Source organism: Malaclemys terrapin, chromosome 4, assembly GCF_027887155.1.
Source record: "Malaclemys terrapin pileata isolate rMalTer1 chromosome 4, rMalTer1.hap1, whole genome shotgun sequence".
NCBI classification, from domain to species: domain Eukaryota; kingdom Metazoa; phylum Chordata; order Testudines; family Emydidae; genus Malaclemys; species Malaclemys terrapin.
The window spans coordinates 925602-992810 of NC_071508.1; the positions used below are offsets into that span (position 1 = coordinate 925602).

Sequence of the window (67209 nt, forward strand, 5' to 3'; positions counted from 1 at the left end):
ACAGCCGTGTTAGTCTGTATCCGCAAAAAGAAGAACAGGAGTACTTGTGACTGACACAAATCTGACATCAGGAATCAAAATACTCAAAAACCAGTGGGAGAACACTTTAACCTGTCTGGTCATTCAGTGACAGACCTGCGGGTGGCTATATTACAACAGAAAAACTTCAAAAACAGACTCCAAAGAGAGACTGCAGAGCTAGAATTGATATGCAAACTAGACACAATCAACTCCGGTTTGAATAAGGACTGGGAATGGCTGAGCCATTACAAACGTTGACTATCTCCCCTTGTAAGTACTCTCACACTTCTTATCACACTGTCTGTACTCGGCTAGCTTGATTATCACTTCAAAAGTTTTTTTTTTTTTTTTTTTTTTCTCTTAATTAATTGGCCTCTCAGAGTTGGTAAGACAACTCCCACCTGTTTATGCTCTCTGTATGTGTGTATATATATCTCCTCATTATATGTTCCATTCTATATGCATCCGAAGAAGTGGGCTGTAGTCCACGAAAGCTTATGCTCTAATAAATTTGTTAGTCTCTAAGGTGCCACAAGTACTCCTGTTCTTCTTTTTGCGGATACAGACTAACACGGCTGTTACTCTGAAATTCAATTAAGGTGGACGTGGGCTATTCTCAACAGTTGACAAGAAGGGGTGGAAATCACTTGTGTAGTGCTAATGAGGTCAATGTAATCAAGGTGGCCCATTTCAAACAGTTAACAAGAAGGTGTGAGTAGCAGCAGTTTTTGGAGTGAGCCATCCACTCTTGAGGCTGTTTCATGCCACCAAATAAAAATAGCTTTCCCGCTCCCCGAGAATGCAGTGCGTCACCTTGACATGCTCAGACAGGACTTGGCCTGTGAGGCTGCAGGTCCCATCATGCAATGCTCCATCTTGATGGGAGTGGACAGGCCGTGGCTCCCAGCATGCAACACACCATCTTTAGCCAGGCAACCCAGACACTCCCTATCCACTCATGTCACGATAGAGCAGGGGTCGGCAACCTTTCAGAAGTGGTGCGCCGAGTCTTCATTTATTCACTCGAATTTAAGGTTTCGCGTGCCGGTAATACATTTTAACGTTTTTAGAAGATCACTTTCTATAAGTCTATAATATATAACTAAACTATTGATGTATTGTCACGGCATCCCCGAGCGATGCTCTGGAACTGCTCCCACAAAGCCAGTCAGGACTCTGGGGAGCCTCCTCTCCCTCGGAGCAGACCGTCTTCAGGGCAAGAAGCTCACACGGCTTCACCTCCTGGGTCTCTCCTGGGAGCATTCAGCATCTGCCCCTCCGTGCGCTTCCCACAGCGAGTCCGCCCAGGCAGGGTCCTGGGGAAGCCAAAGGGTTCTTCACCCTCCACTTCACACTCAGACGTGACTCTCAGCCAGCCAGTAAAACAGAGGTTTATTAGACGACAGGAACATGGTCTAAAACAGAGCTTGTAGGTCCAGCAAACGGGACCCCTCCGCCGGGTTCATTCTGGGGCCCAGCAAGGCAGACCCCCGTCTGCCCTCCCTTCCAGTCCCCAGCTAGCTTCAAACTCCCGTCCAGCCCCTCCTTCTCTGGGCTTTGTCTCTTTCCCAGGCCAGGAGGTCACCTGATCCCTTTGTCTCCAACACCTTCAGTTGGCACCTTTGCAGAGGAGGGGCCCAGGCCATCAGTTGCTAGGAGACAGAGTGTCGGGCATTTATGTACCCTGGCCCTTTGCTCTGCAGCAACCAGACACCCTTATCCCACCCCCTAGATACTTAAGAACTGCATAGAGGAAACTGAGGAAAACATTAAGAACAGTCCCACTTCGTCACATGTATGTAAAGTAAATACGATTTTTGAAATGTTTAAGAAGCTTCATTGAAAATTAAATTAAAATGGAGAGCCCCCTGGACCGGTGGCCAGGACCTGGGCAGTGTGAGTGCCACTGAAAATCAGCTCGTGTGCCGCCTTCGGCACGCGTGCCATAGGTTGCCTACCCCTGCGATAGAGCATTACATGCTACATTACATGAGTCTCATCGGAGCAGTGCATGACGGGGATGGTAACCTCATGCGCTACCTCCCACCCACTCACATCAGAATGGCTGCTGGGATCAAGATGGAGCAATGCATGCTGGGAGCTGCTGCACTGTCGGAACCCCAGCTTTGTGGGGAGGGGGTCTTACCAGAAGGAAGCAGAGAGCAGGGAGGACAGGGAGGAGAAGGAGGAACGCGGGCTGCGTGGTGAGCCCCCTACCCTGCTGGAAAGCGTCTGCGTGGCTCCCTGCTCCCCATGCTGAGTCAGCCCCACCATTCGGGCACGGCACTGCTGAATGAATGCCAGCACCTGGGGGGGGCGACAGGCAGACAATTCAGGCTAAGCTCCTTATCCCATACAGAGGCCCCCAGTGCTTAATTTGTGCCAGGGCTTGCCAGGGCTGAGCCTTGGCACCTCTTGGCCTGGCGGTTCAGAGCCCCGTCGCTTCCGGGCCGGGCGGGTCAGAGCCCAGAACCTCTGGGCTTGGCAATTCAGAGCCCCAGCGTCTCTGGGCTGGGCGGTTCAGAGCCCGGCACCTCTGGGCCTGGCGGTTCAGAGCCCCGTCGCCTCCAGGCCGGGTGGGTCAGAGCCCCAGCGTCTCTGGGCTGGGCGGTTCAGAGCCCGGCACCTCCGGGCCTGGCAGTTCAGAGCCTCAGCGTCTCTGGGCTGGGCAGTTCAGAGCCCGTCACCTCTGGGCCTGGCAATTCAGAGCCCCAGCGTCTCTGGGCTGGGCGGTTCAGAGCCCGGCACCTCCAGGCCGGGCGGTTCAGACCCCCGGCGCCTCTGGGCTGGGCGGTTCAGAGCCCGGCACCTCCGGGACTGGGAGTTCAGAGCCCCGGTGCCCCCGGGCCGGGCGGTTCAGAGCCCCGGTGTCTCTGGGCCTCCTGCATCAGTTGTGAATATTCAAAAATTGCTTGAGCCCAGGCACCTCTGTCATTACAAATTAAGCACTGGAGGCCGCCCACCTCGATTGCATAGGTACCTCGGCATTCTGGTCACTCCCAGCTTGTTCGGCCCAGTCCTGGGGGGTCCTGCCCTGCTGATCATGGAGTCTCAGGTCACCCCCCGCTTCCAGGACTTGGGCGACGAGGGGTCGCTGGCAGGAGAAGGCGGCGGCGTGAACAGGGGTGCTGCCATCGTAACACCGGCTGGGGAAGGACGTGAACAGGACAGGTGTTAGGAGGCACTCCGAGACCCCAGGGCAACAAGGGAAGATTTTCCCACAATGCACTGCTTCCAGTCTGGCTTGGGGGAATGGGATTCAGAGCCTTCCCAGGGCGCCAGCTCCGATCTGGCCCCAGGCAGGGGACTGGTTGGCTCCAGGGGAGGGGAATGGGATATGGGACCTTTCCTCTCTCAGGCCACTGACTCCACCCTGAGGGCCACTCACTGGTTGGGATCTGCTCTGAACCGGAGGAAGAGCCGGGCAACCGCGGTGTGTCCCAGCAGTGCGGCAATGAAGAGACCTGTCTGTCCAGCTGTGTTTTGGCCGTCCACATCCACCCCTAAGGAGGCAGGCACAAAGATTACCCACAGCTGACCAGGAATAGGGCCCATCACCCAAAAGGTGTGACCCACAGAGACCACATCTCCCAGCATGCAACGCTCCCATCTCCATCCGAGCTGCAGGAGTGTGGCTCATGGGGACCCCAGCTCCCAGCATGCAATGCTCCCATCTCGGCTTGGCCGCTCAGCTCACGGCAGAGCCTTGCATGCTGGATCCATGGTCTCTCTAGGCCAGGGTGGATTCACTGAGGGGCTTTACCTCTCTTCAGCAGCCTCTTGGCCTTCTTGAGCCTGCCCTCAGTCGCATGCTGGTGTAACTGCCCCGCCAGGGAGCACGGCTCGGCGACATAGCCCAGGCTGGCGGGGCAGCATGGCGGAAGCACTGGGGGCTTCGGCATTGCTCTAGAAAGAGGGAGAGGCAGAAGGGAGGTTACCCGAGCTGGCTGTACTAAAGGGTGGAGGGGCGTCACCCGACAGTGCCGTGTATTTCATACACCCCAGGGTTCCCCTTGGGGTATGCTGGGGATCGGTGCTCTCAATCGGTGGCTTTCTGCCTGTGCTCCTGCCCTTTCTCCCCATTTAAGGGTGGTCGGCCACGTCTGAACAAACTAACCTCTTGGCCACTCTTGGCATGACCCCACACACACACACACCATGCTCTCACCCCACCCCACCCCACCCCCCAGGAGGGTCCCAGTGCTCTCAACCCATTAATCCCTGCCCTGGGGGTCACTCTCCCCCCATGCCGGGGTGGGTGGCCATATTGGAGCAAACCAAACTCTCCTCCATCCTTGGCATGACCACAGTCCCCACAGCCTACGTGTGGGCTAAAGAGCCTCCCCACTGCAGGCGGGGACAGAGTTACCCAGCTAACTCCCTGGGGGTGGGCGTCACTGTTGCCCACTCGCCCCCTTTCAGGTTCGGCGGCCATATTGGTGTGACCCAAACACCCGCCCGCCCACCTGTGGCATGGCCACCGCCCACCCCCATGCCGGGGGAGCGTATCCGTTCACCTGCCCCATGCCCGCCCTAGTGAGGGGGGTGCTCTCGCCCCACCTTGGGCTGGGCGGCCATTTTGGAACGAATGCTGTGGGGTGGGCGGCCATACTGGGGCCAACCGAAGTCTGGCCCCCCTTGGCGGCACTGCGCCCCTCCCCCCTTTGCTACGGCCCAGTCCCTTCCCCCACAGGGTGTGGAAGGCCCCCCCACCCCAGGGGCCAGTCAGCACCTGGGGGGGGCTCTGAGGGAGCACCCCAAGAAATCAATAGGGCAGCAGTGAAATCTGTCACTGCGCATGCGCGCGGCGTAGGGGGGCCACGGGAGGGGGTGGTGCCTGTTGCCGGGGCAGTTCGCCGGCCCCCTGCGCTGTGATTGGCTGAGAGAGCCGCGGTGGGCGGGGCCGGAGTCCGGAGCCCAACGGCCGCCCCGGCGCGAGGAGCTGGAAAAAGGCGCCAAAAGGCGGCTGGGGTCGGGCTCGCGCTGCAGCCGTTGGCGCCTCAGCGCCCCGCCCCCATTGCAGAGGGAGGGGCCCACGGGCGCAACACAGGGGCCGCCCCGCCCCCCCCCCCCACCGCGTCACTGCGGCCCGGCCACGTGCCCCCCCCGTCCCCCCCCCCGCCTTGGGAGCGGCAGAGACTCAAGTCATGTCCGCGTGGGGGGGCTGCGGGGTGGGCTGGGGAGGAGGGGTTTGGGGGCTCAGGGCTGGGGCAGAGGGTTTGGGGTGGGGCGGTGAGGGCTGGGGGCGGGGCTGGGGAGGAGGGGTTTGGGGGCTCAGGGCTGGGGCAGAGGGTTGGGATGTGGGGGGTGAGGGCTGGGGGCAGGGCTGGGGAGGAGGGGTTAGGGGGCTCAGGGCTGGGGCAGAGGGTTGGGGTGGGGCGGTGAGGGCTGGGGGCGGGGCTGGGGAGGAGGGGTTTGGGGGCTCAGGGCTGGGGCAGAGGGTTGGGATGTGGGGGGTGAGGGCTGGGGGCAGGGCTGGGGAGGAGGGGTTTGGGGGCTCAGGGCTGGGGCAGAGGGTTGGGATGTGGGGGGTGAGGGCTGGGGGCAGGGCTGGGGAGGAGGGGTTTGGGGGCTCAGGGCTGGGGCAGAGGGTTGGGATGTGGGGGGTGAGGGCTGGGGGCGGGGCTGGGGAGGAGGGGTTTGGGGGCTCAGGGCTGAGGCAGAGGGTTGGGGTGTGGGGGGGGTGCAGGCTGTGGGGTGGGCTGGGGAGGAGGGGTTTGGGGGGCTCAGGGCTGGGGCAGAGGGTTGGGATGTGGGGGGTGAGGGCTGGGGGCAGGGCTGGGGAGGAGGGGTTTGGGGGGCTCAGGGCTGGGGCAGAGGGTTGGGATGTGGGGGGTGAGGGCTGGGGGCGGGGCTGGGGAGGAGGGGTTTGGGGGGCTCAGGGCTGGGGCAGAGGGTTGGGATGTGGGGGGGCGGGCTGTGGGGTGGGCTGGGGAGGAGGGGTTTGGGGGCTCAGGGCTGGGGCAGAGGGTTTGGGGTGGGGCGGTGAGGGCTGGGGAGGAGGGGTTTGGGGGGCTCAGGGCTGGGGCAGAGGGTTGGGGTGTGGGGGGGGTGCAGGCTGTGGGGTGGGCTGGGGAGGAGGGGTTAGGGGGCTCAGGGCTGGGGCAGAGGGTTGGGGTGGGGGGGTGAGGGCTGGGGAGGACGGGTTTGGGGGGCTCAGGGCTGGGGCAGAGGGTTTGGGGTGGGGCGGTGAGGGCTGGGGGCGGGGCTGGGGAGGAGGGGTTTGGGGGGCTCAGGGCTGGGGCAGAGGGTTGGGATGTGGGGGGTGAGGGCTGGGGGCAGGGCTGGGGAGGAGGGGTTTGGGGGGCTCAGGGCTGGGGCAGAGGGTTGGGATGTGGGGGGGCGGGCTGTGGGGCGGGGCTGGGGAGGAGGGGTTTGGGGGCTCAGGGCTGGGGCAGAGGGTTTGGGGTGGGGGTTGAGGGCTGTGGGGTGGGCTGGGGAGGAGGGGTTTGGGGGGCTCAGGGCTGGGGCAGAGGGTTGGGATGTGGGGGGTGAGGGCTGGGGGCAGGGCTGGGGAGGAGGGGTTTGGGGGGCTCAGGGCTGGGGCAGAGGGTTGGGATGTGGGGGGGCGGGCTGTGGGGTGGGCTGGGGAGGAGGGGTTTGGGGGCTCAGGGCTGGGGCAGAGGGTTTGGGGTGGGGCGGTGAGGGCTGGGGAGGAGGGGTTTGGGGGGCTCAGGGCTGGGGCAGAGGGTTGGGGTGTGGGGGGGGTGCAGGCTGTGGGGTGGGCTGGGGAGGAGGGGTTAGGGGGCTCAGGGCTGGGGCAGAGGGTTGGGGTGGGGGGGTGAGGGCTGGGGAGGACGGGTTTGGGGGGCTCAGGGCTGGGGCAGAGGGTTTGGGGTGGGGCGGTGAGGGCTGGGGGCGGGGCTGGGGAGGAGGGGTTTGGGGGGCTCAGGGCTGGGGCAGAGGGTTGGGATGTGGGGGGTGAGGGCTGGGGGCAGGGCTGGGGAGGAGGGGTTTGGGGGGCTCAGGGCTGGGGCAGAGGGTTGGGATGTGGGGGGGCGGGCTGTGGGGTGGGCTGGGGAGGAGGGGTTTGGGGGCTCAGGGCTGGGGCAGAGGGTTTGGGGTGGGGCGGTGAGGGCTGGGGGCGGGGCTGGGGAGGAGGGGTTTGGGGGGCTCAGGGCTGGGGCAGAGGGTTGGGATGTGGGGGGTGAGGGCTGGGGGCAGGGCTGGGGAGGAGGGGTGGGGGGGCTCAGGGCTGGGGCAGAGGGTTGGGGTGCGGGCTGGGGGCAGGGCTGCGGTGAGGGGTTCGAGGGGTGGGGGGTCCCACCGGAAAAGGCAGGGGTCTGAGGCGGGTAGGGCAGTGCCCTGGCACGAATGGGTGGGGGCACTAGGACCCTGCGGCGGCAGTGGACGCTGGGAGCTAGCAGAGCGGAGGCAGTGGGGAGCTGCAGGGACTGCCCGGGCCCGGGGATGCATGTGGGGGCAGCAAGTGGGGGCTGGGGCACCAGGCAGGGCCAGGGGAGAGACCTGGCCCCAAATATTGGTGGTGCTGGGCCCCCAATATTGCTGGATCCCAGGCACCAGGGGCCCATAGAACTCGCCGCCCCTGCCAGCCCCTCTATCACCCAGTCGTGGGGGGGTTTGTCCCATCATGCCTTTGGGGCAGCTGCTCATGGGGGCATGGCACAAGCACGGTATCCCCTAGTGGGGCTTATCAGAGTCCCCGGGCAATGCTCTGGAACTGCTCCCCACAAAGCCAGTCAGGACTCTGGGGAGCCTCCTCTCCCTCGGAGCAGACTGTCTTCAGGGCAAGAAGCTCACACGGCTTCACCTCCTGGGTCTCTCCTGGGAGCATTCAGCATCTGCCCCTCCGTGCGCTTCCCACAGCGAGTCCGCCCAGGCGGGGTCCTGGGGAAGTCAGAGGGTCCTGCACCCCCCACTTCGCAGTCACACGTGACTCTCAGCCAGCCAGTAACACAGAGGTTTATGAGATCACAGGAACACAATCTAAAACAGAGCTTGTAGGGACAGAGAACAGGACCCCTCAGCTGGGTCCATTCTGGGGGGCAGGTGTAGAACTGATGAATGAAATTGTTTTTAATTGTTCACTTTATTAATGTAACTTCATAAGCAAAGTTTTATGAATGAAACAATATTCATTCATAAAACCAGTTACCCCAATAACTGGCTAATTAACAGTTAAGATGCTTGTTAAGAGCCATAGCTGTTCAGTCAGCTGCCTTTGTAAGTTTCACTATCAATCCAATTCCTGCTTAAATCACTGAGACTTGCACTGTTTCAGTATTGGAACTTCTGTTCACCATTTATTACACTTGCCTACAGGGTAACTTCTGTTCACTGTTTGCCATAAGGACTGGGAATGGCTGAGCCATTACAAACATTGACTCTATCTCCCCTTGTAAGTATTCTCACACTTCTTATCAAACTGTCTGTACTCGGCTAGCTTGATTATCACTTCAAAAGTTTTTTTTCTCTTACTTAATTGGCCTCTCAGAGTTGGTAAGACAACTCCCACCTGTTCATGCTCTCTGTATGTGTGTATATATATCTCCTCAATAGATGTTCCATTCTATATGCATCCGAAGAAGTGGGCTGTAGTCCACAAAAGCTTATGCTCTAATAAATTTGTTAGTCTCTAAGGTGCCACAAGTACTCCTGTTCTTTTTGCGGATACAGACTAACACGGCTGCTACTCTGAAACCTGTTTGCCATATTGTAATTCAAACCCCATTTTAAAACGCTTACTCCATTTTGTAAGGGCTTGCTGCAACCTTCATTTTTGCAAACCCTGCTGTAATCTTATTAGTTTAGGTTAGATGTGTGAATGAGGGATGTATGGATGGTGGAATCAACCTCCAGCCCCAGCCTGTCCTGATTAAATAGAGTTCAAACACCAACGGCTGAAGATGCAGACAAGAGCCCTAACAAAGTAAGAAGAATCCAACCTAAAAAGAAAAGGTGCAATAGAAGGAAGATCAAAGCCAGGTCCCAGGCTGAAAGTCATGTCTGCAATTGAGGGGTGATCAATCACCAGACCCAGAGGCAGCGTGACACAGCAAGACCTCTATGTTTCAGAGTAGCAGCCGTGTTAGTCTGTATCCGCAAAAAGAAGAACAGGAGTACTTGTGGCACCTTAGAGACTAACAAATTTATTAGAGCATAAGCTTTCGTGGACTACAGCCCACTTCTTCGGATGCATATAGAATGGAACATATAATGAGGAGATATATATACACACATACAGAGAGCATGAACAGGTGGGAGTTGTCTTACCAACTCTGAGGGGCCAATTAAGTAAGAGGAAAAAAAAATTTTGAAGTGATAATCAAGATAGCCCAGTACAAGACCTAGAGACTCTGGATTCAAACTAAAGCCTACAAAAAGGATGGGTGAGATGGAAAACTTTGGAGGAGGGTAACATTCTGCTGCCAACATGGAAGGGCATCGGTGCGCTCGACAGAGACCCAGCTCGTCCGTGTGCCCAGCTTTCCTGGCCAGTTACCGCCACGAGCTACGAACCCAAGCTGCAAACTCAAGCCACAGACTCAAGCAGGACTGGTAACTATGCAGCAGCTGCAGAACATCTGATTGTGTGTGTGTGTGTGTGTAGGTATTAGGTATAATGTGTGTGTATTAGGATTCAAATATTAGTTATTGGTCATTGTGACGAACTGGGACTGTTCTTGCTGGGGTGTGTGAATGCTGACAGGGGAGTGTGACTAGGATGGTCTGCATCGGGGGATGGGAGTCTGCCCCAGGGAACATACCTGAGCTTGTAACATGAGAACCCAGGAGGGGGTTGGAGGCCAGGTGACTCCGGGGCCCGGGAAACTGAACAAAGGCTGTGGGAGGGGTCGCTGAAAGCAGAGGGCTGGAAGCAGGCTGGAGAGATGGCTGGGAGGCAGAGATGGCTCTGACCCCCCAAGGGGGGTGGGCTGGCATGCCCTGGGACCCCAAGCTGGACCTAACTGAGGGGGGCCCCGTTGTCTGTGCCTGCAAGACCTGTCTTGGACTGTATTCCTGTCATCCAAATAAACCTTCTGCTTTACTGGCTGGCTGAGAATCATGGTGAATCGCAGGAAGCCGGGGGTGCAGGGCCCTGAGTCCCCCAATACTCCGTGACAACTGGTGGTAGCGGTGGGATCTACTGCACCCCGTGGACGGCGCTTCCTGCAGTAAGTGACTGGGGAGCAGTAAAACGAAGGGGGATTGACGGGGACCAGGCGTGCTGAAGAGTGAGAGAGAGACGGTTATTACCCCTGGGAGTGTGTGACCAGCGAGAAGGACTTTTGCAGTAACAGGGTCCCCCGGGGGGATCGCAGCGAGTGGTTCCAGGGGCGGAGGAGTCTGCAGCTCGACCCTGGCAGAGAGGCGGTGACCTCGAGAAGGGCTGGCACACTAGGGGGCCCCCTGGGAACTGTGGGGAGCTGTGAGCACACAGGCCGGTGAGTGGCCAGCAGGAAGATGTATGCCAAGCGGCTTAAGAGCGACCTGGTGGAGCTGTGCAAGCAGAGGCGGCTGCGCATTGGGAGCCTCACCAAAGAACAGCTCATTGCCCGGCTGGAGGAGGAAGATCGCGCGAATGAACTGATCCCTGTGTCTCAGGGAAGCAGCCTGGCAAATGCAGCGCAGGCACCAGTGTCTGTCCCAGCTGGGAGTGGTCAGCCGGCTGCTGAGGGCTTCCCAAGACCCCTCCTTCCTATGCCTAGGGGAAGGGTGGGGAGGAGCCCAGCAAATACCGAAGGCGCTGTGACCCCCCCCCCCGGCCAGCAGGGGACCCTCCCGGCGAAGCCCGCCGGCCAGCAGAGGATCCTCCCGGCGACGCTCGGCATCCGTGGAGCGGAATTGGCTGGAATGGGAGAAAGAGCTAAAACTGAGAGAGCTGGAGGATCGTGAACAACAGAGACAGCATGAACGGGAGGAGAAAGAGAGACAGCATCAGCGTGAACGGGAGGAGAAAGAGAGACAGCATCAGCGTGAACGGGAGGAGAAAGAGAGACAGCATCAGCGTGAAGAGAGACAGCGTCAGCATGAACGGGAGGAGAAAGAGAGACAGCGTCAGCATGAACGGGAGGAGAATGAGAGACAGCGTCAGCATGAAGAGAGACAGAGACAGGAGAATGAGAGACAGCGTCAGCATGACCTGGAACTGGCGAGATTGAAGGGCAGCGAACCCCCGGCTGCGGTGAGTGAGGGGGGACCCAGGACTGCACGGAGCTTTGATAAGTGCATCATGGCCCCATACAAGGTGGGGGAGGACATGGATGACTTCCTGGAGGCCTTTGAGACGGCCTGCGAGCTGCACCGGGTTGATCCCACGGACAGACTCCGGGTCCTTACCCCCTTACTGGACCCCAAAGCCGTGGCATTGTACCGCCAACTGGGAGAGGCAGAGAAAGGGGACTACGAACTATTCAAAAAGGCCCTGCTACGAGAGTTTGGGCTGACTCCTGAGATGTACCGGGAAAGGTTCCGGAGTCAAGATAAAACCCCTGAGATCTCATATCTGCAACTAGCCGCCCGCATGGAAAGATACGCCAGCAAGTGGGCTGGTGGGGCCCAGACGAAGGAGGACCTGATTAAACTGCTGGTACTGGAGCAACTGTATGAGCGGTGCCCATCCGACCTGAGGCTGTGGTTGGTGGACAGAAAGCCAGAGAACCCGCGACACGCCGGGCAGCTGGCTGATGAGTTTGTAAAGAGCCGGTCAGGAGATAGAAGGGAGGAGTCCCAAAGGAACAGTCCCACCGCAACGCAGAGAGAGAGTCACCATGGGACCTCCCCGTGGGAAAATACAGAAAAACCCCATCAGAGGGGAGCATCCGGCATCAGGACCATCCGACCTACTCAAGGGGACCCATGGGACATGGGCTGCTACCACTGTGGCCAAAAGGGCCACATACGGGCCCAGTGCCCCAGGCTCAGGGACAGACTGAGCAGACCGAACCCACAGAGGGTTGACTGGGTAGAGACCCAGCTGGGTGAGAGGCAGCATTCCCAGGGAAGGGGGGCTGGCAGAGTACCACCTGCTAAGGAGGGAGGAGAGCTCCAGGCCAGCTCCTCTGGGGGGCTGGATGCCCCAGACTCAGGGTTTTTGGTTTATACGGTGGGCGCGGGGCTGTCCCTCCGGAGAGAGTACCTTGTTCCCCTGGAGGTGGATGGGAGGAAGGTCGATGGATACTGGGATACGGGCGCAGAGGTGACGCTAGCCCGGCCCGAGGTGGTGGCCCCAGATCAGGTGGTGCCCAACACCTACCTGACACGGACGGGGGTGGGCGGAACACCAGTCAAAGTGCCCGTGGCAAGGGTACACCTGAAGTGGGGGGCCAAGGAGGGCCGCAAGGATGTGGGGGTACACCCGTATTTGCCCACTGAGGTATTGATGGGGGGGGACCTGGAGAACTGGCCAAGCAGCCCCCAAAGGGCACTGGTTGTGACCCGCAGTCAGAGCCGGCGAGGGGCACTGCGCCCTGGCCTTGGGGGGGGTGCCTTGCCTGAGGCGCAGGACCCTAACCTGGTGGGGAGGGAACACCCAGAGATACGGCTCAGGGAGGCGGCAGCTTCAGACCCAGCAGGCGAGAAAGAGCAGGTGGCCATCCCTGTCCCAGCAGCTGAGTTCCAGGCCGAGTTGCAGAGAGATCCCTCCTTGCGGAAGATAAGGGACCTGGCCGACCTCAATGCGGTACAGACCATGGGACGAGGTGGCCGGAAAAGGTTCCTGTGGGAGAAGGGGTTCCTGTACCGAGAATGGGCTCCCCCAGGGGAAATGGAGTCAGGGGGGATCAGGAGGCAGCTGGTGGTACCCCAGAAGTATCGCCGCCAGCTGCTGTGCCGGGCCCATGACATTCCCCTCTCAGGGCACCAGGGAACCTGGCGTACCCAGCAGAGGCTGCTACGGAGCTTTTACTGGCCTGGGGTCTTTGTTACTGTCCGACAGTACTGCGGATCCTGTGACCCCTGTCAGAGGGGGAGGAAGGCCTGGGACAAGGGGAAAACAGCTTTAGGACCCTTGCCCAGCATAAAGGATCCTTTCCGGAGGGTGGCCAAGGTTAAAAGGGCGGCTCTAAACCAAGAGAGCCCAAAGCACAAACCTCCAGACTGGAGCGCTGGGAGAAAACCACAGCCCAGTTGGAACCCCAGAGGTATGGGGGTGGGAAAAGGGCACAGGCCACATAAACCTTCCCACATGCGAACTGCGAGTGCCATCAAGCACCCCCGACCTAAGGGGGGGCGTGAAACTGAAGGGGCCTGGTGTAATTCCCACCAAGGAACTGGAGGGATGCGGGGGCATCCATGGGAACGGGAGTAGGTTCGAACTTCCCCAGGTCACTGGCTAAAGTGACCGTGCTCAGTTCGGTCTCGAAGGGGGGAGAGATGTGACGAATTGGGTCTGTTCTTGCTGGGGTGTGGGAATGCTGACAGGGGAGTGTGACTAGGATGGTCTGCATCGGAGGATGGGAGTCGGCCCGAGGGAACATACCTGAGCTTGTAACATGAGAACCCAGGAGGGGGTTGGAGGTCAGGTGACTCCGGGGCCCGGGAAACTGAACAAAGGCTGTGGGAGGGGTCGCTGAAAGCAGAGTGCTGGAAGCAGGCTGGAGAGATGGCTGGGAGGCAGAGATGGCTCTGACCCCCCAAGGGGGGTGGGCTGGCATGCCCTGGGACCCCAAGCTGGACCTAACTGAGGGGGGCCCTGTTGTCTGTGCCTGCAAGACCTGTCTTGGACTGTATTCCTGTCATCCAAATAAACCTTCTGCTTTACTGGCTGGCTGAGAGTCATGGTGAATCGCAGGAAGCCGGGGGTGCAGGGCCCTGAGTCCCCCAATACTCCGTGACAGTCATAAATCAAATTATCATAACAAATGTGGCATCTTTATCTTGTCCCCTTTAATAAGATCCTGCTAGTTTTTATTGGTATAACACAGGGAGGCCAGAGCCCTGTCTGGGCTCCCCTCCATTTCCCCAGCCAGCTCCAAACTGAGACTCTCCAGCCCCTCCTCTGGCCTTTATCTCTTTCCCTGGCCAGGAGGTCACCTGATCTTTGTTCTCCAACACCTTCAGCTGGCACCTTTGCCGGGGAGGGGCCCAGGCCATCAGGAGACAGGGTGTCGCCCATTCTCTGTGCAGACAGGATCACAGGGGCCCACTTGGGCTCTGCAACAATCACACCCCCTGATCTCCCCACCTAGATACCTAAGAACTGCAAAGGGGAAACTGAGGCACCCACACAGTATTCAGAGACAACATTAAGACCATTCCCACTTTGTTACAGGGGCCAAGCCATTCACACCCTCACTGCCAGCACATGCCTGCCTGGCCCCGAGCCCTGGGCTAGCCACTCACGCCAGCGCCATGCTATGCAACCAGATACTAGACCAGGGGTCGGCAACCTTTCAGAAGCCGTGCGCCGAGTCTTCATTTATTCACTCTGATTTAAGGTTTCCCGTGCCAGTCATACATTTTAACGTTTTTAGAAGGTCTCTTTCTATACGTCTATAGTATAGAACTAAACTATTGTTGTATGTAAAATAAATAAGGATTTTAAAATGTTGAAGAAGCTTCATTTAAAATTAAATTAAAATGCAGAGCCCCCCGGACCGGTGGCCAGGACCCGGGCAGTGTGAGTGCCACTGAAAATCAGCTCGTGTGCCGCCTTCGGCACGTGCCATAGGTTGCCTACCCCTGCCCTAGGGTGACCAGATGTTCCAATTTTATAGGGACAGTCCCGATGTTTGAGGCTTTTTCTTATATAGGCTCCTATTACCCCCCCACCCCCGCCCCAATTTTTCCCACTTGCTGTCCGGTCACCCCAAGACACCCCCACGTCCTGGGCTGCAGGGAGGGACAGCACTGGCTGCCCAGACGGACAGTCTGGCGGCACTAGCTTGGCATGGAGGAGTCACGCCGTAGAGAAGCAGGCGAGGGGACAGCGAGCGTGCCCTGTGCCGCCCGCTCATCTCACTGACATGCTCCCGCCGGATTACTGCGGCTTGGCAGCGGGTTCGCTCCTGGAGCGGCTCATGTCAAAGCTGCCAGGGGCCGAGGGGCTTTATCCAGGCTGGGAAACGAGCCGGACATCGGTCAGGCTCAGAGTCGTTGGCATGGGTGGGTGCCTCCCGCAGGGGCTCACATGTCACCCAGTTGGGGGATAGAGAGATGGCGCTGTACAGGGATCGGGTTTTAAATCCAGGCTCCCCATGCCAATCTGAACCCTGGACCCCAGCCGCTGGCCCAGGGTTAGCGCGAGCGAGGGCTTAGCAGACGTGCTGCTGCCAAGCGCTCGAGAGCGGAGGACTTGGCACCAGGCCCAGAGCAGGACGTGCCAGCCACGCCCGCACATGACGGGGCCAGCTCAAGCCACCCCCAGCTCCCAGAGCCCCCTGCGCAGCTCCCCCCGGGTCGCTGTCAGCAGCTGGGCTGGGGCAGCAGGGCAGAGTCAAAGTGTCTGAACGCAGCAGCTGCCCGCAGGGAAAAATGAAAGTGGCCCTGCACCCTGGGGGGATCAAGGCTGAGGATAGGGAGGGAACGGGGCTGCCAGGGCCGCTTTCGCTTTCCCTTCGCCTCGGCCCGGCTGGGAACAGGATCGGCACAGCACGGCAGCCGAGCAGTTCGGGGTGCAGCCGCAGGGACACCGCCCCGGTGCTGATGAGAGAGCACCGGCTGCCCCATGAGTGAGTTGGGGGTGGGACCCGGGGTCTTTCCCCTCTAGGGGGCGCCAGCTCAGATCCAGCCACAGGGCAGGGAGCTCGGGACAGGGTGGGAATGGGGCTGGTACTGGGTTATGCTCACCCCTCTCCTCTCCCCCCACAGGCCGCACGGTCGCTCTCCTGCTCCTCACCCAGATCAGCTCCCAGTGGGGGCTGAGAACAGGTACGTACAGCTCGCCCCACCGTGGGGACCCTGGACACAGCCCTCTCCCCCTCGCCCCGCTGTGGGGACCCCGGACGCAGCCCTCTCCCCCTCGCCCCACCGTGGGGACCCCGGACGCGGCCTTCCCCCCCTCGCCCCGCCGTGGGGACCCCTGGACGCGGCCTTCCCCCCCTTGCCCCGCCGTGGGGACCCTGGACGCGGCCCTCACCCCCTCGCCCCGCCGTGGGGACCCCGGACGTGGCCTTCCCCCCCTCGCCCCGCCGTGGGGACCCCTGGACGCGGCCCTCACCCCCTCACTCAGCCCTGGGGACCCCCGGACACGGCTGTCACCCCCTCGCCCAGCCGTGGGGACCCCGGACGCAGCCCTCCCCCGATCCCCCCGCCGTAGTCCTCCCCCGCTCACACCCGGACACAGCCCTCCCCCGCCGTGGGTACCGCCGAACACAGCCCTCCCCGGCTTACCCCACTGTGGGGACCCCCGGATGCAGCCCTTCCCCCCTCCCCCCGCCGTCGGGACCCCTGACGCAGCCCTCCCCCCCCCCCGCCTCAGGGACCCCCAGACTCAGCCCTCGCCTCTCTCATTGCAGACGAGCTACCTGTGCTGCTGCCCGCGACCTCGAAGGCCGTGCTGGGGGGCACAGCGCTGCTGAACTGCACCTACCCGCCCGCGGCGGACCTGATCCTGTACTGGACCCGGCTGGGTCCGGACAGCGAGAGGAACGTCTACACCTACAACAGAGGGGAACACCTGGTCTCACATGAGGACCTTGCCTATCAGGGCCGGACCACTGTCCCAGCTGGGCAGCCCGGGCGCGGGGACGGGGCCCTCCGGCTACACAACGTGACGCTGGCTGACGAGGGCAGGTACCGGTGCCGGGTAAAGAGCAACCGCGGCATGGGCATAGCAGAGACGGAGCTACGGCTCATAGGTAAATGGGACACAGGGCCTGGCCCCTCCACGGGTGGGGAATGGCCCCTCTCAGGGGTGCTGGCTCTGATCTGGCCCCATGTCGGGGACCTGGCTGGCTCACAGGAGTGGGAAATGGAGCACGGGGTCTTTCCCCTCTCGGGGGCGCTGTCTTCAATACAACGCGTATAGGAACAGCCACAGGTCAGATCAATGGTGTGACGAACTGGGCCTGTTCTCACTGTGGTCTGTAAATGCTGACAGGAAAGTGTGGCTAAATAGTCTGCATTGGGGAATGGGAGACAGCCCGAGGGCGCATACCTAAGTGTGTAACACGAGAACCCAGGGAGGGGTTGAAGGCCAGGTGACTCCTTAGCCCGGGAAACTGAACAAAGGCTGTGGGAGGGGTCGCTGAAGCCAGAGTGTGGGAAGCAGGCTGGAGAGATGGCTGGGGGGCAGAGATGGCTCTGACCTCCCAAGGGGGGCTGGGACCCCAAGATGGACCAAACTGAGGGGGTCCCTGTTGTCTGTGCCTGCAAGACCTGTCTTGGACTGTATTCCTGTCATCCAAATAAACCTTCTGCTTTACTGGCTGGCTGAGAGTCATGGTAAATCGCAGGAAACCGGGGGTGCAGGGCCCCGAGTCCCCCAATACTCCGTAACAACTGGTGGCAGCGGCGGGATCTACTGCACCCCGTGGACGGCGCTTCCTGCAGTAAGTGACTGGGAAGCAGTAAAACGAAGGGGGATTAACGGGGACCAGGCGCGCTGAAGAGTGAAAAAGAGACGGTTATTACCCCTGGGAGTGTGTGACCAGCAAAAAGAACTTTTGCAGTAACAGGGTCCCCCGGGGGGATCGCAGCGAGTGGTCCCAGGGGCGGAGGAGTCTGCAGCTCGACCCTGGCAGAGAGGCGGTGACCTCGAGAAGGGCTGGCACACTAGGGGGCCCCCTGGGAACTGTGGGGAGCTGTGAGCACACAGGCCGGTGAGTGGCCAGCAGGAAGATGTATGCCAAGCGGCTTAAGAGCGACCTGGTGGAGCTGTGCAAGCAGAGGCGGCTGCGCATTGGGAGGCTCACCAAAGAACAGCTCATTGCCCAGCTGGAGGCGGAAGATCGCGCGAATGAACTGATCCCTGTGTCTCAGGGAAGCAGCCTGGCAAATGCAGCGCAGGCACCAGTGTCTGTCCCAGCTGGGAGTGGTCAGCCGGCTGCTGAGGGCTTCCCGAGACCCCTCCTTCCTATGCCTAGGGGAAGGGTGGGGAGGAGCCCAGCAAATACCGAAGGCACCGTGACCCCCCCCGGCCAGCAGGGGACCCTCCCGGCGCTCGCCGGCCAGCAGAGGATCCTCCCGGCGACGTTCGGCATCCGGGGAGCGGAATTGGCTGGAATGGGAGAAAGAGCTAAAACTGAGGGAGCTGGAGGATCGTGAACAACAGAGACAGCATGAAGAGAGACAGCGTCAGCGTGAACGGGAGGAGAAAGAGAGACAGCATCAGTGTGAAGAGAGACAGCGTCAGCAGGAACGGGAGGAGAATGAGAGACAGAGACAGGAAAATGAGAGACAGCGTCAGCATGACCTGGAACTGGCAAGATTGAAGGGCAGCGAACCCCCGGCTGCGGTGAGTGAGGGGGAACCCAGGACTGCACGGAGCTTTGATAAGTGCATCATGGCCCCATACAAGGAGGGGGAGGACATGGATGACTTCCTGGAGGCCTTTGAGACGGCCTGCGAGCTGCACCGGGTTGATCCCGCGGACAGACTCCAGGTCCTTACCCCCTTACTGGACCCCAAATCCGTGGCATTGTACCGCCAACTGGGAGAGGCAGAGAAAGGGGACTACGAACTATTCAAAAAGGCCCTGCTACGAGAGTTTGGGCTGACTCCTGAGATGTACCGGGAAAGGTTCCGGAGTCAAGATAAAACCCCTGAGATCTCATATCTGCAACTAGCCGCCCGCATGGAGAGATACGCCAGCAAGTGGGCTGGTGGGGCCCAGACGAAGGAGGACCTGATTAAACTGCTGGTACTGGAGCAACTGTATGAGCGGTGCCCATCCAACCTGAGGCTGTGGTTGGTGGACAGAAAGCCAGAGACCCCGCGACACGCCGGGCAGCTGGCCGATGAGTTTGTAAAGAGCCGGTCAGGAGACAAAAGGGAGGAGTCCCAAAGGAACAGTCCCACCACAACGCAAAGAGAGAGTCACCATGGGACCTCCCCATGGGAAAATACAGAAAAAAACCATCAGAGGGGAGCATCCGGCATCAGGACCATCCAACCTACTCAAGGGGACCCATGGGACATGGGCTGCTACCACTGTGGCCAAAAGGGCCACATACGGGCCCAGTGCCCTAGGCTCAGGAACAGACTGAGCAGACCGAACCCACAGAGGGTTAACTGGGTAGAGACCCAGCCCGGCGAGAGGCAGCATTCCCAGGGAAGGGGGGCTGGCAGAGTACCACCTGCTAAGGAGGGAGGAGAGCTCCAGGCCAGCTCCTCTAGGGGGCTAGATGCCCCAGACTCAGGGTTTTTGGTTTATACGGTGGGCGCGGGGCTGTCCCTCCGGAGAGAGTACCTTGTTCCCCTGGAGGTGGATGGGAGGAAGGTCAATGGATACTGGGATACGGGCGCAGAGGTGACGCTAGCCCGGCCCGAGGTGGTGGCCCCAGATCAGGTGGTGCCCAACACCTACCTGACCCTGACGGGGGTGGGCGGGAGCCCAGTCAAAGTGCCCGTGGCAAGGGTACACCTGAAGTGGGGGGCCAAGGAGGGCCCCAAGAATGTGGGGGTACACCCGTATTTGCCCACTGAGGTATTGATGGGGGGGGACCTGGAAAACTGGCCAAGCAACCCCCAAAAGGCACTGGTTGTGACCCGCAGTCAGAGCCGGCGAGGGGCACTGCGCCCTGGCCTTGGGGGGGGTGCCTTGTCTAAGGCACAGGACCCTAACCTGGTGGGGAGGGAACGCCCAGGGACACGGCTCAGGGAGGCTGCAGCTTCAGGCCCAGCGGGCGAGGAAGAGCAGGTGGCCATCCCTGTCCCAGCTGCTAAGTTCCAGGCCGAGTTACAGAGAGACCCCTCCTTGCGGAAGATAAGGGACCTGGCCGACCTCAGTGCGGTACAGACCATGGGACAAGGTGGCCGGAAAAGGTTCCTGTGGGAGAAGGGGTTCCTGTACCGAGAATGGGCTCCCCCGGGGGAAATGGAGTCAGGGGGGATCAGGAGGCAGCTGGTGGTACCCCAGAAGTATCGCTGCCAGCTGCTGTGCCGGGCCCATGACATTCCCCTCTCAGGGCACCAGGGAACCTGGCGTACCCAGCAGAGGCTGCTACGGAGCTTTTACTGGCCTGGGGTCTTTGTTACTGTCCGACAGTACTGCCGATCCTGTGACCCCTGTCAGAGGGGGAGGAAGGCCTGGGACAAGGGGAAAACAGCTTTAGGACCCTTGCCCAGCATAAAGGATCCTTTCCAGAGGGTGGCCAAGGTTAAAAGGGCGGCTCTAAACCAAGAGAGCCCAAAGCACAGACCTCCAGACTGGAGCGCTGGGAGAAGACCACAGCCCAGTTGGAGCCCCAGAGGTATGGGGGTGGGGAAAGGGCACAGGCCGCATAAACCTTCCCACATGAGAACTGCGAGTGCCATCAAGCACCCCGACCTAAGGGGGGGCGTGAAACTGGAGGGGCCTGGTGTAATTCTCACCAAGGAATGGGAGGGATGCGGGGGCATCCATGGGAACGGGGGTAGGTTCGAACTTCCCCAGGTCACTGGCTAAAGTGACCCTGCTCAGTTCGGTCTCGAAGGGGGGAGAGATGTGACGAACTGGGCCTGTTCTCACTGTGGTCTGTGAATGCTGACAGGGAAGTGTGGCTAAATAGTCTGCATTGGGGAATGGGAGACAGCCCGAGGGCGCATACCTAAGTGTGTAACACGAGAACCCAGGGAGGGGATGAAGGCCAGGTGACTCCTTAGCCCGGGAAACTGAACAAAGGCTGTGGGAGGGGTCGCTGAAGCCAGAGTGTGGGAAGCAGGCTGGAGAGATGGCTGGGGGGCAGAGATGGCTCTGACCTCCCAAGGGGGGCTGGGACCCCAAGATGGACCAAACTGAGGGGGTCCCTGTTGTCTGTGCCTGCAAGACCTGTCTTGGACTGTATTCCTGTCATCCAAATAAACCTTCTGCTTTACTGGCTGGCTGAGAGTCATGGTAAATCGCAGGAAACCGGGGGTGCAGGGCCCCGAGTCCCCCAATACTCCGTAACAAATGGTCCATCGAGCCCAGTATCCTCTGTGACCGTGGCCAATGCCAGGCACTTCAGAGAAATGAACAGCACAGGCAGTTATCGTGTGTCCATTCCCTCTCGCCCACTCCCGTCCCTGCTTCCAGCAGGCAGAGGCTACGGCCGCTCAGAGCAGGGGGTTGTGTCCTGACCCATCCTCCAGGAACTTGGCTAGTTCTTTGTTGAGCCCTGTTATAGCCTTGGCCTTCACAACATCCCCCTGGCACCGAGTTCCCCAGACTGTCCGGGCGTTGGGGGAAGAAATACTTCCTTTGTTTGTTTCAAACCTGCTGCCAACTAATGTCATTGGGTGACCCCTAGTTCTTGTGTTATGAGGAGGAGTAAACAACACTTCCTTATCTACTTTCTCCGCACCCGTCATGATTTTATAGACCTCAATCGTATCTCCCCTTAGCCGTCTCTTTGCCAAGCTGAACAGTCCCAGTCTTATTAATCTCTCCTCACACGGCAGCCATTCCATGCCCCTAATCATTTCTGTTCCCTTTTCTGTCCCTGTTCCGATTCCAGTCTGTCTGGTTGGAGATGGGGGTCCCCTGTCTTATTATCTCTCCCTTTCCTAATGATGCCCAACCCTGGTCGCTGTTTTGACTGCGGCTGGACACTGAGTGGATGTTCTCAGGGAACTCTCCGCAGTACCGCCAAGATCTCTCAAACCCCGTCCTTTTCACGTGGCTCTTTCCCACAGGCCTCTATCATCTATCCTGGCTCCAGCCCCAGCTCTGCTCCCCCTCCCTGCAGAACGTGACACTCACCTGCCTCGCAGAGGGCGGCTATCCCCTCGCCACCGTCACCATCCACGACAGCACTGGCAGGGACTACGGGGCTGGGACACGAGCTGCCAAGGACCCCCAAGGGCTGTATAGCACCGCCCATACAGCTGATGTGCCCTGCTCCCCCACCGCCAGCTACACCTGCACCGTCAACACCACCCTCCACCAGCAGAACCTCACCGGGACGCTTGGCCTGGAAGGTGAGGACCCAGGACTCTGGGGGGCAGATGGGGGTCGAGGCAGCCTGGCCTGCTAGGCCGGACCCTGCCACTCACTTGGCCATGGTTTTGTCTCCCCAGAGCCGCAGCCAGCATGGAAGGGCTGGGCCGGTGTTGGCGTTGGTATTGGCATGGGCGTGGCGGTGGTAGTGCTGGGGAGCGGAGCACTCTGGGTAAGCACCTGCCCCACTCCTGACTCACTCCCACGGCACTCTGGAGGCCCCACACGCTCACCCTGGCCTTGTCTTTCCTTCCTACAGGCTGGGCACCAGAGGAGGAAGGTGAGATAGTGGGCAGGGGGGAGGGGTACTGAGATGGGGCCATATTCCATTCCCACCCCACCCCCGAGCCAGCCAGTCCCTGCCCTGGGGCCGGATGGGAGCTGGCACCCCCTGGAGGGGAACGGCCCCGTATTCCATCCCTCGAACCAGCCAGTCCCTGCCCTGGGGCCGGATGGGAGCTGGCACCCCCTGGAGGGGAACGGCCCCGTATTCCATCCCTCGAACCAGCCAGTCCCTGCCCCATGGCCAGATGGGAGCTGGCACCCCCTGGAGGGGAACAGCCCCGTATTCCATCCCTCGAACCAGCCAGTCCCTGCCCTGGGGCCGGATGGGAGCTGGCACCCCCTGGAGGGGAACGGCCCCGTATTCCATCCCTCGAACCAGCCAGTCCCTGCCCCATGGCCAGATGGGAGCTGGCACCCCCTGGAGGGGAACGGCCCCGTATTCCATCCCTCGAACCAGCCAGTCCCTGCCCTGGGGCCAGATGGGAGCTGGCGCACCCTGGAGGGGAACGGCCCCAGCTGTCGCTCTCAGGAAGGCAGGGCCATGACCCTCTCTGTGTTGCTCTGACAGGGGCAGAGGCACCAGGGACCCAGCCCCCCACGGGAGGCGGACCCAGCCCGGGAAGAGGCCCTGTTGGAGGGCACCGGCCCCACCTGCACAAGGAGGGGGGACCTACCAGACATCCTCCAGGAGCCACCCCCACCCAGCAAACATCTCACACCGCACCCGTCGGTCACTGAGCCCTGCCCCACACCTCACCCTGGGCCCAGCAGTGCCTAGCAGCCCCCTGCGGCTCGGGGCGGCCGCAGTGCTGGGAGCCAGGACGCCTGGGTTCACCTCCTGACGGCCTGAGACGGTTTCCCCCTTCAATGGGTTGGAGCTTCGCTCGGCATCACTACCCAGACCCCCAGCCCAGGGCCCCCCATTGTCAATAAACACGGCTCTGGAAGGGGGACCCCTGGGGTGAGGTGCATGTGGTTTTATTGGGCAGGCAGTGGCAGAATCATTGGGGGTCCTCGCTTCCAGGGGGATGCTGGGAGTAGGAAGTGTCTCCCCCACACCCGAGCCTGCCTGGGTAAGTCAGGCTACAATTCCCCCCTCCCAGAATCCCTCAGGGCAGGCTGGGAGGGGCCCGGCTGGCTCACTCCCACAATGTCTTGGGGCAAAGAGCAGGATGGGTTGTGGGGGGCAGCGGTTCTCGGACGCCTGGGTTCCTCAGGGGCGGCGCAGCAGGCGCCTCCAGAGCTCGCGGCGGAGGAGGTCCCGCTCTTTGCGGATACCCTGCAGCACGCTCTGATTCTCCTGGGCCCGGCGCACCAGGTACGGCAGCACGTCCTCCACCGCCCCGTACGGTATGGACTTGTAGATGGCGTATCCAGCCTGGCCTGCAGGAGAGAGACGGTCAGCAGGGGGCGCCGCGCTGTGAGAGGGGGCATTGCATGCTGTGAGGGGGCCAGCAAGGGGGGGGAGGCGCCGCACACTGTGAGGAGGTGCAGCGGGGGGGGGACCGTGCTGGGGCGGAGGGGGGTGCCGCACACTGTGAGGAGGTGCAGCGGGGGGGACCGTGCTGGGGCGGAGGGGGGTGCTGTGCACTGTGAGGGAGGCCAGCGGGGGGGCAGCGGTGTGTGTCTCCATGCACCGTGGGAGGGGCCAGTGGGAGTGTCGTGCGCCATGAGGCGGGAGTGCCGTGTGCCGTGAGGGGGGGTAACCACACTCGGAGGGGGGGCAGTGGGGGGGCACCGCACGCGCCATGAGGGGGGCCAGCAGGGGGGGGAATGCACTGTGAGGAGGGTCAGCGGGGGGGGTGTACCCAAGGCCAGGGAGACGTGGTCACACATGCCCAGCAACTGCCCGAAGCAGACGGCCCCTCCATCCTTGGCAATGCCCAGCTCCTCCATCCTGTAAGGGGATGCGGATTAGGCACCGCGGGGGGGGTCTCTGCCCTGCCCCTCTGCTCCTGCCCCCCGAGCCGCCATCCTTCACCCCTCCTTTCCACTCCAGGCATGAGGGAGCAGTGCATGCTGGGAGTGTAACCGACCTGCGGATGGCGTGGCTCACAGAGGTCTCGTTGTGGCTGGCGACGATCAGCTGGCACTGCTGCCCATCCCGTGCCACCAACTCCAGCAGCAGGTCCAGGCAGTGCTGGTAGCTGCAATACAGAGTGCCAGTGTGGGTCCTGCCCCCCAATCTCACACGGCGCCGGCGTGGGCCCGGGACCCCGGCATCCTGCCCCCCAATCTCACACGGCGCCGGCGTGGGCCCGGGACCCCGGCGTCCTGCCCCCCAATCTCACACGGCGCCGGCGTGGGCCCGGGACCCCGGCGTCCTGCCCCTCAATCTCACACGGCGCCGGCGTGGGCCCGGGACCCCGGCGTCCTGCACCCTCAACCTCGCCCCTGCCCGGGGATTATTTCTCCTCCGGTTCAGCATAAGACCCAGGCGTCCTGCACCCCACCACACATGCACACAAACCATGGGGTCACCACAGGCCCCCCAGCTTCCAGTTGGAGTCAAGGCACCAGGGGCTGCGGGGGAGCCAGATATCCAAGCCCCTACCCACCTCACCTGTGGTTGGTGGCCTCCCAGGTGGGGTGCAGGGGGTCAGGGTATCCCCTCTCCCGCGCCAGCCGCCGCTCCTGCTCCAAGTAGGCCCCACGCACCAGCTTCACCCCGAAACAGAAGCCCCGGCGCTCGGCCAGCGCCGCGTCCGCGCCAAGCCGCACCAGGCAGTCCTGCGAGAGCAGCACCAGGCTCAGGGGACGGGCCTTGGGGGGAGACTGGACAAGGGGTGCAGGGGAGGGGCGGGAGGAGGCTGGCCAAGGGGGTGCAGGTGGGGGCAGGAGTGGGGGCGCAGGCCAGGGGGCGCAGGCTGGGGGAGGAGGGGCTGGAGGAGGCTGGCCAAGGGGGTGCAGGTGGGGGCAGGAGCAGTGGTGCAGGCTGGGGGAGGAGGGGCTGGAGGAGGCTGGCCAAGGGGGGGCAGGTGGGGGCAGGAGTGGGGGCGCAGGCCAGGGGGTGCAGGCTGGGGGAGGAGGGGCTGGAGGAGGCTGGCCAAGGGGGTGCAGGTGGGGGCAGGAGCGGGGGTGCAGGCTGGGGGAGGAGGGGCTGGAGGAGGCTGGCCAAGGGGGTGCAGGTGGGGGCAGGAGCGGGGGCGCAGGCTGGGGGAGGAGGGGCTGGAGGAGGCTGGCCAAGGGGGTGCGGGTGGGGGCACAGGGGGGAGGCTAGCCTAGGGCATGCAGGTCGGCCCAGGGGTTGCAGCGGGGGCTTTGGGGGCACTCTGGCCAGGGGGTGCAGGCTGGGGGAGGCTGGCCAAGGGGGTCTGGCGTGGGGTGGGGTTGGGGTACCTGCAGGTAGCACTGGTAGGTGTTCCACACCCAAGGCTGGGCGCGATTCCAACGCCCCATCAGCGCCAGGGTGACAAGCGTCAGCGCGGGGTTCACGTAGGTGTACTCGGCGTCCACCAGCACCCGCACCCCCGCCTCCACCGCCCGCTGGGGGGAGACACAGTCAGACCCCCGGTACCCCCGACACCTGCACTCCCACCTCCACCGCCCGCTGGGGGGAGACACAGACCCCCGGTACACCCGCACCCCCGCCTCCACCGCCCGCTGGGGGGAGACACAGTCAGACCCCCGGTACACCTGCACCCCCACCTCCACCCCCCGCTGGGGGGAGACACAGTCAGACCCCCAGTACCTCTGACACCTGCACCCCCACCTCCACTGACCGCTGGGAGGAGACACAGTCAGACCCCTGGTACACCCGCACCCCCACCTCCACCGACCACTGGGGGAAGAGACGCAGTCAAACCCCCGGTACCCGCATCCCCACCTCCACCAACCACTGGGGGGGTAGACAGTCAGAACCCCAGGAGGAGGAGGAGTGCTAGGCAGAGACAGGCTCCACCTAACGAAGAGAGGGAAGAGCATCTTCGCCAGCAGGCTGGCTAACCTAGTGAGGAGGGCTTTAAACTAGGTTCACCGGGGGAAGGAGACCAAAGCCCTGAGGTAAGTGGGGAAATGGGATCCTGGGAGGAAGCACAAGCAGGAGAGCGCAACAGGGGAGGACTCCTGTCTCATGCTGAGAAAGAGGGACGATCGATGAGTTATCTTAAGTGCCTATACACAAATGCAAGAAGCCTGGGAAACAAGCAGGGAGAACTGGAAGTCCTGGCACAGTCAGGGAACTATGATGCGATTGGAATAACAGAGACTTGCTGGGATAACTCACATGACTGGAGTACTGCCATGGATGGATATAAACTGTTCAGGAAGGACAGGCAGGGCAGAAAAGGTGGGGGAGTTGCGTTGTATGTAAGAGAGGAGTATGACTGCTCAGAGCTCCGGTATGAAACTGCAGAAAAACCTGAGAGTCTCTGGATAAAGTTGAGAAGTGTGAGCAACAAGGGTGATGTCGTGGTTGGAGTCTGCTATAGGCCACCAGACCAGGGGGACGAGGTGGACGAGGCTTTCTTCTGGCAACTAGCAGAAGTTACTAGATCGCAGGCCCTGGTTCTCATGGGAGACTTTAATCACCCTGATATCTGCTGGGAGGACAATACAGCGGTGCACAGACAATCCAGGAAGTTTTTGGAAAGTGTAGGGGACAATTTCCTGGTGCAAGTGCTGGAGGAACCAACTAGGGACAGAGCTTTTCTTGACCTGCTGCTCACAAACAGGGAAGAATTAGTAGGGGAAGCAAAAGTGGATGGGAACCTGGGAGGCAGTGACCATGAGATGGTCTAGTTCAGGATCCTGACACAAGGAAGAAAGGAGAGCAACAGAATACGGACCCTGGACTTCAGAAAAGCAGACTTTGACTCCCTCAGGGAACAGATGGGCAGGATCCCCTGGGAGAATAACATGAAGGGCAAAGGGGTCCAGGAGAGCTGGCTGTATTTTAAAGAATCCTTATTGCGGTTGCAGGAACAAACCATCCCGATGTGTAGAAAACAGTAAATATGGCAGGTGACCAGCTTGGCTAAACAGTGAAATCCTTGCTGACCTTAAAAACAAAGAAGCTTACAAGAAGTGGAAGATTGGACAAATGACCAGGGAGGAGTATAAAAATATTGCTCAGGCATGCAGGAGTGAAATCAGGAAGGCCAAATCACACTTGGAGTTGCAGCTAGCAAGAGATGTTAAGAGTAACAAGAAGGGTTTCTTCAGGTATGTTAGCAACAAGAAGAAAGTCAAGGAAAGTGTGGGCCCCTTACTGAATGAGTGACGGAGGATGTGGAAAAAGCTGAAGTACTCAATGCTTTTTTTGCCTCTGTCTTCACGCACAAGGTCAGCTCCCAGACTGCTGCACTGGGCAGCACAGCATGGGGAGGAGGTGACCAGCTCTCTGTGGAGAAAGAAGTGGAGAAAGAAGTGGTTCGGGACTATTTAGAAAAACTGGACGTGCACAAGTCCATGGGGCCGGATGCGCTGCATCCGAGGGTGCTAAAGGAGTTGGCGGATGTGATTGCAGAGCCATTGGCCATTATCTTTGAAAACTCATGGCGATCGGGGGAGGTCCCGGATGACTGGAAAAAGGCTAATGTAGTGCCCATCTTTAAAAAACGGAAGAAGGAGGATGCGGGGAACTACAGGCCAGTCAGCCTCACCTCAGTCCCTGGAAAAATCATGGAGCAGGTCCTCAAGGAATCAATTCTGAAGCACTTAGAGGAGAGGAAAGTGATCAGGAACAGTCAGCATGGATTCACCAAGGGGAAGTCGTGCCTGACTAACCTAATTGCCTTCTATGATGAGATAACTGGGTCTGTGGATGAGGGGAAAGCAGTGGATGTGTTATTCCTTGACTTTAGCAAAGCTTTTGATACTGTCTCCCACAGTATTCTTGCCGCCAAGTTAAAGAAGTATGGGCTGGATGAATGGACTGTAAGGTGGCTAGAAAGCTGGCTAGATCGTCGGGCTCAGCGGGTATTGATCAATGGCTCCATGTCTAGTTGGCAGCCGGTATCAAGCGGCGTGCCCCAAGGGTCGGTCCTGGGGCCGGTTTTGTTCAACATCTTCATTAATGATCTGGAGGATGGCGTGGACTGCACTCTCAGCAAGTTTGCAGATGACACTAAACTGGGAGGAGTGGTAGATATGCTGGAGGGTAGGCAGCGGATACAGAGGGACCTAGACAAATGGGAGGATTGGGCCAAAAGAAACCTGATGAGGTTCAACAAGGACAAGTGTAGAGTCCTGCACTTAGGACGGAAGAATCCCATGCACTGCTACAGACTAGGGACCGAATGGCTAGGCAGCAGTTCTGCAGAAAAGGACCTAGGGGGTCACAGTGGACGAGAAGCTGGATATGAGTCAACAGTGTGCCCTTGTTGCCAAGAAGGCTAACAGCATTTTGGGCTGTATAAGTAGGGGCATTGCCAGCAGATCGAGGGACGTGATCATTCCCCTCTATTCGACATTGGTGAGGCCTCATCTGGAATACTCTGTCCAGTTTTGGGCCCCACACTACAAGAAGGATGCGGAAAAATTGGAAAGAGTCCAGCAGAGGGCAACAAAAATGATCAGGGGGCTGGAGCACATGACTTATGAGGAGGGGCTGAGGGAACTGGGATTGTTTAGTCTGCAGAAGAGAAGAATGAGGGGGGATTTGATAGCTGCTTTCATCTACCTGAAGGGGGTTCCAAAGAGGATGGAGCTCGGCTGTTCTCAGTGGTGGCAGATGACAGAACAAGGAGCAATGGTCTCAAGTTGCAGTGGGGGAGGTCGAGGTTGGATATTAGGAAACACTATTTCACTAGGAGGGTGGTGAAGCACTGGAATGGGTTACCTAGGGAGGTGGTGGAATCTCCTTCCTTGGAGGTTTTTAAGGCCTGGCTTGACAAAGCCCTGGCTGGGATGATTTAGTTGGGGATTGGTCCTGCTTTGAGCAGGGGGTTGGACTAGATACCTCCTGAGGTCCCTTCCAACCCTGATCTTCTATGAGTCTACCCCCGACACCCACACCCACGCCTCCACCGCCCGCTGCGGGGAGACACAGTCAGAGCCCCAGCACCCCCGACACCTGCATCCCCGCCTCCACCGCCCACTGGGGGGAGACATGGTGAGAGCCCCCCCTCCAAGCTCCTGCACGTGGCCCCAGCTCTGACCTGGGTGACCCCGTCCAGCCGCAGCAGGGAGGCCTGTAGGTGCCGGTTCTCGGCTGGGCTCAGGCCGGAGAAGTTCGCCTCCTGGGGGCAGCATTAGGGGCAGGGTTGGTCCAGCTCTAAGGAATGTGCACAGGGCAAGCTGGGGGCAGGGTGGGGCAGGGCTGGGCTCCTGATGGGGGGGGGGCTGAGGGGGGCTGGGCCGGGGCCCACAGCGGGTTCTGGGGTGAGCCCAAGCGCCCCTGGGACTGGCAGAAGCTGCGTGGTCCAGGCTGACCCCCAAGACCTTCCATGGGGAGAGATGCTGCCTGGGGCCAAAGGGTGGGTGGGAGCAGGGCAGGGAGCAGTGTGGGGCAGGGGCCCTAGCGTCACACTCAAGGCCTGGCTAAAGGCCTGGACAGGACCAGCCCCCCTGTGTCTCGGTGATGGGGCCGCCCTAGGGGCAGGATTTGGGGGCGAGGGGACAGCACTGACCTCTCCACCCATCACTGCCATGACTCTGTCCATGCTAAACTCCGACAGCCCCCCCGGCTCTCCCAGCCGCAGCGACACCGTCCTCTGGGGGGAGACAGCATGGGGGGAGTCGGGGGGCTGCTGGGGGCACCCCCATCCTGCCACCTCCTCCCCTACGCCCCATCCCCTTCCTGTCCCCCTCAGCCCCCCCATCCCGCCACCTCCTCCCCTACGCCCCATCCCCCTTCCTGTCCCCCTCAGCCCCCCCCATCCCACCACCTCCTCCCCTACGCCCCATCCCCCTTCCTGCCCCTGCTCCCCCTCAGCCCCCCACCTCCTCCCCTACGCCCCATCCCCCTTCCTGTCCCCCTCAGCCCCCCCCATCCCGCCACCTCCTCCCCTACGCCCCATCCCCCTTCCTGCCCCTGCTCCCCCTCAGCCCCCCACCTCCTCCCCTACGCCCCATCCCCCTTCCTGCCCCCTCAGCCCCATCATGCCACCTCCTCCCCTATGCCCCATCCCCCTTCCTGCCCCTGCTCCCCCTCAGCCCCCCACCTCCTCCCCTACGCCCCATCCCCCTTCCTGCCCCCTCAGCCCCATCATGCCACCTCCTCCCCTACGCCCCATCCCCCTTCCTGTCCCCCTCAGCCCCCCCCATCCCGCCACCTCCTCCCCTACGCCCCATCCCCCTTCCTGCCCCTGCTCCCCCTCAGCCCCCCACCTCCTCCCCTACGCCCCATCCCCCTTCCTGCCCCCTCAGCCCCCCCACCTCCTCCCCTACGCCCCATCCCCCTTCCTGCCCCCTCATGCCACCTCCTCCCCTATGCCCCATCCCCCTTCCTGCCCCCTCAGCCCCATCATGCCACCTCCTCCCCTATGCCCCATCCCCCTTCCTGCCCCTGCTCCCCCTCAGCCCCCCACCTCCTCCCCTATGTCCCATCCCCTTCCCTTCCTGCCACCCCGCTCCTCCCCAGCTCCCCATCCCGGCACCTCCTCCCCTATGCCTCCCACACCCCATCCCCCTACCCTTCCTGTGACCCAACAGCGCCCCATCCTGCCACCTCCTCCCCCATGCCCCTTGTTCCTCCCCAGCCCCCAATCCTGCCACCTCCCCCATGCCCTCTACCCCTTCCCTTCCTGCCACCCTGCTCCTTCCCAGCCCCCCATCCCACCACCTCCTCCTCCCACGCCCCCTACCCCTTCCCTTCCTGCCATCCCACTCCCCCCCAGCCCCCCATCCCACCACCTCCTCCCCCTCCTGCTCCTTCTCCCTCTCAGCCCCCCACACCACTGCCTCCTCCCCCATTCCCCAGCCCCCTTCCTGCCCCTGCTCCCCCACACCCCCTTCCCTTCCCCTATTCAGTGGGTCTCACTTGCATGCCTCAGCTGGCTCCCGCCCGCCAGCCTGCAAACAGATTGGCATGGGCAGCAATGAGGGGACCCAGGCGTCCGGGACCCAGCCCCTCAAGTCCCCATAGGCATGGAGCAGAGTCCCAGGCACCCTACATCTTTCTCTCCCAAAAGGGGGCGTCGGCAGCTCCCCCCCCCGCCCCCCGGTACTCACACAGAGCCGGGCGCTCATCAGGGCCGTCACCTTCAGCTGCATCATGGGCTGGGATCCCCCCTGGGCCGAGAGCCCCACGCAGCCTAGCACGGCCCCCCGGTTCCCCTCGTACCAGCCCTCCCTGTGGGGAGAGAGAGCTGGGCCCCCGCCCGGACCCCCCCCCCCACAGCCCCCGGGTTCCCCTCGGCCCAGCCCTCCCTGCGCGGGGAGAGAGATGGGCCCCTGCCCGGATCCCCACCCCACAGCCCCCCGGTTCCCCTCGGCCCAGCCCTCCCTGCGCGGGGAGAGAGCTGGGCCCCCGCCCGGACCCCCCCCCCACAACCCCCCGGTTCCCCTCGGCCCAGCCCTCCCTGCACGGGGAGAGAGAGCTGGGCCCCTGCCCGGACCCCCACCCCACAGCCCCCTGGTTCCCCTCGGCCCAGCCCTCCCTGCACGGGGAGAGAGAGCTGGGCCCCCGCCCGGACCCCCCCCCCACAACCCCCCGGTTCCCCTCGGCCCAGCCCTCCCTGCACGGGGAGAGAGAGCTGGGCCCCCGCCCGGACCCCCCCCACACAACCCCCCGGTTCCCCTCGGCCCAGCCCTCCCTGCGCGGGGAGAGAGCTGGGCCCCTGCCCAGACCCCCACCCCACAGCCCCCCGGTTCCCCTCGGCCCAGCCCTCCCTGCACGGGGAGAGAGCTGGGCCCCCGCCCGGACCCCCGCCACACAGCCCCCAGGTTCCCCTCGGCCCAGCCCTCCCTGCGCGGGGAGAGAGCTGGGCCCCTGCCCAGACCCCCACCCCACAGCCCCCCGGTTCCCCTCGGCCCAGCCCTCCCTGCACGGGGAGAGAGCTGGGCCCCCGCCCGGACCCCCGCCACACAGCCCCCAGGTTCCCCTCGGCCCAGCCCTCCCTGTGGGGAGAGAGAGCTGGGCCCCCGCCCGGACCCCCCACACACAGCCCCCGGGTTCCCCTCGGCCCAGCCCTCCCTGTGGGGAGAGAGAGCTGGGCCCCTGCCCAGACCCCCACCCCACAGCCCCCCGGTTCCCCTCGGCCCAGCTCTCCCTGCGCGGGGAGAGAGCTGGGCCCCCGCCCGGACCCCCGCCACACAGCCCCCAGGTTCCCCTCGGCCCAGCCCTCCCTGTGGGGAGAGAGAGCTGGGCCCCCGCCCGGACCCCCCACACACAGCCCCCGGGTTCCCCTCGGCCCAGCCCTCCCTGTGGGGAGAGAGAGCTGGGCCCCTGCCCAGACCCCCGGTTCCCCTCGGCCCAGCCCTCCCTGCGCGGGGAGAGAGCTGGGCCCCCGCCCGGACCCCCACCACAGCCCCCGGGTTCCCCTCGGCCCAGCCCTCCCTGTGGGGAGAGAGAGCTGGGCCCCTGCCCAGACCCCCACCCCACAGCCCCCTGGTTCCCCTCGGCCCAGCCCTCCCTGCGCGGGGAGAGAGCTGGGCCCCCGCCCGGACCCTCACCCCACAGCCCCCCGGTTCCCCTCGGCCCAGCCCTCCCTGCGCGGGGAGAGAGCTGGGTCCCCGCCCGGACCCCCCCCACACAACCCCCCGGTTCCCCTCGGCCCAGCCCTCCCTGCGCGGGGAGAGAGCTGGGCCCCCGCCCGGACCCCCCCCCCATAACCCCCGGTTCCCCTCGGCCCAACCCTCCCTGTGCAGGGAGAGAGCTGGGCCCCTACCCGGACCCCCCCCACAGCCCAGCCCTCCCTTGGGGGGGGGGGAAAAGAGAGCTGGGCCCTCTCGAATGTGGAACCCACCCTCCGGGACCATCCCCACTGCCCCCCCAAGACCCATCCTCTGGGATTCCCCATAACCAAACTCCCTTGGATTCCCATAATGCTCCCCCCCCCCATAATCCCATGGCCCCACCCTACCCTTCCTTGTCCTGCCCCACGTCCTCCTCGATTGGCACGGCCAGGAGGGGGCGCAGCCCCAGGGCACGGAGGCGCTGCACTGTGACCCCCACCTCAGGGGGCGTCTGCCCCGCCACAAACTGCCCGTAGAAGGAGGCGCGCAGCAGGGACCCCCAGAGCCGGTGCCCCAGCAGCCGCCGGGACACGGAGAGCAGCTGGGGAGGAGACGGGCATCAGTGACCCCCATCAACAGCCCCCTGGCACACGCCCCTCACTGGGGGGCCTGCTGCAGGAGCCGTAGGGGGCACACAAGGTTGTGCTGTGGGGCAATCTCACAGTGGGACACAGGGCATGGTGTGGGCAGTCCTGGAGAGCAGCAGGGGTTCACATGGGGCCAGGCCCAGGGAAGCGGGGGGACCCAGCCGGGGGGCAGGGTCTGGCTGGGGGGCCCGTCCCAGGGAAGTGTGGGGCAGGGTCTCACCGTGGGGGCCCGTCCCAGGGAAGCGTGCGGCAGGGGGCCCCGCGTGGGGCAGGGTTTGGCTGGGGGGCCCGTCCCAGGGAACTGTGGGGCAGGGGGCCCCGCGTGGGGCAGGGTCTCACCATGGGGGCCCATCCCAGGGAAGCGTGGGGCAGGGTCTCACCGTGGGGGCCCGTCCCATGGAAGTGTGCGGCAGGGGGCCCCGCGTGGGGCAGGGTCTGGCTGGGGGGCCCGTCCCAGGGAAGTGTGGGGCAGGGGGCCCCGCGTGCGGCAGGGTCTCACCGTGGGGGCCCGGCGCACCAGCCCTGGCAGGCCGCACAGCCTGAGCACCAGCAGCCCCCGCGCCAGCTCCCAGCCGCTCTTGAGCCGCAGAACGGCGCCGTCAAAGCTGAGCTGGGCCCCATGGGGGGCTGGGGCCGCCCCCCCCGCCCGCTGCAGCCAGCGCCCCCCGCGCCCCAGCATTGCGCCCGCTGTCTGGCCGGGCCGGGAGCGAAGGTCACCCGCCGTGGGGCAGGGCCAGCGGAGAGTGAAATCCAGCCCTGCGACCCCCAGGACAGTCACTCATTAACCCCCTGGGCCAGCCCCCCCGCTCTGCCCCAGGACCCCCCCCCCCCCCGCAGCGTGGGAGTGAATGGGGGCGGCGCCCGGCTGGGCCAATCCTGTGGGGCTGCGGGCAGAGAAGGGGGCCCTCAGGAGGCGGCTTCCCACCCTCTGGGTCCAGCCCCCCCGCCCCACCCGGCCCCTCAGGAACTCCAGGCCACGTCTCTCCCGCTCACGCTGTTTATTCCAACTCCAATACAGCGCGTGCCGCCCCCCTCACCTCCACCCCCCGGCGAGGACCCAGGCGTCTGGGCGCTCAGTAGTTGGCCTGTCGCTCCTGCTGGCGGTAGCCGCCCCGGCGCATGTAGCCGCCCTCGTTCTTGCGGTAGCCGTCTTTCTGGTCTGGGGGAGAAGGGGGGTTAGAAACAGCGACAGGGAGGGGCTCACCCCCCAGGTACCCAGCGTGGGGTAGGGCTTCGGGGCAGAGGGCAGGCTATGGGGAGCAGGCACTCACCCCAGGGGATGGGTGCCTGCGGGCAGGTGGTGCATAGGGTAGATTGCTGTGGGGCAGACCGTGGGGAAGACACCTCGGAAGTACCCACCCTGGGGGGGTGGGTGTGTCAGGGAGGGGGGGATAGGTGTGGGGCAGGCCGTGGGGCAGACTCACCGCGGAAGTACCCGCCGTAGGTGCCCTGCTTGTGGTCGAAGACGCGCTCGTTGTTCTCCACCAGGTTGCCCAGTTTCTCAGCCAGCTGCAGGGCCATGTTCTGCAGGGCGGTCGGCTCCGTGCGGTGCATCACCACCGTCTGCGTGGGCTGGTCCAGCGAGGCCTGTGGGGCCGGGGGTCAGCGGGGGGCCTGGCACCTCCCCCCAGCCCCCCAAGTGCCCTGTGTCCCCCCCCCAGCCCAGCCCGGGCCCTGTGGTGCATCACCACCGTCTCCGTGGGCTGGTCCAGTGAGGCCTGTGGGGCTGGGGGTCAGCGGGGAGCCTGGTGCCCCCCCAGCCCCCCAAGTGCCCTGCGTCCCCCCCAGCCCCGCCTGTGCCCTGCCCCCCCCAGAGTACCCTGACACACCCCCGGCGAGCCAGCCCCCACAACCCCCCAAGTGCCCTGCATCCCCCCCAGGCCTGCCTGTACCCTGACGGTCCCCCCAGGCGAGCCAGCCCCCGGCGTCCCTCCCACCAGCCCCCCAAGTGCCCTGCATCCGCCCCCCAGCCCAGGCCCTGCGCCCCCCGTGGCCAGACCCCAGCCCCCCCTCACCATGAGCTCCTCGTTGATGATCATCTTGCTGATGATGCTGTGCACGGTGGGCAGGTCCAGCTGGAACATGTCCGACAGGATCTCCATGCTGGGGGGGCAAAGAGAGGGGGGGTTAGGGACAGGCCCCGCCCCCAGCGCTCAGGCCCCGCCCCCGGCACCCAGGCCCCGCCCCTACCTGATGGAGTCATAGACGCTGCTGTAGGTGAAGAGGTAGGTGCGTAGCGACTCCTCCTGGATTTTCCTGCAGGGGCAGCAAAGAGGGCGTGGTCACCACTGGCTCCGCCCCTTGCTGAGCCCAGGGCACCGCCCACAGCCAGAAATCCCATGGCTGGGTATGGGACCCTTACCCCTCCCCCGACTCCCGCTCCCTGCGCCACCCCAGAGCCCTGCTCCCCAGCCCGTTTCACCCCATAGCCCCCGCTCTCCCCACATGGCCCCAACCAGCCCCCCCCACAGCTCCCGCCCCACCTATAGCCCCCAAACCCCCACCCCTGCTCCCCAGCCCGTTCCACCCCATAGCTCCCGCTCTGCCCACATGGCCCCAACCAGCCCCCCTGCTCCCCCCACAGCCCCCCGCCCCACCTATAGCCCCCAAACTCCCACCCCTGCTCCCCAGCCCATTCCGCCCCACAGCACCCGCTCCCCGCATGGCGCCAACCAGCCCCCTGCTCCCCCCAGAGTCCCCTGCCCCACCTATAACCCCCAAACCCCCACTCACCGGACCAGCATGGTTCGCACTTTGTCGGCCTCGGGGAACAGGTCCCAGACCTTCCCGTTCATCTTCTCGTTGATGATGAACCGGTGGCAGGTTCGCCAGTCGCCCATCTTCATGGCCTTGGACGCCGCCACCACGTGCTCCCGCATCGACTCGGGGGGGCCTGGGGGCAGCGGGAGAGCAGGCGCTATGGGGCGGTTCCCCTGGCTCCCATCCAGCCCCGGGGAGAGGGGAGGGGGGATTGCTCACCTGGTACTATGACCCTATGGGGGGGAGCGTGCGTGGCTGACTCTGGGGGCCCCGCGGTCGGGCATACGACCCCGGCTAGGATGACTGCGATTGTGGGGCCTGGGACAATGCACAGGTGTCTGGCTGGCCAGGGGGCACTCACCCAGCAGGGGCCAGCGCCGCGGTCATGGGGCTGGCTGGGGCAGCGCGTGGGTGCCCGTGTGGGGGTGACGCGGGGGTGCCCACGGTGGGTGCCAGGGGGCAGCGCATGGGTGCCTAGGGGGATGCGGGTGCCTGTGGGGGAAACAGGGCAGTGTGGGGGCACGGCTGTGGGGGACATGGGGCAGTGCGGACGCACGGGGTAGGGCTGTGGGGGGCATGGGGGGGATGGGGGGCAGGGCCACTCACCCAGCAGGGGCTGGCGCTCGCCCACGCGCAGCTGGTGGTGGAACTGTTTGCTGATCATGCGGCGCCGGGCGTCGAACTCGTGGGCAGCCATGTAGGGGATCTCGAGCAGCATGGCCGACACCAGGTAGACGCACTCCAGCAGCTCCAGGTTGATGTGCATGTGGAAGGGGACCTGGCGCCGCTTCTCGATCTTCTCCTGCTCCTGGTTGCGCTCCTGCAGGCTGCGCATCAGCAGCCCCTGCCCCAGCAGCTCCTTGGCGCGGCCGGACGACTGGATGTCCAGCAGCGCGTTGTGCGCGTCCTTCGTCATCCCCTGCCGGAAGGCGCAGATCCCCAGCTGCACCATGGTGCGGTTGTACAGGATCTGCGGGGAGAGGGGTGAGAGCCGGCCCGCGCCGCCCCACGGCCTGCCCCCCACCACCCCGCGCCGCCCCACGCGCCGCACAAACACCCCGGCCCCCGCACCATGGTGTGGCTGTACAGGATCTGCGGGGAGAGGGGTGAGAGCCGGCCCGCGCCGCCCCACCGCCTGCCCCCCACCGCCCCGCGCCGCCCCACGCGCCGCCCCACCGCCTGCCCCCCACCGCGCCGTGCCGCCCCACCGCCTGCCCCCCACGTGCCGCCCCACCGCCTGCCCCCCACCGCCCTGCCCCACGGCCTGCTCCCCACCGCCCCGCCCCATGCCCCGCACACACACCCCGGCCCCTGCACCATGGTGCAGCTGTACAGGATCTGCGGGGAGAGGGGTGAGAGCCGGCCCCGCGCCGCCCCACGGCCTGCCCCCCACCACCCCGCGCCGCCCCACGCACCGCACACACACCCCGGCCCCTGCACCATGGTACAGCTGTACAGGATCTGCGGGGAGAGGGGTGAGAGCCGGCCCCGCGCTGCCCCACGGCCTGCCCCTCACCTGCACCGGGGGGTCGGCGTGCTGGATGTTGTCCTGCAGGTGGGACATGAGCATGAGGTCGCGGGCCTGGAACCAGCGGCTGTGCAGGGCGTGGTGGTAGATGTGGCACAGGATGGCGCAGGTTCGGATCCGGTCCGTGCGGTCCTTGGCGTAGATGTACTTGCAGAGCCGGTCCATGAGCACCGCGCTGTCCTCCCCCTCGTTCTCCGCCTGGTCCTGCTCCGACTGGGGGGGGGGGGGAGCTGGGGTGAGACGGGGACCCCAGAGCCCCCCTGACCCCGGAGCGCCCCCCGACCGCCCGGCCCCCAGAGCACCCCACCGACCGCCCCCCTCCCCCTCGTTCTCCGCCTGGCCCTGCTCCGACTGGGGGGGGGAGTTGGGGTGAGACGGGGCCCCCCAGAACCCCCCTGACCCTGGAGCGCCCCCCGACCACCCCGCCCCTAGAGCCCCCCCCAGCGCCCGCTCCCCTCCCGCTTGTTCTCTGCCTAGTCCTGCTCCGACTGGGGGGGGAGCAGGGGTGAGACGGGGACCCCAGAGCCCCCCCGACCCCAGAGTACCCCCCCAACCCCTTGTTCTCCGCCTGGTCCTGCTCCGTCTGCGGGGCCCCCCCCGACTGCCCCACCCCCAGACTGCCAGGGCCGGCCCTGAGCACCCCTCTCCAACTGTGGGGCCGCGGGGCGAGACGGAGCACCCCCCTCCAAGCACCAAGGGCCCCAGAGCGCCCCACCCCACTCCGACCACTGCACCCCGGCCCAGAGCGCCCGCAGAGCGCCCTGCTCTGACCACTGAGGGCCGGCCCCGAGTGCCCCACTCCAACTGCAGGGCAATGGAGTGAGACCGGCCGGCCTGGAGGCCCCCCCAAGCATTGTCCTCCGACAGCGGGCAGACAGAGGTGAGCCAGGGCCCCAGAGCCTCCCCATGCCCCACAATGGCCCCCAGAGCACCTACCCCACTGCGGGGGCCTGGCAGGGCCCCACAGGAGAAAAGAGAAGATCAGTGTCAGGGGGCCGGAGGTAGGGGTCGGTACCTCGGAGTCTCTGTGGGGCCCTGCTGGGGGGGGGGGGGCTGCAGACAGGGGGGTTGGGGGGGTCAGTACCTTGGAGTCGCCGGCGGGGCCCTGCTCCCGCTGATGCGCCTTGTAGTCGAACTTGTAGTAGGTGTGCAGCACCCGGCGCAGGTACCCGCGGCAGATCTCCTCCGTCGTGCCCTTCTCCTGCAGGTAGCTCTGCACCCGCCCGATGATCCCGCACACCCGCCCCTCGTCCTTCAGGTGATCCACGTACTCTGGGGGGGGGGCGGGGGGGTCACACCCTGTCCTCGGCCCCCTGGCACCCAGCCCCCCCAATCCCCGACTCCCCCAAATCCTGCACACCCGCCCCTCGTCCTTCAAGTGATCCACGTACTCTGGGGGGGCAGGGGGGGTCACACCCCGTCCTTGGCCCCCCGGCCCCCCCAAATCCCACACACCCGCCCCTCGTCCTTCAGGTGCTCCATGTACTCTGGTGGGGCAGGGGGGTCACAACCCGTCCCCAGCCCCCCAATATCCCACACACCCGCCCCTCGTCCTTTGGGTGTTCCACGCATGCTGGGGGGCAGGAGTTTCCCCACGTTTCTCCCCCCAAGGGTTACTTCCTTAGGCCTTAGCCCCCCGCCTCCGCCACTCACCCTGGGAGTGCGGGTCCGTGTTCTGCATGATCTTGGTGAACTCCTCGTCCATGCGCTCCACCAGCGTCAGGATGCAGCCGCGCACCCGCAGGGGCTGGGGGGAGGGGAAAGGAGTCACCCCCTGGATCCAGGCCCCCGCCCCCAAGCCCCCCCAAAGCTGCTCACGCCAGTGCTCAGCCCCCCATTTCGTACCCACCCCCAGGGACTCACTCCCACCCCCCTTCTCTGGCCGCACCCAGTGGCGGGTAGTTCCGCTGGCTCCGTCCCCAGCATTAGCCACTCCAACAGTACAGGGTGAACCGCCCCCCGAGCGTGACCCCAGCCCCTCTCCCACCCCCCGGGCGCTGAGCGTGGCCCCGGTACCTGCTCGAAGTTGGACAGGTTCTCCGACTCCTCCAGGATGTTCTCCCCGATGAAGATGTTGGGGTTGGCGAAGAGCATGTCCAGCAGCTCGTCAATGCTCTCCAGGCACTTCTTCCACATCTCCGGCTGCGGCACAGCGGGGTCAGGGGGCGGGCAGCAGGGGGCCAGAGGCCCCGCCCCCTCACCTTCCCGGAGGTGGCCGGGTTGGGGCCCCGCCCCCTCACCTTCCCGGAGGTGGCTGGGTTGAGGTGACCCAGCCCCAGGCCCCGCCCCAGCCCCCTCACCTCCATGTAGGTGGCCAGGTTGAGGTCCCGCCCCCAGCCCCAGGCCCCACCCCCCTCACCTTCATGTAGGTGGCTGGGTTGAGGTCCCGCCCCCAGCCCCAGCCCCCTCACCTTCATGTAGGTGGCCAGGTTGGGGTTGTAGTCGTAGAGGGAGGCGACGATATTGAACTTGATCTTGAGGTCCATGGCGATGCCCAGGTTGTTCTCGGCCGCGATGGTCACCAGCAGCTGCAGCAGCTCGATCTGGGCCGCCCTGCATGGCGGGGAGACCCGTCAGCCGCCCCAGGGCATGCTGGGAACCAGCCGCCTCCCCAGAGCCCGCCCCCCTCAGCCGCCTCCCCGGAGCCCGCCCCCCTCAGCCGCCTCCCCGGAGCCCGCCCTCGTCAGCCACCCCGGGACATGCTGGGAACCAGCCGCCTCCCCACAGCCGCCCCGGGGCATGCTGGGAGAAGGGCCCTGCCCAGCTCCTGCTGCCCCACCCCCCTAGGCACAGGAGGGGGGACCCGCCGCCCCGCCCCAGGGCATGCTGGGAGAAGCCCCACTCACCGGTCCGTGCCCTTCTTCCCGCGGGCCTGCAGGATCTCGTTCAGCTTCTTCACCACCACGGCGTGGTTGATCTCGGTGCCCTTGGCGAACATCTTGGGCTTCTCCTGGTGGGGACAGAGAGTGGGTCAGGCCTGGGCTTCAGCCCCCCTGCCCCACGGGGGAATCTTCCCCGGCCCAGCTCGGCCCCCTGCCCCACAGGGGATCTTCCCCGGCCTGACCCCCAGGGTTCCCCCGCCCGGGTCTCACCTTGACCAGGGGCGCCCCCCCTTTGACCTTCTCCCACTCGCCGCCCTCGTCCTCCTCGTCCTCGTACTTCTTGGCCTTGCGGTCGTGCTTCTTCTTGGCCTTCTCATCCCGCTTCTTCTCCGTCGACTTCTTGTCCTCGTCCCTGGGGGCAGGGAGTGGGGGATGGGACCCCGACCGCCAGCGCCGATGCCCCCCGGCAACCGCCCTCAGGGACCAGGGCACTGGACATGGGACCCAGGCATCTGGAACAGTTCCCCTACACCCCCAGCCCCCGGGAAGGGGACCCAAGCGTCCGGGACAGCTTCCCTACACCCCCAGCCCCCGGGAAGGGGACCCAGGCATCTGTGACGGCTCCCCCAGGGTCCATGAAAGGGAATGGGACCCAGGCATCCGGGACAGCTCCCCCACAGGGCCCTACAGCCACCAAGGAAGTGGGGGAAGAGTCCAGGCTGAGATTCGCTAGGCCCCGCCCCTCACTTCTTGAGGAATTTGGAGGCCAGTGAGGTGTATTTGCCGTCGTCCTCGTCAGACTCGGAGTCGGTGTCGGAGTCGGACGAGCCCCAGTCCTCGTCGTCGGAGTCAGAGTCCTCCTCCTCCTCTTCCTCCTGGGGGAGACAGAGCATGCTGGGAAATGCCCCCCCCGGCATGGCGCCCGCCGTGGAGCATGCTGGGAAACGCCCCCCCGGCCTGGGGCGCAGCTGAGACGCGGAGTGCAGAGCGCACGGGCGAGCAATGGGAGCTCTCCAGTGGCCGCAGACTGACATACGTTGGACCAACACCGTTTTGTAGCACACGCAACTCCTGGGGGAATTCTGCGCTACTGCGCGGGTACATAATTAATGAACTGCGCATATTTTTAATTTTTTGGGCAGAAAAAAAGCTTCCATCAAAAGGTTGCTGCAGTTCCACCTTTGCCCCACCAGAGGGCGCTGTGGCGAAGGAACGCAGCAGCAGCTCCCGGCCAGCGAGGGAAGAGAAAGAGCTGCCAGGAAACAGGCTGGGGGGGGGGGGGGGGGGTCAGACAGCGTGGGGTGCTGGGGGGGGGGTCAGACAGGGGCTCATAGGGGCTATGGGGGGGGGGTCAGACAGGGGCTCATAGAGGCTATGGGGGGGGTCAGACAGCGTGGGGAGCTGGGGGGTCAGACAGGGGCTCATAGGGGCTATGGGGGGGGTCAGACAGCGTGGGGTGTTGGGGGGGTCAGACAGGGGCTCATAGGGGCTATGGGGGGGTCAGACAGCGTGGGGTGCTGGGGGGGATCAGACGGGCTCATAGGGGCTATGGGGGGGCAGACAGCGTGGGGTGCTGGGGGGTCAGACGGGCTCATAGGGGCTATGGGGGGGTCAGACAGCGTGGGGTGCTGGGGGGGTTCAGACGGGCTCATAGGGGCAGGGGCGGAATGGGAGTGGAGGCGCAGGGCCACTGGGGGAGGGAAGTGCACAGACACGGTGATGGGGGAAGGGGTGCAGAGACACATAGGGGCTGGGTGGTGGCTGGGTGGGGGCACACAGACACATGGGGGCAGGGGGTACAGGGACACATGGGACGGGGTGGCTGAGTGGGGGCACACAGACACATGGGGGCAGGGGGTACAGGGACACATAGGGGCAGGGTGGTGGCTGAGTGGGGGCACACAGACACATGGGGGTGGGAGTACAGGGACACACAAGTGATGGGGAAGGGGGTCAGAACCACATGGGGATGGGGGAGTGGGTGTCTGAGTCTGGGTGGAGGGAAACATGTGGACAGGGGGTGCAAGGACACATGGGGGTGGCGGGGACAGGGCAGATGTGCCTGACTGAATGGGAGAGGCTAGGGGTCAGCCAGAGTCTGCTTGGGGGAAGCTCCCTAACAATCCCCCCCCCCCCCCCCCTCCAAACCTGTTCCAGACTTTTCCCACCCACACCCAACAACCCTCCAAGTTCACACCCAGGCTCCTTCCCTCTCCCTCAGCTCCTGCGTTACCCCTGACTCCCCCCAGCCTTTGCCCTGCTTCTGAGGGGGGCGGGAAATACGGTTCCGTACGGTAGTTTACATGAATTATTACGGGGTTAATATGCCCAGTAAGGAATCTACTCGTCAAAAGAAATTTTCTGAATCGTTCCCATCGTATCGTTACTGACATACCTGCCGACAGGTGGCGTGAAATAAATTGTCAAAATAATTGAAACGGACCAGATTAGATTGTGTTATTTTGACAAATAAAATAGGCAGAATTTTAAAATATTGTGCGCAGAATTTCTAATTTTTAGGTGCCGAATTCCGCCCAGAGTAACACACGCGGCCTGAATGAACCTTAATCCAGCGGCCCCCCACTACCTCCCCTCCAGGGCATGGTGGGAACTGCCACACATGGGCAATGTCACGCCCCCCACGCACGCCCCCTCACCTCCATCTTCTTGAGGAACTTGCTGCGTGACTCGCCCGAGGGCTCCTTCTTCTTCAGGAAGGCGGCCGCACTCATGCCCTCGCCATCATCGTCGTCCTCCGAGGAAGAGGAGCCTGGGGGGGAGGAAGGGGACGGGGTGGGGGGAGATCAGTGCTGGAACACAGCCAACCCCGCCCCCCGCCCCCATGGCGCCAGCCTCACCTTCCGAGTCGTCGCTCTTCCTCTCCTCGTCCTCGTCCGCCGACTGCTCGGGGTTCTGGGGGGACAAGTGGGGTGAGACCCTGCGGGGCAGCCCCGGCCCCTCCCTGCAGCCCCCCCCAGCCCCCGCCCCCCGGCACCTGTCTGTAGCTGCTGATCTGGCTCTCGTAGTCCCGGTTGTACTTGCGGATCTTCTGCCGCAGGGTGCTCAGGGCCTTGGCGTTGTTCTTGTTCATCTTCTTCTTGCCCTCCTTGTCCTCCCACAGCTGGGGGGAGACGGAGCTCAGCGGGGGGAACCCGGCCCGACGCCCCTGGGGGCCTGCAGCCCCCCCGGCTCCCAGCCTTGCCCCATAGCTCCTGCCACCGCCCCCCGCCCCCACTCTGCCACAGCCTCCGGCTCCAGTCCTGCCACTGAGCATGCTGGGAAACAGCCTGGTGTGCTCTGCCAGGGGCCCCCGTCTCTCCTAAGTACCATGGGACCCCCCCCACACCCCACTCTGGGAGCTCAGCCCCCACGCTGCCAGGCTGGCACCCCCCAGGCAGTGGGCGGGCGCCCCACCTCGTTGAGGTCGCCCCCCCCGGCAGCAGCCCCCCCCCCCCCCCGGTGAGCAGGCCAGGACAAGCCCCCGGGCGGCGGCCCCCCCCCACACGCCCACCTCGTTGAGGTACTGCTCCAGGTCGGCCAGGATGCGCACGTAGAAGCGGGGGACGCCCTCCTTGTCCACGATGCTCTTGGCCTTGCCGTAGGCCTTGCCCAGCAGCTCGAACTCCTCCAGGCACTTGGTCACGTCCCGGATCTTCATGGCATTGCGGATCGTCTTGATCAGGTTGGTGAGCTCCTCGAACCTGCGCCCGCAGCGGGTCAGCAAGGGGTCCAGCCCCCCGCCCCGGCTCCATGCCCACCCCCTGGGTCAGCGCGGGGTCCGGCCACCCCTGCGACCCCCATCTCCACCTCCACGGTCAGCACGGGGTCCAGCCCCCCGCCCCGGCTCCATGCCCACCCCCTGGGTCAGCGCGGGGTCCGGCCACCCTGCGACCCCCATCTCCACCTCCACGGTCAGCACGGGGTCCAGCCCCCCGCCCCGGCTCCATGCCCACCCCCTGGGTCAGCGCGGGGTCCGGCCACCCCTGCGACCCCATCTCCACCTCCACGGTCAGCACAGAGTCCGCCCCCCCCCCCAACCCCACGGTCAGCACGGGGTCCAGCCCCCCCGCCCCGGCTCCATGCCCACCCCCTGGGTCAGCGCGGGGTCCAGCCTGGCCCCCCCTGCGGCCCCACCCCCTGGATGACCGTGAGGTCTGGCCCCCCCTGCGACCCCATCCCCACCTCCACAGTCAGCACGGGGTCCAGCCCCCTCCCCGGCCCCATCCCCACCCCCGCCCAGCCAGTGGGGCTCAGCACAAGGTCAGGCCCCTCCCAGCACCCCACAGCTGCCCCAACAACGGGGGTCAGTGCAGGACAAGTCTCCTCATCTACCTAGCCCCAACCGGCCCCTAATGGGGCAGCTGCACCCCCAGCACCCCCCAGCTGGGCCCGGCTCTCCCCACTCACCGCTTGTCCTTGGCGCTGCGCACCACCCGCTTGGTGTCCTCCTCATCCTCACTCAGCACGATGGGCCTGGGGGGGTGCAGGGGGGTTACACGGGGGGGCGCCGGCCAGGCCTCGATCCATGGGACCCCTTCCCCACGGACACCCCACTGACCCTCACCCCAGAGGCACCCCCAGGTACCCTGAGCTCCCCCAGCCCCTCCCCCCCATGGGGAACCCTGAGCACCCCCGGCGCCTGTCCCCCCAGCCCCCCACCAGACCCCCCCCGGGTACCCCAGCGCCCCCCCCCGCACTCACTTGCTGTAGTTGCCCCCGACGGGTTTGGGCACCAGCTCGTCCCCGGAGAGCGACGACTCCGACTCGCTGTCCGAGCCCGTGGTGAAGAACCGGGACATGGCGCCGGCTGGTCTGCGGGGGGGCGGCGGGGTCAGAGGCGGGGGGGGGCACTGTCCCCCTGCGCCCCCCGGACCCCTCCCCCCCCACTGCCCCCCCGGACCCCTCCCTCCCCCCACTGCCCCCCCCCGGACCCCTCCCCCCCCCCCCACTGCCCCCCCCGGGACCCCTCCCCCCCACTACCCCCCTGCGCCCCCCCGGGACCCCTCCCCCCCCCCCCACTGCCCCCCCGGACCCCTCCCTCCCCCCCACTGTCCCCCCCCGGGACCCCTCCCCCCCCACTGCCCCCCTGCGCCCCCCCGGACCCCTCCCTCCCCCCCACTGCCCCCCTGCGCCCCCGCTGTTCCTCGCACCCGTCCCGGACCGACCCCCCGCTGCTCCCTCCCCCCTGAGGGCCCCCCCACAGACACCCCCAACTCCCCCACGAGCTCCCCGCGCCCCCCCCGGACCGACCCCCCCTCACCGCGCACGTTGCTGCTACTCGGGTCGGGCCTGCGCTAGCGAAGACAGGAAGGGGGAACAGCGCATGCGCGCCAGGAACCGGCTCTGTACCGCGGGGGATGCCGGGAGACGTGGTTCTACTGGGACCGCCCCCCAGGGCATGCCGGGAAATGGAGTCCGGGGGCGGGGGAGGGGAGCGGGGCATGCTGGGAAATGGAGTCCCGGGGGGAGGGGGGAGGGGGGAGCGGGGCATGCTGGGAAATGGAGTCCCGGGGGCGGGAGCGGGGCATGCTGGGAAATGGAGTCCCGGGGGGCGGGGGAGGGGAGCGAAGCATGCTGGGAAATGGAGTCCCGGGGGCGGGGGCGGGGAACGGGGCATGCTGGGAAATGGAGGCCCAGGGGGTGTCCCAGACCCCCAGGCTCAGTGCCAGGCCCCCCCCGGCGCAGTGTCTGTCCGTGGGCCGGACCCCCAGGGCTCTCGCTCTACCCCAGGGCCGGCCCCACGCCCTGGGCTCCAGCCTCCTGCTCCGCCTGGCAGGCAGCCCCCCCACGGGGACAGACACCCCCAGCCAGAGCCCCCCTTAGCACCACTGCTCCCCCCTTGGGTCTCGCCCCCTTCGCTGGGCAGCCGGCGACACCCCCGCTGGCCTCCACTGGCCCCCAGCAGCCTTCCCCGGGGGCCTGAGCTGTGCCACAAGGCACGGCTTGGGGGAAACTGAGGCACGCATGGGCCTCATAACCCTATTACCGAATGATGGGAAATGGAGTCCCGAGGAGCAGGGCAGGATGGGAAGGCCGTGGGGAGAGGGGGTGGATTGGAAAGGGAGGGGGAGGGGGCAGAATAGGAAGTGATGGGCTGGGCAGTGGCTTTTCCCGCGGGGGGGGGGGTGTTAATCCCCTCCCCCGAATGCCGCTATCTAGCAACACTCCCCTCCCACCCCCATGGCCCGGGGGGGGGGGAGGGAGAGCCAGGCAGGGGTGCAGGCAGGGACAGATGCATGGATGGACCCCCCCCGACCCCCACATTCAGGGCTCATTGTCCCCCAGAGCGACTCGGGGCAGCTCCTGCCCGTGAAGCCCTCAGCCCTGCTCCAGGTTAGCTCTGGTGTAGACAGGCCCCTGCGGAGGTCCCACTCCCAAACCCCTTCCTGGCCCTGCCCAGCCCCTCCACGTGCCCCTTGGGGCATGATGGGAAATATGGCCTGGGGGTCACCCCCCACCTCCACCCCAGCGATGGCAGTGACCAGGGGCTGCAGCAACAGGCAGGCCAGCAAGGGGGCAGGGGGGCCCCAGTGTGGGATGACTCTGCCCCCAGCCCCACAACCCCCTCGCTGGGGGACCTGGGGACTCCCCTGAAGGCAAAAAGTGACACAGACACAGTGGTAACGCCCGGAGCCCGCTTGCCACGGGAACGGGCCCTTTATTGATGGGGAGCAGCTCCCCCCACATACACCAATGGACCCCATAGATCCCAGCCCCCCACACTCCCAGCCCCCCACATACCCACACCCCAGCCCCACAGATCCCCCACATACCCACACTCCAGTCCCATATACCCCACCTCCCCACATACCCACACTCCAGCCCCAAACACCCCAGCCCCCCACATACCCACACTCTCAGCCCCCCCATTCACCAGCCCCACTCCGCCCTTCCTATCGTGCTCCCTTCCATATACCCCATATACCCCCTATGCCCTGACTCCAACGCCCCCCAGTCCTGCTCCTATTGGGGCCGCCCCCCCCAGGTCCATACTAGCCCCTGCACCCTCGGCACCTCCCAGCCCCCGAGGCAGAGACAGCACCGGGCCGGCTGGGGGCACACGTGGAGCCCAGCGGGGTGGGGCCCCCGGTGCCCAGGACGCGCGGGGCCGGCTCAGGGCAGGCGGCAGAAGTAGTCGTGGACCGGGAACGCAGCGGCTCCAGCCAGCGAGATGCCCAGCGTGTCAGCCACACAGCCCACGCCCATGGCGAACTCCCGCTCCTCCGGCGGGCTCTGCGGGGGGGGGGGGGCAGGATTAATGGCAGCGCAGCCCTGCCCCCTTTCCCCCCACACACCCTGCTCCCTCTTCTGTACACACCCCTCCCCACACCCCCCTCCCCATACCCTCCTTTGCCCCCTCCACCCTTCCCCGTCCCCGACACCTCCTGCTCCCTCTCCTGTATACCCTCCTTCCCCCCTCCCCACACCCTGCCTCCCGGCCCCATACCCTCCTTTTCCCCCCTCCCCACACCCCCCTCCCCATACCCTCCTTTTCCTGCCTCCCCACACCCTGCCCCCTTCCCGCATACACACCCTGCTCCCTCTCCCCTACACCCTCCTGCCCCCATCCCACAGCCTGCCTCCTCGTCCCATACCCCTCCTTTTCCCTCTCCCCACACCCTGCCTCCCCGCCCTATACCCTCCTTCCCCCCTCCCCACACCCCCTTCCCCATACCCTCCTTTTCCTGGCACACAGCCCTGCCCCCATGGTGCTATGCAGTACCCTTCCCCCCTGCCCCCCACAAACCCAGCCCCCGCCCCAGACCACTTTGTCTTGGAGCTCCCGTGTTACGTTAATACCCCCATCCTGTCTTCCATTGGGCTCTCAGCTGGCACCCCATTAAACTGCTGCCCTCGGGGTGCCCTGTGTCCTGGCACTCCCCAGTGCCCTCCCAGCCTGGTCCCCCCCACACCTCTGGTGTCCCCCCAATACCTTCCTGCACTGGTGTCCCCCCCCGGGTGCTCTGTTACTTCCCTTTCCCCCAGTCCCCCGGTGTCCCCCCGCGCTCACCTCCAGGCTGATGTTGTGGAAGGTGTTCACGTAGCCAGCTCCCCCAGCAGCCCCTCGTACAGGACCAGGCGAAGACCAGATAGATGCTAGGCAGGAACATAAAGTACACGGCGGGCAGGAGGAACACCATGTTCAGGCACTGCAAGGGGCAGGGAAGGGGGTTAGTGATCAGTGTGACACACCCGGCCCCATGGAAAAGGGGCCAGGGGAAGGGGATTGGCGTGACATGCCCGGCCCCATGGCCAAGGGCTGGGGGAAAGTGATTAGCGTGACACACCCAGTCCCATGGCCAAGGGCTGGGTAGGGTAACTGGATGTCCCAATTTTATAGGGACAGTCCCGATTTTGGGGGCTTTTTCTTATATAGGAAGGTATTACCCCCACCCGCGTCCTGATTTTTTACACTTGCTATCTGGTCAGGGGAAGGGTATTAGTGTACACACAGAAGGGGGTGGGGGGACTCTGAAGCCCAGTGAAGTGGGGTTGCCCTCCTAGGGCACAGCAGGTGGCACCGCACCCCAGAGGGGAGCTGGGGGTGGGAGACTGCAGGGAAGGGGCTCGGGGGGAAGCAGCAGGAGGGAGGGGGCACCCCAGCGATGGAGCTAGTGACTGGGGAGGGTTGGGAGGTTGCAGGGAGCGGAAGGGAAGTGTGACGCTACACCCCCTATTCATCATTATGATATGACTATGATATCGTTAGAATGCCTCTTGTACAAGACGTATCATGGGAGGTGTCACTGGAACAGGTTTGCTGGGATTCTCTCGTTTGTGTATCTGAAGTGATGAATGTTGACTCTGTATCTCACATGGGCTCACTCTGGGTGACGCCCACAGCCAGCCCTGCAGGTACACCCGTGAAGCCAGACCGTGCTGATGGCTCATCAACAAAGACAATGGACCCTGAAGAGTTTAGCCTCCCTGGGAACGTCTCAGCCAAGCTGGGAGGGGCTGGGAGTCCTTAGAGGACAGGATTAAAATTCAAAATGATCTGGACAAACTGGAGAAATGGCCTGAAGTGAATAGGATGAGATTCAATAAGGACAAATGCAAAGTGCTCCCCTTAGGAAGGACCAATCAGTTGCACACATACACAATGGGCAATGACTGCCTAGGAAGGAGTCCTGTTAGGGTGACCAGACAGCAAGTGTGAAAAATCGGGACAGGGGGTGGGGGGGTAATAGGAGCCTATATAAGAAAAAGACCCAAAAATCGGGACTGTCCCTATAAAATCGGGACATCTGGTCACCCTAAGTCCTGTGGAAAGGGATCTGGGGGTCATAATGGATCACAAGCTAAATATGAGTCAAGAGTGTAACGCTGTTGCAACAAAAGCGAACATCATTCTGGGCTGTATCAGTGTTGTGAGCAAGACACGGGAGTAATTCTTCCGCTCTGCTCCGCGCTGACTAGGCCTCAACTGGAGTATTGTGTCCAGTTCTGGGCACCACATTTCAGGAAGGATGTGGACAAATTGGAGAGAGTCCAGAGAAGAGCAACAAAAATGCTTAAAGGTCTAAAAACATGACCTATGAGGGAAGATTGAAAACACTGGGTGTGTTTCGTCTGGAGAAGAGACGACTGACAGGGGACATGAGAACAGTTTTCAAGCATGTAAAAGGTTGTTACAAGGAGGAGGGAGAACAATTGTTCTTGTTAACCTCTGAGGACAGGACAAGAAGCGAGGGCTTAAATTGCAGCAAGGGCGGTTTAGGTTGGACATTAGGAAAAACTTCCTGGCAGGGTGGTTAAGCACTGGAATAAATTGCCCAGGAGGTTGTGGAATCTCCATCATTGGGATGTTTAAGAGCAGGTTGGACAAACCCCCGTCAGGGATGGGCCAGATAATACTTAGTCCTGCCACGAGTGAGGGGACGGGACTAGACACCTCGCTTAGTTTGTGTTTTGTTTATTGGCCGGGTAATCTGCTTTGATCGGTTTGCTACCACTTAGCATCACTTACAATCGTCTTTTGTAGTTAATAAACTTGTTTAATGTTTCTCTTTCCCAGCGTGGTTTGAGTGACGGGTCTGGACAAATCTTTGCATCTCTTTCCCCCGTCGAGGGGGGAAGCGAATCCATTAATGGGCGAGCATTGTACAGACCCCATGCGGTGCAGGACGGGCTAGTCTGGGGTTATACTCTGGGGTGGGGGGCAGGGCTGGGGAGCCGGGAAATCGGCCCCTTGTCCAGGAGTGGCTTAGGTGAAGCACTCAGTTGGCATGTGGCGCCACCTGCTGTCGCATTGGGGGATACCAGAGGGCAGAGGGGGGGGCTGGCGGCTGTGGGAGGGCAGAAGGGGCCTGGGGGGGCAGCCAAATCTGCAGCAGGGCAGAGGTGGCTGGAGGCGGCAGAGGGGGGCTGGCAGCTGGGGAAGGCGGAGGGTGGCCGGGGAAGGGCAGAGGAGGGTTGGGGGGCAGGGCAGAGGGGGCTGGGGGCAGGCAGAGGGGGGCTGGTGGCCGGGGGAGGGCAGAGGGGGTTGGGGGGCAGGGCAGAGAGGGGCTGGTGGCCGGGGGAGGGCAGAGGGGGGTTGGGGGGCAGGGCAGAGAGGGGCTGGAGGCGGGCAGAGGTGCTGGGGGCAGGCAGAGGGGGCTGGTGGCCGGGGGAGGGCAGAGGGGGTTGGGGAGGGCAGAGGGGGGTTGGGGGGCAGGGCAGCCAAACCTGCAACAGGGCAGAGGGGGGCTGGAGGCGGGCAGAGGGGGGCTGGCAGCTGGGGGAAGGCGGAGAGTGGCTGGGGGAGGGCAGAGGGGGGGTTGGAGGGCAGGGCAGAGGGGGGCTGGAGGCGAGCAGAGGTGGCTGGGGGCAGGCAGAGGGGGCTGGCGGCTGGGGGAAGGCAGAGGGTGGCCGGGGGAGGCAAAGGGGGTTGGGGGGCAGGGCAGAGGGGGGCTGGAGGCGGGCAGAGAGGGACTGGGGGAAGGGGGAGGGTGGCCGGGGGAGGGCAGAGAGGGGTTGGGGGGCAGGGCAGCCAAACCTGCAGCAGGGCGAGGACCCAGATGTGGCGGATCCGGACGCAGTGCAGGGAGGACCGGGATACAAACACTCCGGCCTGGTAGAGCATCTGGTACCTGCACCAGGGAGTGGGGGGGTCAGTATTGGGGGGCCCACGAGTCTCTCCCAGGGATCCTGGTGACCCCAATCCTCCCCACCCCATGGGACTCAACCCCAGCCCCCAGAAACCCTGCTCCGTGGGCAGGGGTGTCCAGGCCCTGGGAACTTGCGGCAGGACGGGAGGGTCCCTGGGGGAGTCTCACCAGCGATATTGCTGAGCGTGTGTCAGAGCCGAGTCCCGGAAGTACAGCAGCTCAAACTGGGGGGAAACGGGGGGGGGGGGGGTTAGTGATACAGATACGACCCCCCCAACACACACCAGCAACACTCCCCTCTGCCCTGGCCCCTCCCCCCCAGTACCCCCTCACCCGCCCCAGTGCACCTCACCCTGCACACCCCATGCCAACACACAACTCCCCACAGCCCCCCACTGCCAGCTCCCCTTGTTCCACAGCCCACCAGTGTCCTGTCCAGCACCCCCCCAAAGCAACCCTGTGTGACACCCTGTACCCCATGGTCACCACTTTTATATGGTTATGATATATTTTGTACAAAGGATGCCTTGTAAGGTATATTTTGGAAACTCATAATCTGCTGAACATCATTGTCCAGTTGAATGTGCGTGCCAACATTGTATGTGGTGCTGAGATCTTGCTTTAGGATTGTTACCAGAACTACAGCATATTTCAGTAATGCCCCCAGACAAAGGTGCACTGGCACAATAACTAGGTGTTAAAAGTCCATCACTGCTGGATGACATGGGATTTTTCAGTGTATTTTGTGTTCCTCAGTTTCCCCCAATGTGCTGCATTATTAATGGGGGGGGGGAGGGTGTTTTTTTGGCAGAAGAATCCAGAGATCCAGGTGGGGCCTGGGCCCAGACAATGGCCGGCGATTTGCGGGAAGCCAGCTGGTTTGAGCAGCTGGAGAACACAGAGGGTGTGGAGGAGACCAGACTGAGGCGGGGCCTGGGGGCGGGGGCTGCTGGAGAGACGCATCTGGACTGAGGAGAAGGGGGGGGGCTCTGCAGGTGGCACTCAGACGGGCTTTGATGTGACCTGTCCGTTCGTCCAGGCACCCCCCTGCAGTTCCCCCCCGGCTGAGAGGCACGGCACTCTCCAGAGGTCGGGGGGGGGGGGGGGGCACACGTCTCCCGCCGGCGTTGGAGCCGAGGGGACTCGCTGCAGGAGGCAGTGGTGCTGAAGGCTCCAAGGTGCAGGGAAAGCCCCAGGGGTTACCCCAGTGAGGGGTGGACACTGAGGGGTCCCCCCAGGGTCCGGTACAGAACCTCAGAGAACAGCGGCCACAGACCCCCCAGGGCAGAGACCCCTCCAGCACCGGGTCAGAGCGTCGGGGGGACGGACACGCCCACAGGCGACTGACCGGAGCCAGCGCCGGGTGCTGGGGCCGCCCGTAGCGACGCACGGCTCGGGGGCCAGGGAGCGGCGCAGGCCCCCCCCACTCACCAGGCCCTGGTTGATGAAATACTCGGCGAAGTAGACGAGCGCCAGGGCAGCAGGTATTTCAGGAGACCCTGCGGGGAGAGGGGGGGAGAGGTGCACAAGCAGCCAGACGGGCGCGCTGCAGGGGAGCCCCCCCCCTCCCCGGACGCCTGGGTCCCTCTCCCCGCCCCGGTCTCTGGGAGAGCTGCAAAGGGAGCCCCCACCCCCACACGCCTGGGTTCCTCTCCCCGCCCCGGTCTCTGGGAGAGCTGCAAAGGGAGCCCCCCACCCCCGGACGCCTGGGTCCCTCTCCCCGCCCCGGTCTCTGGCAGAGCTGCAAAGGGAGCCCCCCACCCCCACACGCCTGGGTTCCTCTCCCCGCCCCCGGTCTCCTGGGAGAGCTGCAAAGGGAGCCCCCCACCCCCACACGCCTGGGTTCCTCTCCCCGCCCCGGTCTCTGGGAGAGCTGCAAAGGGAGCCCCCCACCCCCGGACGCCTGGGTCCCTCTCCCCGCCCCGGTCTCTGGCAGAGCTGCAAAGGGAGCCCCCCACCCCACATGCCTGGGTCTCTCTCCCCAGCCCCGATCTCTGGGACAGCTGTGGGGAGCCCTCCCCGGACGCCTGGGTCCCTCTCCCACCCCGGTCTCTGGGAGAGCTGCAGAGGGATCCCCCTCCCCGGACGCCTGGGTCCCATTCCCCGCCCCGGTCTTGGTTCTCCCAGTTCCACACACCCCCCTCCGCTGGGCTACTGGAGAGAGACCAAGAGCCAGGATGCCTGGGTTCCGGCCCTGCCCCCCGCGCCCCTCCCCCCCATCCTACCTTCACAATACGCCCCTTGGCCTGCAGCGTCAGCTCTGCGCCCCCACCACCTGGGGGGGACAGATGTCAGCTGGGCCCCACGGCCCCCGCCACCAGCCCCCCAGCCCCCACCCAGGGGGGACACTCCACAAAGCCAGCACCCCCACTGCTCCCCACACAGTTCAACACCCCCCCAGCCCCCTGTGCCCCCCAACACGATCCCCCTCAGCTCCCCATCCTCCTCCCTCCCAACCCCCACCCACACACTGATCCCTGTCCCCCTTACCCTGCTTTGCCGGGGCCCCCCCATGAGGGGCTGGCAGGCGGTGGGCAGGGGGTCGTGCAGGACAGCGGAGTCACTCCAGCGCCACTGCGGCACCGTGGGGGGCGGCACCAGCAGGAAATAATAGCTGGGGGCAAACAAAGGGGGGTAAGAAACCGGGGGGGGGTCTCCCAAAAGGCCTCCCACAGCCCCTCCCCCCCACACGCCCCCCTCGCTGGCCCCCCCACAGCCCCTCACTGGCCTCCCACGGCCCCTCACTGGCCTCCCACGGCCCCTCCCCCCTCGCTGGCCTCCCCACGGCCCCTCACTGGCCTCCCACGGCCCCCTCACCTGAGCAGCATGGCCAGGGCAGGCTGAGCATCGCCAGCAGGGTGTGACGGGGGCTGAGGCCGGCCTGCGTCAGCCCCAGGTACGACAGCGCCCCAAGCAGGCCGGCCCCCCCGTGCCCGACGACCAGCATGACACCACCTCGCTGGGGGGAGAAACGCGGGGTGAGATCCCACCCCCCTTGCAGCCTCCCCAGCTCCTCCCCCCACACCTCAGCACCCCCCCCGGCTCCCGCGCCCAGTACCTGGGGTAGAAAGCCGTGAGCGCCAGGAAGCTGATCTCCCCCAGCCCCGACGAGACGCTGGCCAGGACCACCCCTGGGGGGACACACAGCACTTACCCACAATGCACCTGTCCTCCCCCCCCCCCCGGCACGGCACTTACCCACAATGCACCTGTCCTTCCCCCCGCACGGCGCTTACCCACAATGCACCTGTCCCCCCCGCACAGCGCTTACCCACAATTCACCTGTCCTCCCCCCCGCATGGCGCTTACCCACAATGCACCTGTCCTCCCCCCGCATGGCACTTATCCACAATGCACCTGTCCTCCCTCCACACACACAGCGTTTACCCATAATGCACCTGTCCTCCCCCCTGCACAGTGCTTACCCACAATACACCTGTCCTCCCCCCCACACACAGCGCTTACCCACAATGCACCTGTCCTCCCCTCCTCCGCACAGCGCTTACCCCCGATGCTCGTGGCCACGGTGGTGGAGAAGGCGACCATCAGGAAACTGCCCCAGGCACAAAGGATGCAGAGTGCCACCCGCGGGCTGGGGGAGAGACGGGGTCAGCACGGGTTCCCCACAGCCCCTCATGGCCACCCCAACCCCCCACGGTCTCCCCACAGCCCCCTACGGCGGCCACCCCCGGCCCGGGGGAGAGATGAGGTCAGCACGGGTCCACCACAGCCCCCACCAGCCCCCTATGGCCATCCCAACCCACCACGGTCTCCCACAGCCCCCTATGGCCACCCCCGACCCAGGGGAGAGACGGAGTCAGCATGGGTCACCCACAGCCCCCCCCCAGCTACCCATGGGCTGGAGGGAGAGAGATGGGGTCAGCATGGCTCCCCCACAGACCGCCCGGGCCCCCATGGCCCCCCACAGCCACCCGCGGGGAGAGACAGGGTCAGCACGGGTCCCCCACAGCCCCCCACGGACTGGGGGCGACAGGAGGGTCCATGTGACGAACCAGCCCCCCCGCCCCCCACTCACCCATAGGGCACGCGGTGGATGTAGAAGGGGGCACTGAATTTGATGAGCAGAGTGGGCAGGATGTCAGCCAAGAGCACAGCCTGTGGGGGGGACACAATTAAGCGGGGGGGTTAGAAACAAGGCCAGCCCCACCCCCCTCCCCAGGCCCCGCCCCGCAGCACTTACCCCGGTGGAGATGGGGTTGCAGTCGTAGCGGGAGGTGTTGGACGCGTTCCCGCTGGGGGGTGTCACCGGGGGAGTCTGGGGGCAGGAGACACAGTTACTGGGGCAGACACTGCAGATCCCCTCCCCCCAGCGCACGGCGACTCCCCCACCCTGGGGGAGGAGGGAGATCCCCAGGGGTTGGCCCCACAGACGGGTTCCTCCAAGGGACTGTTCCAAAGCGGGTCCGTGACAGACTCTCCTCAACCCCCACCCAGCCCCCCAGGCTGTCCCCACTGCTGGGCTCACGGATCCGCTCACCAGCGCTCGTAGGAGCCTTGCGGGCGGCCCTGGTGCCCTGCCCCCAGGGACGGTGCTGGGCCAGGGGGTGTCTCTGTGCTAACTACCCCCCCCGCGCACCCCCCCCCCCCCCCGCCGCCAGCGTGGACCCACCTGGGTGGTCCCGTTGGTGTCCAGCGCCCCCTGCTGGCTCAGGATGTCATGGGCCGCGCTCAGCATCACCACGTAGGCAAAGTTATTGCAGAGGCCGAGCACCCTGCAGGGATGGGGGGGGGGGGTTAGAAACAGGCCAGAGGCCCCCCATCTGCCTGGCCCCCGGGGAGCGTGGAGGGGCTGAGGGAGACCCGGGCAGGCCAGGGGGCGGCGGTGTGAAGAGGGCGTGAGATGTGGAGTGTGCTCATGCCCAGGCGGCGAGCGTGTGAGCGTGTCCTGGGGGGGGGGGGGCGAGTGCACCTCGCAGCGAGTGTGCAACACATGGCGGCGGGGATCGACGGCCACTGGAGCAAGCGCGGCCATGGGCATCCGGCGTGAGAGGCGGGGCGGCGGGGAAAGGCCCCAGGAATGTGCGTGCGAGGGTCCCCGTGCAAGGCCACTCACCAGAAACCGGCTAAGTTCCTCCAGCAGGTGGCGCGGGCGGGAGGCGGCGCTGGTGGCTCATCTGCAGGGGGAGAGGGCGAGCGTCAAGGGGGCAGAACCGGGGCTTGGGGAGGTGACGAAGTGCAGTTTTCCCCTTGTTTTGTTGTAAGTGAGCCTTAATGTTCTGCGTGAAGACTGTCTGTGCCTCAGTTTCCCCTCTGTTACACTCAAGGATCTCGGGGGTGGGGCAAGGGTGTTGGTGGGCAGGGACCCGGGCAGGTGTGACTGGGGCAGGGTGCCCGATGCCGACACACACTCTAGCCTGGCAGGGAAGGTGCGGGTGAGGCCAGGTGACCCATTGGCCCAGGAGACAGGCAAAGGAGGGGGGTCGGCAAGGCAGAGGGGTCAGTGTCGCAGGCTGGGCTGGGGGGAGTCCAGGGCACCCGGCTCGGGGTCCCCCCAAGATGGGCTTGGCTGGAAGTCCCAGATGTCTGTGCTAACGAGCCCTGTCCTACGCTAGCTAATGACCCGGCTGGGTCACACGCCGGCTGGGAGCCCCGGCTGGCTGCGGAGTGGGGGGCCCCAGGGGTCCAGCCAGAGGACTCGCTGCGGGGGGCTCACAGGGTGAACGGGGGCTGGACGCTCCGAGGTCGGACCCAGGAGACCCCTTGCCCTGGACAGCGAGTCCTGTGGGGAGTCGCGCTGCCCCCGAGTCCTGGCTGGCTTTGTACAGACCAGTCCCAGAGTGCCGGGCCCGGGCTCCCAGGGGGGAGCAGACCCAGGGTTTGAAAGGGAACAGGGGAACAGACCTGGGGTTCGGGGGGGGCTCGCAGGGGGGGGCAGACCCGGGGTTCGGGGGGGGCTTGCGGGGGGGGCAGACCCGGGGTTCGGGGGGGGCTCGCGGGGGGGCAGACCCGGGGTTCGGGGGGGGCTAGCGGGGGGGCAGACCCGGGGTTCGGGGGGGGCTAGCGGCGGGGGGGGGCAGACCCGGGGTTCGGGGGGCTAGCGGCGGGGGGGGCAGACCCGGGGTTCGGGGGGGCTAGCGGCGGGGGGGCAGACCCGGGGTTCGGGGGGGCTAGCGGCGGGGGGGCAGACCCGGGGTTTGGGGGTGTTGGGGGGGCTCGCGGGGGGGGGGACTCACCCTCCGAGTCAGACAGGCGCTGCCAACCCTGCGGCTCCATGGCGGCGGCGGGGGGTCACGGCTCGGACATGGGGGGCCCGTCCTGCGGTGGGGGGGACTTGCCTGAACACCAGGGGTGTGGGGTGAGCCGGGGGGCGACTCCTTCCCCCCAAGTCCGCCCCGCCCCCGTCCGAGGCACCGGGACCCCCAGCCAGCACCGTCCAGCTGCGCCGCCTGGAGCCGGGTCACGTGACCCCAGGGCAGTCATGTGACCGCACTTCCCGTTTCCCCGGTGTCACACTCCAACCCGCCCCGGCTCCAAGGGGTGGGGGAGCCCCGAGCCTGCGGGAGGGGCGGGGGGAAGCTGGGGTTTGCCAGGAGTCAAGATGGCCGCCGTGTGACTTCGCCCAGACCTGAACGGCCGGGATTGCCAGGACCCATCATGGCGGCCGCCAGCGTCACCCCCTGCATGTGAACGGCCGGGATTGCCAGGACCCATCATGGCGGCCGCCAGCGTCACCCCTGCATGTGAACGGCCGGGATTGCCAGGACCCATCATGGCGGCCGCCAGCGTCACCCCCTGCATGTGAACGGCCGGGATTGCCAGGACCCATCATGGCGGCCGCCAGCGTCACCCCTGCATGTGAACGGCCGGGATTGCCAGGACCCATCATGGCGGCCGCCAGCGTCACCCCCTGCATGTGAACGGCCGGGATTGCCAGGACCCATCATGGCGGCCGCCAGCGTCACCCCTGCATGTGAACGGCCGGGATTGCCAGGACCCATCATGGCGGCCGCCAGCGTCACCCCCTGCATGTGAACGGCCGGGATTGCCAGGACCCATCATGGCGGCCGCCAGCGTCACCCCTGCATGTGAACGGCCGGGATTGCCAGGACCCATCATGGCGGCCGCCAGCGTCACCCCCTGCATGTGAACGGCCGGGATTGCCAGGACCCATCATGGCGGCCGCCAGCGTCACCCCCTGCATGTGAACGGCCGGGATTGCCAGGACCCATCATGGCGGCCGCCAGCGTCACCCCCTGCATGTGAACGGCCTTTACCAGTAGCAGCAGTGACTCCCCTCCCCCCACACTGCTTGCAGTTGCCATGACTACCGTACAGCCCAGGAGTGGGGGGGCGGGGGCAGGCTGTACAGCCCAGTACGGACCAGGCGGCCCTAGAGGGACCCGTCACAGCAACAGGGCCCCAGGGTGCCCAGTACAAAGCAGCCCGGCCCAGTTGGAACCAGTATAAACTGGTCGGGCCCAGCCAAGCCCAGTAGCTCCGCTGCCCCAGGGGCCCAGCAAGAGCCGACCTGGCCCCACAGGGCCCAGCCGGGGCAGAGCCTGGGGGGAGGCCCTGAGCTGCAGTGTTGGGCTGGGGGAGGGGACGCTGGGTTGTGGGGACTCGGGGGGGGGAGACGCTGGTTTGGGGGGATTGGGGGGGAGGGGACACAGGGTTGGGGGGACTGGGGGGGAGACGCTGGGTTGGGGGGGCTAGGGGGGAGGGGACGCAGGGTTGGGGGCACTGGGGGGGAGACGCTGGGTTGGGGGGACTGGGGGGAGGGGACGCCGGGTTGGGGGGACTGGGGGGGGGACGCCGGGTTGGGGGGACTTGGGGGGAGGGAACGCAGGGTTGGGGGACTGGGGGGGAAGACAAAGCTGGGTTCGGGAGCCTGGGGGGGAGGGGACGCCGGGTTGGAGGGGGAGGGGGGCTCTTGTTTTTCATCTTGTCCCTTGTCCTGGCCACAAACCCACAGTTTCCTCTAGCTGTGTCCTGCCCCCAGCTCTTGCAACAGGGCCTGAGTCACTGCAGGGGGCAGGGTGCCGGGGGGTGCAGGTAGCCCAGGGGGGTGCAGGGATCCGGGAGGTTCGGGGGGTGCAGGGAGCCGGTAGTGTGGGGTGCACAAGGGATTTGGGGTGCACAGAGAGCCGGGAGGCCAGGGACGCAGGGGGCCGGGGGAGGCGGGGTGTGCGCGGAACTGGGGGCGTGGGGGGTGCAGGGAGCCAGGGGGATGCAGGAGCCAGGGAGTGCAGGGAACTGGGGGAGATGGGGGGTGCAGGGAGATTGGGGGGCAGGGAAGATGGGCTGCAGGGGGGTGGGGGGGCAGGGAGCTGGGGGGGCAGGTGGGGGTGCAGGGGCCGGGGAGGTGGGGGGGTGCAGGGAGCCGGGGGGGCAGGGGAGATCAGGGGTGCAGTGGGGTGGGGGCGTAGGAGGGCCAGGTGTCTGGGGAACTGGGGGAGGTTGGGGGTGCAGGGAGCCGGGGGGGCCAGGGAGATGGGGGGGCAGGGAGGCAGGGGAGATGGGGGGTGCAGGGGGCGGGGGCGTAGGGGGGCGGGGTGTGCAGGGAGCTGGGGGGGCAGGTGGGGGGGCAGGGAGGCAGGGGAGATGGGGAGTGCAGGGAGGCAGGGGAGATGGGGGGTGCAGGGGAGATGGGGGGTGCAGGGGGCGGGGGCGTAGGGGGGCGGGGTGTGCAGGGCAGCGGCTGCGGTTCCCAGTCCCTAGCACATCACTTCCCTCCCCGGACGCAGGGGAAGCGGCAGCCACCCCCCAGCTCCCCGCGCCTGCTGAGCTCCGGGCCCCATGGAGCTACTCCAGCGACACCTGCCCGGGCTGCACCGCGTCCTGCGGGGGGCACTGGTGAGTCCCCCACCCAGCCAGCCCCAGGGGACAGGGCACAGGTGGGGGGCCCTTCCGAGGCTGTGGGTGGCAGGCCTGGTGGTGGAGGCTGCAGGGGGCAGGCGGGGTGGTGGGGACCAGAGGAAGGGGGGGACAGACAGAGGGACAGGGCTGGGGCGGATGGGGGCAGGAGGGAGGTTGGGGTGAGCGGGGGGCGAGCAGGATGCTGGGGACCAGAGGAAAGGGGGGACAGATGGAGGGACAGGACTGGGCAGATGGGGGCAGGAGGGAGGTGGGGGCGAGCGGGGTGCTGGGGACCAGAGGAAGGGGGGGGACAGATGGAGGGACAGGGCTGGGGCGGATGGGGGCAGGAGGGAGGTGGGGGCGAGTGGGGTGCTGGGGACCAGAGGAAGGGGGGGACAGATGGAGGGACAGGGCTGGGGCGGATGGGGGCAGGAGGGAGGTGGGGGTGAGCGGGGGGTGAGCAGGGTGCTGGGGACCAGAGGAAAGGGGGGGACAGATGGAGGGACAGGGCTGGGGCGGATGGGGGCAGGAGGGAGGTGGGGGCGAGCGGGGGGCAAGCAGGGTGCTGGGGACCAGAGGAAGGGGGGGGGGACAGATGGAGGGACAGGGGCTGGGGTGGATGGGGGGCAGGCGGGAGGTGGGGTCACAGGCATGGCAGGGGCTGGGGGCTCTGTCCGGGGGCCATTCTGCCCCACTCAGCCTCGTGCCTCCCCCCAGGATTACGTCTCCACCTTCTCCACCTACCTCTTCGGGGACCAGGCGCACCCGGGCGCAGAGGATCATGGGAGAAGCGGGGAGATGGACTCCCCCGAGCACCCCAAGGGGGTGCCAACAGGCGCCTATGGGGAAGGAGACCCAGAGCATTATGGGTAACGAGAAGGCAGAGGGATGGGGTGGGGGGGCAGGGCACATGGGGACCCCTCACCCAGCACCGGGACCCCACTGTCCCGGAGTCCCAGTCCCGGCGCCGGGGGGAAGTGGGGCGTCCCGGGCCCGGCGCTGGGGTGGGAACGGGGGGTCCCAGCACTCTGGGACTGGTCTGTACAAAGCCAGCCAGGACTCGGGGGCAGCGCGACTCCCCGCAGGACTCGCTGTCCAGGGCAAGGGGTCTCCTGGGTCCGACCTCGGAGTGTCCAGCCCCCGTTCACCCTGTGAGCCCCTCGCAGCGAGTCCCCTGGCCGGACCCCTGGGGCCCCCCACTCCGCAGCCAGCCGGGGCTCCCAGCCGGCGTGTGACCCAGCCGGGTCATTAGCTAGCGTAGGACAGGGCTCGTTAGCACAGACATCTGGGACTTCCAGCCAAGCCCATCTTGGGGGGACCCCGAGCCGGGTGCCCTGGACTCCCCCCAGCCCAGCCTGCGACACTGACCCCTCTGCCCTGCCGACCCCCCTCCTTTGTCTGTCTCCTGGGCCAATGGGTCACCTGGCCTCACCCGCACCTTCCCTGCCAGGCTAGAGTGTGTGTCGGCATCGGGCACCCTGCCCCAGTCACACCTGCCCGGGTCCCTGCCCACCAACACCCTTGCCCCACCCCCGAGATCCTTGAGTGTAACAGAGGGGAAACTGAGGCACACACAGTCTTCACGCAGAACATGAAGAACATTCCACTTTGTCACATCTTCCCCCCTTCGAGACTGAACTGAGCGGGGTCGCTCTGACCAGTGACCTGGGGAAGTTCAGGGCTCCTTCTCCGGGACAACGCGTCCGCTATCAGGTTGTCACTTCCCTCACAGGGACCACGTCCATCTCCTAATCCTGCAGGATCAGGCTCCCCCTCAGGAGCTCGGCGTTGGCCCCTCTCAGCTGGTGCAGCCATGGCAGGACGAGTGGTCCAGGTACACTGCAAAGCGCAGCCCAAATAGATCCGGCTGCAGCGTTTTAGGAGCCCAGCCCAGGGCCAGGCATTGCTTCTCTGTGGCCCCATAGCCCTGCTCCCGGGGCAGCAGTGTCCTGCTCCGGTACCCGATGGGGGGTCTCTCCCCCGTGCATCTGCCTGCATCAGCCCCGCGCCCAGCCCTGTGTCAGGGGCATCAGTGAATGCCATAAAGGGCTTGTCAGAGTCTGGGTTTCCCAGCACTGGGCCCCTGACCAGAGCCTCCTTCAGCGCCCGGAGAGTCCCTGGCACTGCCCAGTCCAGACCAGCTTGTCTGGCTTCCCCTTCTCGCACAGCTCAGTGATGGGGGCTGCCAGGGAGACAAAGTGGGGCCCAAACCTCTGGCAGTGCCCCCCATCCCGATAAAGGCCTGGGCCTGGTTCTCAGTCTGGGGAGCGGCCAGTCTCTGATCGCCCCCACCTGGCCGGCTCTGGCTTTCAGCAGCCGCCCCCCACCTTGTGGCCCAGGTACGACACCTCGGCCATCCCCAGCCTGCATGTCCCAGCTTTTACAGCCAGCCCTGCATCCTGGAGGTGACCCAGCCCCCTCTGCACCTGGGACACCTGGTCCTCCCAGCTCTGGCTAACGACACAGATCTTATCCATGTCCGCTAGGTCCAATTCTCCACCCCCTCAGTAGCTGATCCCCCTGATGCTGGCAGGTGACCGGCGCCTCCCTGAGCCCGAAAGGCAGGACCAGGGACTTGTACAGCCCCAAAGGGTGACAGCAGCTTTCAACCTGGTCTCTGGATCCAAAGGCACCTGCCAGTCGCCTTTGGTGAGATCCCTGGTCGTGGGGTACCGAGTCCCCCCAGCTTGTCTAGGGTCTCGTCAGGCCCAGGCATGGGGCAGGCATCGGACACGGTGATGGCATTGAGCTTCCAATAGTCCCCACAGACTCAGATCGACCCGTCTTTCCTGGGGACCAGCCCACAGGAGAGGCCCAGGGGCTGGAGGACGGCTGGATCACCCCCAAAGTCAGCATGTCCCCGACCTCTCCCAGGCAGCTTGTGGCTTGTTCTTCCCTACCGGGACGAGACCCCTCACCTGGTCCCCGGTGCCATAGGCTGAGCGGTCGTCCCAGAGCTTCTGCCTCCCTGGGGCCCTGGCTGGGTTCTCCCTGGCCGGACCCATGAGCTCAGCGAGCCTTTCCCAGAAAGTCAGTCCATGCTCCAGCACTGGTTCTCCCTCGGGGGAGCCTTCCCCTCCACAAGCCAGGGGTCCCCCTCACTCCCCTCCCATACAGCAGCTGCAAAGGGGAGAACCCCGTGGGTTCCTGGGGCACTTCCCTGTACGCGAACAGCAGGTGAGGTAAGTACTTGTCCCAGTCCTGCGGGTGCTGATTCATAAATGTTTTCAGCATCATCTTCAGGGTCCCATTGAACCGCTCCCACTGGGGTCCGAGGGGCCTGAGCCCAGGAGACTTCACGCAGACATATAGGCCGGGGCCAGGAGTGGGAGCCAGTCTGTCACCCCGCCCATCTGGCTGACAGCATCTATGGCCTTGGGACCCAGCAAGGGGGCTAGATACCAGGGCTTTTCCGCAGGCCCAGCCTGGTTCCAATTGCCAGCCTCCCAAAGGCCACGAGACGGGCATCTATATCTCCCCCTCCTGAACCCGGGACAGCAATTTAGGGTCGAGGTTCCCTGCAGAACTGGCACCCCAGGGTCCATCCCCACTCACCCCTGGACGGGTCCCTCTGCCTCTCAGCTCCGCCATCACCAGTTCCCGCTGCCGCTGTCTCTCCTGCGGTTCTGCTTCATGCTGCCTCTGTCTCTCATGGGCCTCCAACTCCTTCGATCTCAGCTCCAATCCCCTCTGTCTCAGATCCACCGACCGGGAACCCGGCGGAGACCCCCGGCTGGTTGGGGACACGGGTCTCCTGGACACCCGGCTGCTCCCAGCCTCTCTCGCAGCCCCAGCTGGGTCAGGAACCAGCTCCTTAGAGCGATGCTCCCCTTTCAATCGAGCAGTGAGCTGTGAGCTTTCCAATGCGCGGCCCTCTCCCTGCACAGCTCCACAACGTCCTTCTCAAGGGGCTGGTTCTAGGCCAGTGGTTCTCAGCCAGTGTCCGTGTACCTGTGGGGATATGCCGGTGTCTTTCAGGGGGTACAGCAACGCAGCTCGAGATTTGCCTGGTTTTACAACAGGCCACAGAACAAGCACTGGCGAAGTCAGAACAAACTCAGATTTCCCACAGACATTGACGTGTACTGCTCCGTGTACTAGACACTGAAATGTAAGGACAATGTTTATATCCCAACCGATTTCTTTTATAATGCCATGGTTAAAAGGAGGAAGTCAGACATTTGTCTGCACTAGTGTGAGGTGACACTTTTGTATTTTTATGTCCGATTTTGTAAGCAAGTGGTTTTTAAGGGAGGTGAAACTTCAAGTTGTCATGGAGTGTGGGGAGTCAGAGCTCGTCACCCCCACTTCCTGCGATTCCCGTGACTCTCAGCCAGCCAGTGACACAGAAGGTTTATTAGTCAACAGGAACGCAGTCCCAAGCAGGGCTTGTAGCTACAACCAGGACCCTCAGCCAGTCCATCTTAGTTCTGCTCCCGGGGTAACAACTTCTTGCTCAGGTACACGATGGGGTGTCTCTCCCCTTTTCATCCTCCTGAATTAACACCGCCCCCAGTCCCATGTCGGAGGCGTCGGTGAACACCATAAGGGCTTGTCAAAGTCTGGGGTAACCAGAACTGGGCCACTGACCAGAGCCTCCTTCAGCACCCGGAGAGCCCCCTGGCACTCCTCAGTCCAGACCACCTTGTCTTGCTGCCCTTTTACAGCCGAGTGGGGTTCCCAAGGAGTCTTGACAGACCAAGGGTATAACTTCATGTCGGCCTACTCGGTGCTTGTGGGAGAAATGTGGGGTCCGGCACCACTGGGCCTCAGCGTATCACCCGCAATCCAACGGGCTGGTGGAGAGGTTCAATGGGACGCTAAAGATGATGCTGAAAACATTTATGAATCAGCACCGCAGGACTGGGACAAGTACTTACCTCACCTGCTGTTTGCGTACAGGGAGGTACCCCAGAAGTCTACCGGGTTTTCGCCTTTCGAACTGTTATATGGAAGGTGGGTAAGGGGGCCCCTGGACCTGATGAGAGACGAATGGGAGGGGAAGGCCACTCCCGATGGAGAGTCGGTGGTGGAGTATGTCCTGACCTTCCGTGAACGACTTGCCGAGCTCATGGGCCTGGCCAGGGAGAATCTGGCCAGAGCCCAGAGGAAGCAGAAGGTCTGGTATGACCGCACGGCACAGGCCTGCACCTTCGCCACTGGGGATCAGGTGATGGTCTGTCCCAGAGTCCCCGGGCGATGCTCTAGAACTGCTCCCCACAAAGCCAGTCAGGACTCTGGGGAGCCTCCTCTCCCTCGGAGCAGACCGTCTTCAGGGCAAGAAGCTCACACGGCTTCACCTCCTGGGTCTCTCCTGGGAGCATTCAGCATATGCCCCTCCGTGCGCTTCCCACAGCGAGTCCGCCCCGGCAGGGTCCTGGGGGAGCCAGAGGGTCCTGCACCCCCCACTTCACAGTCAGACGTGACTCTCAGCCAGCCAGTAACACAGAGGTTTATTAGATGACAGGAACACGGTCTAAACCAGAGCTTGTAGGTCCAGAGAACCGGACCCCTCAGCCAGGTCCATTCTGGGGCCCATGAACCAGACACCCCCGACTGCCCTCACTCCTCGTCCCCAGCCAGCTCCAAACTCCAACCCCCTCCAGCCCCTCCTCTCTGGGCTTTGTCTCTTTCCTGGGCCAGGAGGTCACCTGATCTCTTTGTTCACCTTTAGCTATTTCCTTGCAGGGGGGGAAGGGGCCCTGGCCATTTGTTGCCAGGGAGACAGAGTGTCAGTGATTTATGCACACTGGCCTTTATCCCTCCACCTAGAGACTTAAGAAATGCATAGAGGAAACTGAGGCACCCACATAGTATTCAGAGGAAACATTAAGAACAGTCCCATTTCGTCACATGGTCCTCATCCCTGGAAAAACAAAGTCCAGGCCGCCTGGGAAGGTCCCTTCAAAGTTGTCAAGCAACTAAATAAAGTAAACTATGTGGTGGAGCTGACTAACTGGTGTACCATGTGAATATGATGAAGCCATATTATAGACTCTCAGGGTTGGAAGGGACCTCAGGAGGTATCTAGTCCAACCCCCTGCTCAGATCAGGACCAATCCCCAGACAGATTTTTGCCACAGCTCCCTAAATGGCCCCCTTAAAGACTGAACTCACAACCCTGGGTTTAGCAGGCCAATGCTCAAACCACTGAGCTATCCCTCCTGAGGAATGTGGTGTTGGCCGTGTGTGGACGTTGGGAGGACCAGGGAGATGACCCTTTAGTAGATCTATTCCCTGGGACAGGAGCAGGGTAACCAGACAGCAAATGTGAAAAATTAGGACAGGGGGTGGGGGGGTAATAGGAGTCTATATAAGAAAAAGACCCCAAAATTGGGACTGTCCCTATAAAATCAGGACATCTGGTCACCCTAAACAGCAGCTGCCCCCCCCCCTGGAAGCAATTCCCCTCTCTGATCGGCTGACCCCTGCCCAGCGAGCTGAGATCGGAGGGGTGCTGCATCTGTACCAACAGCTGTTTTTCAACCAGCCTGGACGCACTAATCTGACTGTCCACCGGGTGCAGACAGGATCGCACCCGCCTATAAAATGCTCCCTCTTCCGAGCCACAGGGAAAACTGCTCAGGACCTGGAAAGAGAGGTCAATGACATGCTGGCTTTGGGGGTGATCCAGCCGTCTTCCAGCCCTTGGGCCTCG

General features: G+C 64.5%; 3 protein-coding genes and 1 pseudogene across 9 annotated transcripts; 1 reads left to right on the forward strand and 3 right to left on the reverse strand.

The window, feature by feature from the left end:
* The first annotated feature begins 15382 nt into the window (after positions 1-15382).
* Positions 15383-23220, forward strand: LOC128836433 (butyrophilin-like protein 10). Of its 3 annotated transcripts, XM_054026713.1 has the most exons (7): positions 15383-15653; positions 15793-15852; positions 16440-16781; positions 21739-22023; positions 22123-22214; positions 22302-22322; positions 22896-23220. In XM_054026713.1, the coding sequence occupies exons 1-7, from the start codon at positions 15650-15652 to the stop codon at positions 23103-23105; spliced, it is 1014 nt and encodes a 337-aa protein (XP_053882688.1). In that variant the 5' UTR covers positions 15383-15649; the 3' UTR covers positions 23106-23220. The 3 variants fall into 3 exon arrangements, with proteins under 3 accessions (XP_053882688.1, XP_053882687.1, XP_053882689.1); XM_054026712.1 differs by having other exon boundaries at positions 22123-22322; XM_054026714.1 differs by lacking the exon at positions 22302-22322.
* Positions 23221-23289: 69 nt separating this feature from the next.
* Positions 23290-34256, reverse strand: LOC128836430 (hydroxyproline dehydrogenase-like). 4 transcript variants are annotated; one of them, XM_054026709.1, is made up of 10 exons: positions 34034-34256; positions 33295-33488; positions 31442-31562; positions 29899-29982; positions 29428-29508; positions 25667-25813; positions 24891-25057; positions 24364-24474; positions 24166-24224; positions 23290-23710 (listed from the first exon to the last, which is right to left on the reverse strand). In XM_054026709.1, exons 1-10 carry the CDS (start codon positions 34211-34213, stop codon positions 23541-23543), a joined length of 1314 nt encoding a protein of 437 aa, XP_053882684.1. In that variant the 5' UTR covers positions 34214-34256; the 3' UTR covers positions 23290-23540. The 4 variants fall into 4 exon arrangements, with proteins under 4 accessions (XP_053882684.1, XP_053882681.1, XP_053882685.1 ...); XM_054026706.1 differs by having other exon boundaries at positions 24136-24224; positions 34034-34254; XM_054026710.1 differs by lacking the exon at positions 34034-34256 and adding an exon at positions 33755-33901 and having other exon boundaries at positions 24136-24224.
* Positions 34257-34517: 261 nt separating this feature from the next.
* Positions 34518-45985, reverse strand: LOC128836429 (eukaryotic translation initiation factor 3 subunit C). Of its 2 annotated transcripts, none has more exons than XM_054026704.1 (21): positions 45905-45985; positions 45346-45456; positions 45052-45117; positions 44156-44345; positions 43640-43765; positions 43503-43557; positions 43302-43414; positions 41392-41519; positions 40915-41056; positions 40669-40772; positions 40234-40375; positions 39839-39964; positions 39476-39569; positions 38907-39094; positions 37811-38035; positions 36901-37264; positions 36268-36427; positions 35725-35790; positions 35550-35637; positions 34959-35121; positions 34518-34693 (listed from the first exon to the last, which is right to left on the reverse strand). In XM_054026704.1, exons 2-21 carry the CDS (start codon positions 45441-45443, stop codon positions 34608-34610), a joined length of 2724 nt encoding a protein of 907 aa, XP_053882679.1. In that variant the 5' UTR covers positions 45444-45456; positions 45905-45985; the 3' UTR covers positions 34518-34607. The 2 variants fall into 2 exon arrangements, with proteins under 2 accessions (XP_053882679.1, XP_053882680.1); XM_054026705.1 differs by having other exon boundaries at positions 45346-45451; positions 45905-45961.
* Positions 45986-47587: 1602 nt separating this feature from the next.
* On the reverse strand, positions 47588-58121 carry LOC128836431 (battenin-like; annotated as a pseudogene).
* Between the last annotated feature and the right edge of the window lie 9088 nt (positions 58122-67209).

Coding starts and splice junctions, on each gene's coding strand:
- LOC128836433 (XM_054026712.1), top strand. Junction 22,024..22,122: donor CGGGACGCTTGGCCTGGAAG/GTGAGGACCCAG, acceptor TTGTCTCCCCAG/AGCCGCAGCCAGCATGGAAG. Junction 22,323..22,895: donor CTGGGCACCAGAGGAGGAAG/GTGAGATAGTGG, acceptor TTGCTCTGACAG/GGGCAGAGGCACCAGGGACC.
- LOC128836430 (XM_054026706.1), bottom strand. CDS start 34,213: ATGCTGGGGCGCGGGGGGCGCTGGCTGCAGCGGGCGGGGGGGGCGGCC. Junction 29,509..29,898: donor TGGCAGTGATGGGTGGAGAG/GTCAGTGCTGTC, acceptor TGCTGCCCCCAG/GAGGCGAACTTCTCCGGCCT. Junction 24,475..24,890: donor TGGGAGGCCACCAACCACAG/GTGAGGTGGGTA, acceptor TCTGTATTGCAG/CTACCAGCACTGCCTGGACC.
- LOC128836429 (XM_054026704.1), bottom strand. CDS start 45,443: ATGTCCCGGTTCTTCACCACGGGCTCGGACAGCGAGTCGGAGTCGTCG. Junction 39,965..40,233: donor ACCTGGCCACCTACATGAAG/GTGAGGGGGCTG, acceptor GCTGTGCCGCAG/CCGGAGATGTGGAAGAAGTG. Junction 34,694..34,958: donor CTACGGCGGGTACTTCCGCG/GTGAGTCTGCCC, acceptor CTTCTCCCCCAG/ACCAGAAAGACGGCTACCGC.